Genomic DNA, 72,089 nt, shown 5'->3' on the forward strand with positions numbered 1-72,089 from the left:
CTGTGGTTTATCTCTTCCCACCCCCCCACCCCCCATCCCCTCTTCTGAGGGATGTCAGTCTGTGCCCTACTTCCATGTGTCTGGGTCTACTGTATTCCTCAGACTGTTATGTTCATTATATTCCGTATATAAGTGAGATCATGTGGTATTTGTCTTTTCTGCTTGGCTTCTTTCACTTAGGATAATACTTTCCAGGTCCCTCCATGTCGTCTCAAAGGATAAGAGATCTTTCTTTCTTACCGCTGCATAGTACTCCATGGTGTATATGTACCACTGCTTTTTTATCCATTCGTCTACTGGTGGACACTTGGGCTGTTTCCAGATCTTAGCTATTGTAAATAGTGCTGCTATGAACATGGGGGTACATATATTCTTCCTGATTGGTGTTTCAGGCTTCTTAGGGTATATTCCCAGCAGTGGGATTACTGGGTCAAATGGAAGTTCAATTTTTAATTTTTTGAGGTAGCACCATATTGTTTTCCATAGCGGCTGCACCAGTCTGCATTCCCACCAGCAGTGTATTAGAGTCCCCTTTTCTCCACACCCTCGCCAACACTTGTTGTTTGATGATTTGTTGATGGCGGCCCTTCTGACAGGTGTGAGGTGATACCTCATTGTTGTTTTAATTTGCATCTCTCTGATGATTAGTGATGTTGAGCATTTCTTCATATGTCTCTTGGCCATTTGTATGTCCTGTTTGGAGAGGTGTCTATTCAGCTCCTCTGCCCATTTTTTAATTGGGTTCTTTGTCTTCCTTTTGTGGAGTTGTATGAGCACTCTATATATATTGAAAATTAACCCCTTATCTGATACATCATTGGCAATGATGTTCTCCCATACAGTGGGTTGCCTTTCCATTTTGATGATTGTTTCTTTTGCTGTGCAGAAGCTTTTTAGTTTGATGTAGTCCCATGTGTTCATTTTCTCCTTTATTTCTGTTGCCTTAGGTGATGGATCAGTGAAAATTCTGTTCCATATGATGTCCGAAATTTTGTTGCCTACATTTTCTTCTAGAATTTTTATGGATTCACGGGTCACATTTAAGTCTTTTATCCATTTCGAGTTTATTTTTGTGTATGGTGTAAGTTGATGGTCTAGTTTCATTTTTTTTGCATGTAGCTGTCCAATTTTCCCAACACCATTTATTAAAGAGGCTGTCTTTACTACACTGTATGCTCTTGCCACCTTTGTCAAATATTAATTGATCGTATTGCCTTGGGTCCATTTCTGGGTTTTCAGTTCTGTTCCACTGGTCTATAAGCCTGTTCTTGTGCCAGTACCAGGCTGTTTTGGTTACAGTCGCTTTGTAGTATGACCTGATATCTGGTATTGTGATCCCACCTACTTTGTTCTTCTTTTTCAAGATTGCTGTGGCTATTCGGGGTCTTTTTTGGTTCCATTTGAACTTTTGAAGTATTTGTTCTAGTTCTATGAAATATGTCGTTGGTATTTTGATGGGGATTGCATTGAATCTATAGATTGCTTTGGGTAGTATGGACATTTTAATGATGTTAATTCTTCCAATCCATGAACAGGGTATGTGCTTCCACTTTTTTATATCTTCCTCTATTTCTTTTTTCAATGACCTGTAGTTTTCTGCAAATAGGTCCTTTACTTCTTTGGTTAAGTTTATTCCTAGGTATCATAATTTTTTTGGAGCGATGGTAAATGGGATTGTTTTTTCAGTTTCTCTTTCTGTGAGTTCATCATTGATGTACAAGAATGCCGTCGATTTCTTGACGTTAATTTTGTATCCTGCTACTTTGCCAAATTCATTTATTAAGTCTAATAGATTTTTGATGGAGTCTTTAGGGTTTTCTATGTACAATATCATGTCATCTGCAAATAATGACAGTTTCACTTCCTCCTTTCCAATTTGGATCCCTTTTATTTTTTCTTCATGTCTGATTGCTGTGGCTAAGACTTCCAGTACAATGTTAAATAAGAGTGGTGAAAGTGGACATCATTGTCTTGTTCCTGTTTTTAATGGAAATGTTTTTAGTTTCTGTCCATTGAGTATGATGTTGGCTGTAGGTCTTTCATATATGGCCTTTATTATGTCGAGATATGATCCCTCTATTCCTACATTGCTGAGCGTTTTTATCAGAAATGGATGCTGGATTTTGTCGAATGCTTTTTCAGCATCTATTGATATGATCATGTGGTTTTTATTCTTCATTTTGTTTATGTGGTGTATCACGTTTATTGATTTGCGAATATTGTACCAGCCTTGCATCCCTGGAATGAATCCCACTTGGTCATGGTGAATAATTTTTTTGATGTATTTCTGGATCCGATTTGCTAATATTTTGTTCAGGATTTTGGCGTCTATGTTCATCAGGGATATTGGCCTGTAGTTTTCTTTCTTCGTAGTGTCTTTTTCTGGTTTTGGAATTAGAATTATGCTGGCTTCATAGAACGTGTTTGGAAGTCTTCCTGCTTCTTGAATTTTTTGAAATAGTTTGAGGAGAATGGGTGTTAGTTCTTTTTTGAATGTTCGGTAAAACTCCCCTGTGAAACCATCTTGGCCTGGGCTTTTGTTTGCTGGGAGAGTCTTGATTACCTCTTCAATTTCCTTAGTTGTTATTGGTCTGTTCAAGTTTTCTATCTCTTCCGGGGATAGTTTTGGGAGACTGTGTGTTTCTAGAAATTTGTCCATTTCGCTTAGATTGTCGAATTTGTTGCCATATAGTTGTTCATAGTAGTTGTTAACGATCTTTTGTATTTCCGTGGTGTTGGTTGTTACTTCTCCTCTTTCATTTCTGATTTTGTGTATTTGGGTTCTCTCTCTTTGTTTCTTGGTAAGTCTAGCTAAGGGTCCATCAATCTTGTTTATCTTTTCGAAAAACCAGCTCTTTGTTTCATTGATCCTTTGAATTGTTTTTTTTTGGTCTCTATGTCATTTATTTCTGCTCTGATCTTTACTATTTCCTTCCTTCTACTTGCTCTGGGGTTTTCTTTTTGTTTGCTTTCTAATTCTTTAAGTTATGAGATTAGACAGTCAATTAGAAATTTTTCTTGTTTTTTGAGGTAGGCCAGTAGTGCTATGAACTTCCCTCTCAGAACTGCTTTTGCTGCATCCCATAGATTTTGTGTTGTTGTGTGTTCATTTTCATTGGTTTCCAGGAAGTTTTTAATTTCTTCCTTGATCTCCTCGGTGACCCATTCATTGTTTAATAACATGCTATTTAGCCTCCATGTGTTGAAATGTCTTTGCATGTTCTTGTTGTAATTGATTTCTAGTTTCATGCCATTGTGATCTGAGAAGATGCTTGATATGATTTCAATCTTCTTGAATTTGTAGAGATTAAGTTTGTGTCCTATCTTGTGGTCTATCTTTGAGAATGTCCCATGTGCACTTGAGAAGAATGTGTATTCTGTAGTTTTGGGGTGTAATTCTCTGTAGATATCTATTAAATCCATTTGGTCTAGTGTTTCATTTAGAGTCTCTGTTTCCTTGCTAATTTTTTGCCTAGAGGATTTATCCAGTGCAGTCAATGGGGTGTTGAAGTCCCCTGCTATGATTATATTGTTGTCGATTTCTCCTTGGAAGTCCTCCAGAAGATTTTTAATATATTTTGGTGCTCCTATATTGGGTGCATATATGTTTATCAAGGTTATATCTTCCTGTTGGATAGATCCTTTCAATATTATGTAGTGGTCGTCTTTGTCTCTAGTTATGGTCTTCATTTTGAAATCTATTTTATCAGATATGAGAATTGCTACCCCAGCTTTTTTTTTGCTTTCCATTTGCTTGGAAAATTTTTTTCCATCCCTTCACTTTCAACCTATGTGAGTCTTTTGTTGAGAGGTGGGTCTCTTGTAAACAACACATAGATGAGTCATGCTTTCTTATCCAATCAGCTACTCTGTGTCTCTTTATGGGAGCATTCAATCCATTTACGTATAAGGTGATTATTGATATGTACTTATTTATTGCCGTTTTTGTTTAGTGTGGTTCTATTTTTCTTCCCATTTCTACTGCTAATTACAGCAGTCCTTTTAACATTTCTTGCAGTGCTGGTTTGGTGCTAATGTATTCCCTTAGCTTTTTTTTGTCTGGGAAGCTCTTTATTTGATCTTCTATTTTGAATGATAGCCTTGCTGGGTAGAGTAGTCTTGGATTCAGATTCTTGTTTTTCATGACTTTGATTACTTCATGCCATTCTCTTCTGGCCTGTAGTGTTTCTTGTGAGAAGTCAGCTGAAAGCCTTATGGGGTTCCCTTTGTAGGTAACCTGTTGCTTATCTCTTGCTGCTTTTAGGATTCTCTCTTTGTCTTTAATTTGTGGCATTTTAATTACTATGTGTCTTGGTGTGGGCCTGTTTGGGTTCTTCTTACTTGGGACTCTCTGTGCTTCTTGAACTTGAATGCCTTCTTCCTTCACCAAATTAGGGAAGTTTTCTCTCACTATTTTTTTGAATATATTCTCTATCCCTTGCTCCTTTTCTTCTTCTTCGGGGATTCCTATGATGCGAATATTATTACGTTTCCAGTTGTCCCATAGTTCTCTTAAGCTGTCTTCCTGTTTTTTAATAGTTTTTTCCTTTTGTTTTTCTGATTGGTTGATTTTTTCTACCCTGTCTTCTAATTCACTGATCCGGTCCTCAGCTTCCCCTACTCTGCTTTTTAAACCTTCCAATGTGTTTTTCATTTCGGATATGTCATTTTTTATCTCTTCTTGTTGGTTTTTAATTTCCATTTGGCTTATTTTCAGTGTCTCTATGTCCTTACTCATGCTGTTCAGCTTCCTCAAGATCATGGCTCTGAATTCTAGCTCTGTTAACATGCCTAATTGCTCCACATTGATCTCATCTTCGGTGGAGGTGTCTTGCTCTTTCATTTGGCTTCTGTTTCTGTGTTTCACCATTTTGGCTATCACTGTGGGCTTTTGAGCCTGTCAAGTTCTCCCTGTGGGTGTTGGTGTTCTGCTGCTTGTGGCTCCCTCTCCTGTGTTTAGATGAGCGAGGGAGGACCCATGTTGAACACCACTGTCAAGTCTTACTTTCCTGGTTAAAGTAGCCAGCCCAGGAAAGGTACTGTTATCCTCTAGCTTTTTGCCTGGAGGCTAGCAGTCTAGGTTAATTGATGAGTTTTGGGTTTTCAGTTGATTGAAAAACTCCCTCTGGTGCTCAGCGAAGGGGCTTTCACGAGGCTGGGGCAGATGCTGGTTGTTAGTGAGCCTCAATTAGCACTTCAGTGGCCCACAGGGTGGGGTTGGGTCTCCGAGGGAGGGGCTGCTGCCTCTCCTCAGAGCCCTGGGAAGGAGCAATGTGAGCCAGGGAGGACCCACCTTAAACACTACTGTCAAGTCTTATTTTCCTGGTTAGAGTTGCTAGCCCAGGGATGGTACAGTTATCCTCTAGCTTTTTGCCTGGAAGCTATCAGTAGCTGTTACCTGAGGAACCTTGGCTTCTAAGTTGAATGAAAAACTCCCTCAGGTGCTCAGCCTAAGGGGATTTCCCGAGGGTGGGGTTGAATTTCCGAGGGAGGGGCTGCCTCCTCTCCCCAGAGCCCTGGGAAGGAGTAAGATGACCACCATCCCTGTGTGGTGGCAACTCAGCAAAACCTCTGAGCACCTTCCAAATCCTGAGTGTCCCCACACAGTTCCAGTCCAGTCTGCCCTCCCTCTGCCGGGGCCCAAGATAAGTGGCTGTGGCTATTTTAGCGTCTGTCCCAGCTCTGTGTTGTGGAGCCACTTGGAAGTGCAACCCGAGGTTGCTGCTGCCAGCTGAGGCCACTGCCCACCATGAGCTCCCAACCCCCATCTTTTGCCTTTGCAGTCCACATAAATAAAATGAAGAATAAAAACCACATGATCATATCAATAGATGCTGAAAAACCTTTGATAAAATTCAGCATCCATTTCTGATAAAAATGCTCAGCAATGTGGGAATAAAGGGATCATATCTCAACATAATAAAGGCCATATATGAAAGACCTACAGCCAACATCATACTCAATAGGCAAAACTAAAGCATTTCTCTTAAGAACAGGAACAAGACAAGGATGCCCACTTTCGCCACTCTTATTTAACATAGTACTGGAAGTTTTAGTCACAGCAATCAGACAGGAAGAAAAAATGAAAGGGATCCAAATTGGAAAGGAGGAAGTGAAACTGTCATTATTCGCAGATGACATGATAATATACCTAGAAAACCCCAAAGACTCCCTCAAAAATTTACTAGACTTAATAAATGAATTTGGCAAAGTAGCAGGATACAAAATTAACGTCAAGAAATCGATGGCATTCTTATACACCAATGATGAACTCACAGAAAGAGAAAGTGAGAAAATAATCCCATTTACCATCAGGGCAAAAAAAATCGGGTACCTAGGAATAAACTTAACCAAAGAAGTAAAGGACCTATTCACGAAAAACTACAGGTCATTGAAAAAAGAAATAGAGGAAGATTTTAAAAAGTGGAAGCACATACCTTGTTCAAGGATTGGAAGAATCAACATCATTAAAATGTCCATACAACCCAAAGCAATCTATAGATTCAATGCAATCCCCATCAAAATACCAATGACATACTTCACAGAACTAGAACAAATACTTCAAAAGTTTATATGGAACCAAAAAACACCTCGAATAGCCACAGCAATCTTGAAAAAGAACAAAATAGGAGGAATCACGTTACCAGATTTCAGGTTATACTACACACCCACTGTAATCAAAACAGCCTGGTACTGGCACAAGAACAGGCATATAGATCAGTGGAACAGAACAGAGAACTCAGAAATGGACCCAAGGCAATATGCTTATTTAATATTTGACAAAGGTCGAAAGAACATACAGTGGAGAAAAGACAGCTTCTTTAATAAATGGTGTTGGGGAAATTGGACAACTACGTGCAAAAAAAAAAAAAAAAAATGAAACTAGATCATAAACTTAGACCATACACAAGAATAACTCAAAATGGATAAAAGACTTAAATGTGACTCATGAATCCATAAAAATCCTAGAAATTTTCTAGGCAACAAAATTTCAGACATCATATGCAGCAGAATTTCCACTGATACATCACGTAAGGCAACAGAAACAAAGGAGAAAATGAACACATGGGACTATATCAAACTCAAAAGCTTCTGCACAGCAAAAAATAAAATCATCAAAATGGAAAGGCAACGCACTGTATGGAAGAACATAATTGCCAATAATATATCAGATAAGGGGATAATTTCCAATATATGTAGAGTGCTCATACAACTCCACAAAAGGAAGACAAAGAACCCAATTAAAAAATGGGCAGAGGAACTAAATAGACACCTCTCCAAACAGGACATACAAATGGATAAGAGACATATGAAGAAATGCTCAACATCACTAATCATCAGAGAGATGCAAATTAAAACAACAATGAGGTATCTCCTCACACCTGTCATAATGGCAGCCATCAACAAATCATCAAACAACAAGTGTTGGCGAGGGTGTGGAGAAAAAGGGACTCTAATACACTGCTGGTGGGAATGCAGACTGGTGCAGCTGCTATGGAAAACACTATGGTGTTACCTCAAAAAATTAATAATTAAACTTGCATTTGACCCAGTGATCCCACTTCTAGGAATATACCCCTAAGAAGCCTGAAACACCAATCAGAAAGAATATATGTATTCCCCATGTTTGTAGCAGCACTATTTACAATAGCTAAGATCTGGAAACAGCCCAAATGTCCATCAGTAGAAGAATGGATAAAAAAGCAGTGGTACATATATGCAATGGAGTACTATGCAGCTGTAAGAAAGAAAGCTCTCTTATCCTTTGAGACAACATGGAGGGACCTGGAAAGTGTCATCCTAAGCAAAACAAGCCAAACAGAGAAAGACAAGTATCATATGATGTCACTTATTTGTGGAATATAATGAACATAACAGTCTGAGGAATGGGGTAGTCCCAGAGATGTGGAAGTGGGGTACAGACTGACAATCCCCAGCAGAGGAGGTGGTGGGGGAGAGATAAACCACAGAACTTATATGTATGTATGCATGAACAATGGACATGGATAACAAAGCTGGGGACAGAACGGGGAGGGAGGTTGAGGGGGAAATCAGTGGGGGAAAAAGGAGAAACATCTGTAACAAAAATAAATTAATTAATTAAAAAAAAATTAAAAGCCCAGGGGGGGAAAAAAAAAAAAGGAAGAAGAAGGTAGAGAGAGAGAGAAACATCAATGTGAGAGAGAAACATCGTTTGGCTGCCTCCTTCACTCCCCCTCCTGGTGACTGAGCCTGCAGCCCTAGCTTGTGCCCTGACATAGAATGGAACCTGAACATCTCAGTCCATGGGGCAACACTCAATCCACTGAGCCACACTGGCTGGCCTCTATTGCATTTTATGTATCAGAAAACTGAGGCTTGGAGAGTTTAAATAACATTTTAGGGCTTGCAAAACTTACAAGTTCCTAGAGCAATAATTTAAACTCAGATTTGATTTAAAATTGATAATCTGAATCACCACCAGACATTGCTTTTCTCTTGCACCTCTGTTGCTTAGTTTTTGCACAGTTCAACTGAATTTGAACAGTGGTTCCATACTATAACATAACCACAATTGTGTATTTGGGTGACTGAATGCTGCTGTAGAAATCTTCCATAAAAATGTGAATCATTTTAAACTTTGAACCTTCCAGTTTAATTTGGTCTTCAGTTCTCTGCAACTTCTTATTAATATTTCTTTCAACACTGATTTTATGTCTTTATCTTTCCAAATCCTTTCTCATTTTCAGAAAATTCACCTTCATACATGAGAGCCTTTATCTCCTTCACCACTCCTGTCAATTCATCCAAACTCATCTTTATTGCTCCTCTTCAGGTGATAAGATGAAATAACTTACAGATAACAGTTTATCAACATGTGCATATAATGTCCTGCTTCTTGCTTTTCCTGGGACTTTGGTCATCAGGCACTTCCTCTCTATCATTCTTTCTATCACTGTTAGCTCTTTTCCTTCACTCCTTAAACACGATCAAGTCTTCCCCATCCTTAAATTCCTTCCTTAATACCCATTCCCCTCTCTACTACTCAATCCCTTCTATAAAATTAAAATAGATTCTCCAGGCTCCCAGTGGATGCATTCTAGCTCACTAGAGGAATAGAAAGGATTTGAAAACATGGATCAACTCCTCCCACTTCCCCTTCTCAAGCCAGTTCCTTAATTAGTTTTCCCATATCTCGGCATATGTCAACATCTCCATCAGAACTAAACTCCCAGTGTTATTCTTAATTGGTTTGTGTCCCTCTACTTCCGTGTTCTACCCATTAACACTCCTGCCATTTACCTGTAAAAATTTTCATAGTCTAGTCATTTCTCATCATTTCCATCTGTTTCACTGCTAGGCCAGTTTTTCATCATCTCTCATTGATCTACCTCAATAATCTATTTTCTAGCTTTTGTTTTACTATTTTCTCACTATAGTTTATTTCCCACATAAGTTCTACATTCCTTTTGCTAAAGTATGTATCAGATCATAAATTCTCCTACTTAAAGCCTTTCTACTTTCCATAGTAGATGGAGTAAAATGTAAACCCTTTACTAAGATCTACAAAACAATATAATACCTTGTAGAGCCAATATGATAATACAATTAGTATATTTTTTGCCTATGTGTGGAAATTCAATCACTACAGTTGACCCCATATTAAGTTACTTCTGTCTTTCTTACTGCCATTTCAATAACTCAAGTTTGGCCTTTGTACTTTCATTTCATGTTGCCTGTAATTGCATTCTAGATCATCTACATTCCATCACTAATGTTAGCCAGGCTAAAAAAGCCTTTTCTGACTGTACAAGGTAAATTAGTTTCTATTTACCTATTTGCTACAACTCCCTATAGCATTTCTCTGTTTTATTTTATATTTTAGAGAACTTCTCAATATCTGACATTCTAATTTTATTTTTTTTAAATCTTTATTGTTGAGAGAATTACAGATGCCCTCCCTTTCTACCCCATTGTATCCATCCTCCTGGTTCCTGTTCTGCCCCAGCCTTCAGGCCTTCCCCACCCTATTGTCTGTATCCCTGAGTAATGAATATATGCATGTAAATTCTTTAGGTAATCTCTTTCTGCCCCCTCCCCCATCCCTCTGAGGTTCGTCAGTCTGTTCCTTGTTTCCATGTCTCTGTTTCTATTTTATTCATCAGTTTATTTTGTTCATTAGATTCCACATCTAAGTGAAATCATGTGATACTTGTCTTTCTCTAACTAGTTTATTTCATTTAGCATAATATTCTCCAGGTCCATTCATGCTGTCTCCAAGGATGAGATACTTCTTTTTTATACCTGCATAGTATTCTATTTTAAAAATAGCTACTAAAGAATAGTCTTTATCATAATGATGACTTGATCTAGTTTTAATAGCTCTGCTACTCACCCTCTACATTATTTAATTTGAATTGCAGTGATGCATCCCCACCCCCAATTTATTGGACCTTTTTGGACCTTTCATCCATTCCTTTGATATCTGATGAGCTCAAATCTATGTCTTCAAATTAACTCTCTCCTGAACTCTAGGCAGTTCTGTTTCCAACACCATGCTGTACATCTTTACATGGACTTTATTTAACATACCTTAAATTACATCTATAAGGCATTATAATGTTGTTCTTAAGATCCCTGAATTCAAATTGCTACTCCTCTAAACTTAAGTTTCAGCTGTAAAACCAACATACTACTAGTACCTATCTCTTAGGCAGGATTGACCCTAAAGTTACAATGAGCTAAATCATGTAAATCATTAGGCAAATAGTAAGTGGTATATAAGTATTTAGTTATTGGCAATAGATGCTGTCATTGGAATTTGTATTGATGACTAATTTACTATCACATTATTTTTTATGAAAATATGGAAAATAAGCGATTGATATTTAAACATCTATTTTTTAAAATGAATATGTTCCTTCTTAAGTGATTAAAGTATAACTGAAACTTTGTGATGATATTCTCTTTTATTCAGTAATATTTATTTAATACTTATAATGTATCAAACATAATATAAAATATTAAGAATTCAAAATATTAACCAAACATTATATTATTCTTAAAAGACTCAGATTTTAAAATGTAACCAGAGGGAAAAATACTCATTTGCATTATGATATGACAGTTATGCTGTAGATGTATTCAAGGGAGTGGGTTTAAGTCCAAAGCCTCCAACAAATACTTGATCCCTGGCCTCAGTTGCTTCACTTGTGAAATGTGTGGTTTGACTCTATTGTAGCTAATAACCATCCCAGTTCTAAATATTACATACTAATAAATGACCCACAAATTAGTGTTATATACTTATCTAAAACAAGCAAAAACATATGTTATTATGTCTTTTACATCTATTTCTTCAACTCTTTCAAAATTGTGGGAGACTTGTCTTGTTTTGTTTGTGTCTTCTTTTTGGCATAAATCTGTAGGCGGAATAGAGGATCTTTTATGTCTCTGATTTTTACCATAGGTCAAGAAATATCAGTATTCACTACAGTGGAGAGACTGTACCTATTTGCTCTCATCTATTTTCCAAGTCAAAGTATCTACCTCTTGTGAATATTACTGCTTCACTATGTAGAATTACAATAAAATGTCAAACTGTGAAATCTGGCAGTACATGAAGTCACTGTGGGAGCCTCCCAGATTAAAGAGCAGTCTTTAATATCTTTGTTCCCTCAACAGAGCTATAGGACTAACTGGCAACTTGAATCACTCACAAAAGCCAAACATTTTTCAATATAATAGCAGGAGTTTTTTAGATAAATTATAGCTTATAACTCTAAAATTTTCTAGTCACTAGCCAAGAAAACTCTGACAGCTACTAATGTTGGTGTCCATTCTCAATTACAATCCTAGTAACTGGAACAAAGGCTTTGCTATTTTGAATCGATTTTTATCTAATTTTAGATTTGAAAAAGCAAAATGTTTACTAACTAATTAAAATATATTTTAATTAAACTTATTGGGGTGGCATTGGTTAATAAGATGATATAGGTTTCAAGTGTACATTTCTATAATACATCATCTGTATGTTGCATTGTGTGCCCACTACCCAAAGTCAAATCTTCCATCACCACATATTTGACCCTTGTTTCCCTTGACTATCCTTCCTCCCTCTGGTAACTACCATACTGTTGTTTGTGTCAATGAGTTTTCAAGAAAATAACTTCCAATTGTTTCTTTTTCTGAGGGACGTGCCCTTAAAAATAGTAAATAAATGAAAGCTTTAAACTATGACTTTTTTGCATGACTAATTGGCATTAGATTATTTTTTAACACTGATGATGTCTTTAGATATTAAAAAAAGAGTTTTAGTAATTAGGCATGGAAAAAAAATCCTGAAGCATATACTTTCTTTCTTAAATTTTTAAATGAATTTATTGGGGTGACATTGCTTAATAAAATTATACAGGTTTCAAGTGTAATACATCATGTATAATACACTGTCTGTGTATTACATTGTGTGTTTACCACCCAAGGTCAACTCTCCTTCCACAGCATATATATGACCTCCTTTACCCTGTACTACCTCCCCTTTCCCTCTGGGAAAATGGAAAAGTTATATGCAAAAAGTGAAACTAGACTGCTATTTGTCACCATACATAAAAATTAACTCAATTTGGATTAAAGACTTAAATTTAAAACCTGAAACAATAAATTACATAGAGGAAATCATAGGTACTAAATTTACAGATCTTGGTCTTAGAGAAGGTTTTCTGAATTTGACCTCAAAGGCAAGGGAAGTAAAGGCAAAAATAAATGAATGAGACTATATCAAACTGAAAAGCTGAAGCATATACACTCAATAGCTTTACAACTATTACCTTTTACCTTTAAGATCATAATATAAAGTGTAAACATTTAAATTTTAAAGTGTGTAGGTGAAAAATTTGTAAAGCCATTTTCATTAAATGTTTGCAGAATGAGTAATATAAAGGTAATAGGCAATCAAAGCCAAGTGTATTTTACTATTATTATGGATACAATAAAACAAACTCATATCAAGCATAACACTGTCATATGGGAAGTAACTACTGTGTTTACCATTCATATTTCCTAGAGACTGAAACCAGGATAGAGTAACTAATCAATTAGATTTCATGAGTCTCAGTTCTTAAGTGTTTATAGTGGTTATCAATATGTGTTCCCAGTGACAGGTTCATAGGCTGGAAAGACTGTGGATCAGAACAATATGTTTATATACTGGCATAAGAGTTCCTACAATAGATTGACTCTTGGAAGGAAATCAAGAGAACTTATGATCTCTCCCTCTTTGATTAACCCTATTATTATTATGAAGTACTTTTTATCTGCATTAAAGATCTCTTACTTAAAACCATCGTTGTATGACATAATAACTGTGTCAGTTTCTTGTAATGTTTGCATGCATGTTGCTTTAAATGATTCTGAGTACTCTTATAGAAATGTCTTGTAAACTCCATGAAATGGGGGTAACTTTTTATCTGATTTTACAATATTAAACTTTTAGTTGGTGCATTTTAAATTTTTATATAATGAGTTGTTTTTGTTTAGATCTGCCATTTATCTCACGTTTATCCTTTTTCCTGTCTTAATGACTTTTAAGTCATACAAATACTAACATTTTCTTTTTTATCCACCACCAACTTGTAAGTTATATATTTTTAACCATATTTTAGTGATTATATTAAAGATTACAACACGCATCCTTGCCTCATTATGGGTTTATACAAATCATTCTGTTTCCATCTTCCTCACACTGCCAGAAATTTTGAACCTTTAAACTGCCTTTACCTCCTCCTGGATCCTATTTTTTTCATTATTTAATATATTTCTGTTTGGTAGTTTTTAATGTTTTCTGACTCTTTGTTGAACTTCTCATTTTGTTCTTGTATTATTTTCTTGACTTTTTAAATTGTTTATCTGTGTTCTGTTGTAGCATTCTGAGCTTACTCAGAACAATAATTTTGAATTCTCTGTTAGGCATTTTCTCCATCTCCATTTAACTGTGATCAGTTACTGGAAGTTTACTCTATTCTTTCGTGGAGTCAGTGTTTCCCTGATTCTTTGACTCCTATAGCCTTGCACAGTCGTCTGTACATTTGAAGACGTAATTATCTCTTCCATACTTTATAGGCTGACATTGTTAAGGAACAACCTTCACCTCTGGGTAAGTGGGAGTATACTGGAACATGCTGTGAGTTGGTGTCTAGTGGTGCAGGGTGCTGAGCATGAGGGCATCATGACTCATCAGCTCATGCACTGTGATCCACAGTATCAACCACTGTGTGTCCTCGATGACTACTGCAGGGGAGAGGTGTGCAGAGGTTGCAAGGAAAGTTGGGGTCCTCGGTAGCACCTCCAGGTCCTGTGGCTAGGGATCAGGCAGGCCGCTGTGGTTGCCAGAGCTGGTGCCGTGTGTAGACTTGGCTGCAGACACTAGCTGCAAGTGCCTGTATGGAGGAAGGGGGCAGTTGCAACACACATGTAGTGGTGAAGGCGGGGCAAGCAGAAAGGCAGGTCCAACTGTGGACTAACTGGCAGCTTTGAGAGTGTAGCTGCCAGCATGCACGACCATGGCTGCTGGTTCTCACCAGCAGTGAACGGTAGTGTCAGGAGTCAGGCCAGGGTGTGCAGGTACACAGCTGGAGGGACTAGCTCTAGATGAGCCCAGTAGTGCAGGCTAATGACAGGAGAAAGGGCCAAATCTAGGCCCAAGAGCAACTGTGGGGTCCTGGCTGTTGGCATGCATTCCAGTGGCTGCTACAAGGTCTCTCTACTGGCAGGCACATGGCAGTGGAGGTTGGCGATGGGATACTAGACACAGGGCTTCCAGGGGGACAGCTGGTGGCCTGCCCCAAGAGTACTTATGGAGCTGGGCTAGGGGGTCAGTCATGGGGCAGTAAGCTGGTGCACCCACAGAGGCCCGATCTGGATGCCAGTGTGGGTTCCAGGCTCCAAAGGGGCAAATGGTTGTGGTGTGTGGGAGGGAGTGGGAAGCGTCTCAGGCAGCTGGCCTCTGCTAACAAGAGTAGTTGTGGGGCAGGGCAGAAACCTGGTGAAATCAGCAGGGGGGCCCCAGAGGCTGTGTTGACCCTTGGTTTCTTCAGTGGCAAAGCTGCTGGGGCTATCTGCAGAGCATCGCTGACCCCCACTGTCCCTTCTGCTGTGTGGCTGATACTGGCAACCCTCAATTTTCCTCCTTGTCCCTAGTTATTTCTGTACATCTCAGCTTTGCTGGGCTCTAGGTGAGGTGAAATTGAAGGGATCCTTCTTGCCCTGCCCCCAAAGGCTGTGAAACCTGGCTAGTTCCCTCTCTTCCGGGGAACTCTTTTTAGCTTGAGTTTCCTCTGGGTGCTGAGTAATGCTTGCTTGGGGTGGGGGATAGGATGGTGCAGGCAAAATGAAGCTGTTTTCCTTCTTGCATGATTATTCTCAAATTTGCATTCTACTGCGTTGCTGAAGTTTCTTAAGGGGACTCTAAATCTCTCCCAGAGATTGTTTTGTTCATGGATAGCTGTCTGTTGATTTTTTTGGAGGAATGGAGGCAGGGTCTTCTACTTCACCATCTTAGTGATGTCGCTGCTACTCACCGACAATTTTAACTCAAAATTTTCAACATAAAATAAATGCTTGCCAACTATTCAGTAACCAAAGCCAAATTTTGCCACGCGATTTACATTTTCTCTTCAATATCATACTGCACACAAAGGAGTTGAGTTTGAAAATACAAGGAAGAAAAAAGTGTTACTTAAGCTGTGCAAGAGTGTATATTAAAATGTACATTTTTCATAACACAAGTCAATAATTTTACACATTTTTAATAACGTGACTCTATAAACAGATTGTATTTATAAATGATAGCGTGTTATAATTTTGAGCTGCAAAAAACTATAACATTTTTAAAGACCACTTTGTCGATATTAATAAATTCTGAGATGTTTTCAAATTTATGAATTTAAGTAGTACCCATTAGAATTCAAATTCAGTAACAGTGAGCTGACACAATTGCTAGTGAATTTATTTAACATGTACATAATTTTGAAACTGGTATAGTTTTGCTTCAAATTAAATTATTTTAAACAACTATTTTAGTTTTATTAAAATAAATATTAAATAAAATGATTTCAATATTCTATTGACTTTTTAGCTAACTTTTAGGTATGTTTGGAAATATTTGAGTATGTGAATCTATTTTTTCAACTATAAATTACATGAAATCTAAGTACAGATCCACTCTTCTAATTTAAGTATAGCTTCTACATTCAGCTGTATTGTAATTTTCAACTACACACTAGATTTTTTTTTTTTTTTTGAATTTTATTTATTTATTTATTTTTTTGTTACAGATATTTTACCTTTTTACCCCATTGGCACCCCCCACCCCACCCCCCCTCCACCCTGTCCCCGGCTTAGTTGTCCATGTCCATTGGTCATGCATACATGCATATAAGTTCTGTACACACTAGATTTTTAAGTATGAAAAAGACTATAAAATATCTCATTAATTTTTTATATTGATTAAAAGTTTAAATAGTAATATTTTTGATGTATTGTTATAAATAAAATATACTAAAATTATTTTTAGCTTCATTATTTGAAACATTTGTTAATAAGGCTACAAAAAGTTTTAAATACACATGGTTCTTATTATACAAGGTGGGGCAAAAGTAGATTTACCATTGTTCATATGGAAAATAATACAATAAGTAATAATAATACAAAAATAAAATCTGTGTGTCGCATACTCACAACTGGAAACCCACTTCTGCCCCACCCTGTATTTCTACTGGACAGCACAGCTCTAGATTATTCCAGCTCCTTCATGAAAGGATGAGGAGTGTCTCTGAAACAGTTTGGTCATCTACATATTTTGAAAACAAAGTATATTGCCAATGATAGTCTATATCACACTTTCAAAGTGCTAAGTCACAAAGTATTCATTTTACCAATGAAGAACCATTTCTTCTAACATTTATTTTGCTTATTACTAAAGACGTAGGAGTTGACTGAAGTAAGTATACCAGAAGTACAGGCAGTAACTACTTACAGCATCTGCCTTTGATATGTGGTCTGACTATTAAATGCTGCTGGCTGACAATCTCTGAAATCAGTATTTCTGATTAGCACAACACATTGTACCTAAAGGGTGGCCAAAACTAACACATATATGTATATACTACTGTTTTTTATAGAAATATTTGGGTAATTTATGCATACTGTAGCTACTGCAGTCCTATTTAAAACCAGAAATTTACTTGATGACTACCAGCAATAAAACTATACATGTGTTTATAACTGTTTATCCAATGTGAATCATTACCTGAATGTACCAAGGTATGCTATGCAACAGAACAAAACTTTTTAAAACAGAATATTTTCTCCATACTTCTTTTTGGAAGGGACCTAAGGCAAAGATGTCATGATACGAATAAGAATACTTATATTCTATTTAATTGTGCCAAGATAAACATGTAAATAAGTATATTTATTGCATGATACACCTGTGTGACTTTAATTTTTGGTTCTGTGTTATGACAGATGACATGACACCAAAACTTCACGTGCAAATCTTTTTTTAAAGTTTCCTAAAGTCAAAAATACATCCACTGATTCTAGGTTTCTTAGACTCCCTACATTTTCCCCAAAAATATATACTAAATATATGTCTTTTCTCTGCCAGTTCTAGTCTCTAAAATGATGATTTAAAGAACATTCTGATAAACATTTTATTTTAGAATTGTTTAGATTTAAAAAAAAAAAAGACAGTACAGAGAGTTTCTTCATATCCCACATTAAGTTTTTCCTAATATTAGTATGGTACATTCATTACAATTAATGAACCAATAGTAATACATTATCATTAACTAAAGTCCATACTTTCTTCAGATTTCATTTTCTTTTACCTAATATCCTTTCCTGGACCAGTATTTCACATTACATTTGCTATCACGTCTTTTTAGTTTTTGCTTGGCTGAAACAGAATGTCCTTGTTTTCCATGCCCTTGACAGTTTTGAGAAGTGCTGATCAGATATCTTGTAGTGTGTCACTCTATTGGGATTCAACTGATGTTTTCTCATGATTAGACTGCAGTTATGTATGGCTGGGCGACAGACGACAGAGGTGAGGCAATGTTCTCAACACGTATCAAGAGTACATAACTTATCACTGACAGTATTTACCTTTATCACATGACAAAGGTAGGCCATGTTTCGCCATGGTGAAGTTACTTGTTTTCTCCTTTTACAAGTTTACTCTGTGAAAGAAAAGTCACTAAATTTAGTCCACACTTAAGGGACGGAAAATTATGTTCCGACACTTGAAGGGAGGGGTGCTGGTATATCTCTGTAATTTACTTGAATTCTTCTATATGAAAGGTACTTTAAAAAATACATTGTTTTCTCAACCAGACTGTAAGTTTCTTGAAATATTACCTGAAGACCTTATTACTATCATAGTCTATATAGCAAGTATGTTGATTAAGTAATATTTATAAAATGAGGAGGGACAGCACCAGCTCACGTGGAGGATGAAAGCAGGCTCTTCCCTAGTAATAACAGGAAACCTGTGGTTGTCAAGAATTAACTTTCTTCTGGTCTTTCCAATCGTGCTGCCATGAGACAAAGCTTTCAGAAGGGTAGACAACAATCATGGTGTCTTGTTGTTTTTGTTTTGTTTTAATCTAGCCACTATTCACAAACTAAGAAATGAGTACAATGATGTTTTGCTAAACATTCATCTTACTTCAAAAGACAACCAAAGAACGTGCGGGGGGAGCATGAGATACATACATAAGTACACTTTCCTATGAGTTTATAAACATAGAGGGAAAAGGATACAGAGATGTGATAGGCAAGAAAGTCTGACACGCAGAAGGATCTCCTAATTTTATACACTTGTCTTAGAATTAACACAGTAAAGATTTTGTGATTGATTAGATTCATATCACTAATCTTTCCCTTGTTTCAATTCACTTAAATAAACTATATATATATAATCATAAGAATACTTGTTAAACTGTAATAATCTCTAGAATATTTGATTTATTTTTTTTCTCTTTTTAATTTAAATTCAATCAGACTTTTCAGAAGACAGAGGGTGGCCTGCCTTTGGTTATGAGCCAGTGGGTGAACTGAAAGGGAGTAGCTAGAAAGCAAAGTGGGCAAATTAGAATGCGCAAAGATCTAAGCATTGCTGTTTGTGAGAACGTTTTGTTGTGGGCGGTATACTCCTCGATGGAACTACGAAACAAAACAAAATGAAAACATCTCACCCATTTCATCTTGCTTACTGGTTCACTCACAACACTTTTCTTATAAAGAGAATGACTGTGTCATGTTTAACATTTACAATTACTGAATTCTTTATTCTTTTGAAATATCTGGGGTATTTCAACCGATAAGCAAACTGAATGAAACCCTAGGTAAAGTAGTACCATATAACAATTAACCAGATTACCACTATTATTAAATAACTGCCAACCCCAAATAACATCTGCTTTGATACTCAGGAGAAAAAAAAAGCATCACTTCATTTAAACTTTTACAGAATACTGATCTTTCTGGATCGGTTTCCTGTCTCTTGGCCCTGAGCAGATCTCCCCTGCATTAAGGATTCTCACTGATTTCAAGGGAACCAAACTGCAAGACAGGGAATCAACTGAAGAGTGAGCCTGTCTATTTCTGCTTTCATCAGATATTTACTTTCTACCTTTATTCTTCTTTTGTCAGGACATCTCCACAGGAGACATGCTATGTCAGAAAGGCCCTTTTTTGCTTCTCCTCTCACATGCCTGGTTTTCCAAATGGAGTAATTTGTGCTAAGAGTAACTAAAGGATGATGTCAATAATCTTAGTTTCAAATAACATTTGATACTTCATGCTCATCTACAGAGTGATAAAGGAGCAGAGCAGCTTGAAGAGATGAAGAAAGCACTGTCTACATGCCTACTCTGTTCAGTTCATTCAGAAGCACTTCTTCCAACTCAGATTTCTTCACTGACACACACGTGGTAAGAAAATATTTAGTAGTTTTGATACAAATGTATGTGTGTACTTACCACCCTGTTACTTATACCGTCTTAGCTGCTTCCTTCCTTTTACCGATATTTCAGAAACAGACCTTAGCTATCCCTGCTTCAGGGGGAGGACCTTCAGCTAAAATACAAAAGGGAAGAATTTGATTATTGATGATATTTTTAAAAAGTTTAAAAGAATGAATATCACTAACATAGCAACATTTGGGAGGAGAACTAAAAATAAAAATCTGTGGAATGAGCTACTTTGTTTACATCAGGGTTCAGCAAACTAAGGTCACAGGATAGATCTGGCCTAACACCTGCTTTAGTACAGCTCATGTGCTGAGAATATTTTTCTTTAAATCTTTTAGATGGTTAAAGAAAAAATTGAATACTTAAACATTTTTTTTGACACAAAACTTATGTGAAATTCAAATTGTACTGCCTAAAAATAAAGTTTTCTCGGGACACAGCCAAGTGCATTCATTTATGCATTGTGTGTGGATGCTTTTGCACTTAAGGACCGGGTTTAGTGGTTGCAACAGAGACTGCATTGTATGGCTTGCAAAGCCTAAAATATTTACTACCTGGCCCTTTACCAAAAAGTTAGTCATTACCTGGTATACACTCTTCAATCCACTCTCTTTAAAGTTTGTCAGTTCTCTTCTCAATCCATTATCATGTATCATGAAAATGTGCTTGACAGGCTCCAGAGTTCCTCTCTGCCTGTTACTCAAGTCGATGTGCAATAAAATATTTAGCTTCATTGTTCATGGGCCATCGTATATCCAGGGGAAAAAATGCCAGTGAGGAAACTAAGTATGGAAAGACGACGATTCTGAAATCATAAAGGAAGACAAAACACGACAGAAAATTTTGGGAAATGAGGAAAATCTGTTTAGTGTCTTTACTCCACACTAAATGCTGTTTCTAGATACTTTCTATAACTGTTGATTAATTGAACACTTACTACAACTTATGTGGTATAGACTAGTATTGGCCCATTTTACAGAAGGTGAAACTGAGATAGAGAAAATATAGCATGTCCATATCACACAACCAAGAGGTGACAAAGATAGGATTCAAATTCAGAAAATCTAGAAGCATCATTTACTGGTTGTATGGTCTTAAAGAAGTTAGATATACTCTCTGAATACTGTCATTATGGTTTATGTGTAAAATGGGAAATACTAAAACAACCTTGTAGGGTTGAAAAAAAATAAAAACGTTTCTAAGACAGTTATTGGTGCATATAAGCACTTGTCTCCAGGCCTGTTAAATAGCAGATACACAATATAATTACCATTTTTTTAATAGGCATTATCAGACTTCATCAGAAAATGGAATATTTATCCTTTTCTTCATAGATATCATATTTTAAAGACAAATATTTATAGAAATGCAAAGGAACAGACATCAGACCTGGAGACCATAAATAGAGAGAAACAGATAAGAAAAGACATAGCAGGAGAACCATGTCTACTTGGTGAGACAGATGTGTAATCAGTTAACTATGATAGCACATTGACAAAACACATTTAGTATAAAGTGCTATGGACTAGAAGTGGGGAAAGTCCTATTTTTGCCTTTAAAGAGTACAGAAAACTTCTCAAAAAAGTTGAAACTGAAGCATACTGAAGTTTGAATAAATGTTTGCCAGGCAGACAAATTGGAAAGAATAATTTAAGCAGAAGGAACATACATTTCTATTTCCTATTTTTTAAATGGAAGAGGGCAAGATTCTGCGTTTTAAAATGTGCAGCGGCCTGATATCTGTGCCATATGGCTGGTGACCAACAATAGAAAACAGAGGCTGAGATAATTCCTAGAATATAGACAGGCATGTATTTTGAAGTATCTATGCCACGCTAAATGACTTGGAATTTATGTAGGATTTGGGAGCCATTAAATAAATTTGTCAAGAGAGTGGTATTATCAAATGTACCATCATAAAAAACATTTTGTTGGTGTTAAGGTGGATGAATTTCAGGATGGTGTTCTATAAGAAAGAGGTGTCAGCTAAGATATCATTGCAATAATTTGAAGAAGGCAGTGATAAATCTTATATGGTGTGGTGTTCGAAAGAAGTTAGTGATATCTCAGAAGGTATTTAGAATCCATATTGACTGGATGTAGTGTTCCAACGCTTTCTCTTCTAAGGTAGGCCCTGGAAGAGATGCTTTTCTGGCTTGGGGGATAGTCAGGTGGTTCGGGAAGGGTTTGGGGCAAGTTAATATTACACAAAACACTCCTGACTTTAATGTTAGACCAAGGTAAAAAGTTGGAAATTGTATCAGAAGTAGAGTCCAAGTTTAAAACAGAGAAAAGAGGAAGATAAGTAAACCTGAAGTATCTAAACTGAAGTGATAAACACTTCACAAAAATATATGAAATACTTAACAAACATGCATATTTACAAGGAAAACAGAGTTCTCATGGAATTTTCAAACTCCTTGTTATCAAAATGTATTTTATTTATCTTTGTAATATGTTTTATGATAAGCACTAAGCAGAGGGGTTAGAACTGGTATTACAGAGACAATGATTACACAGTGGATTAAATATAATTAAACTCTCTTTGGATTCAGAATGAATATAACTTTTAATTTCATTATAGGCTATACATTTATTTAATCTTCCCTATTTTAGGAGGGCACCTGAGATTAGTGATTGGCCCTCTCATTGTGATCATTGTGGAAGAATGGATTCAAAGGAAAGTTGAAGAACTGATTCTAATTATCATACAACCAGCCAAATGACAATCTTTAAAACATTATCAAACAAAAAATTGAGGTCATTATTTAAGGAAGTTGATCCTTTCCACCTGCCCATTCATGTCTATGTTTCATGAGTTACTACAAATACAAAGTCAAATTAAATATCTACAAATGAAATAGCTAGAATATGAATCTGGATTTGACTATCTTTATAAGCATATATTACACTTCCATATATCAAGAAAGAGAGAAATTTTTTGAGTGGGGCCAGGCTGTCTTTCACACGTAATGTACATTGCATCTCATTTTAGCAAAATGAAAATAATTACTGAACATGTTCATGTTAAACATATTTTTATGATGAAAACTAATGTTCACAAGTTGCCACAGGGTATAGTAAAGCTTAATTAATTCTGCTTTGAAAGGAATACTGCATATGAGAAGTGTATGTTTACATATAACAGGATGGAAAGAAAAAAATATAAATTTAAGTGAATTAGCCAACATTGGTCAATTACCAGTCCAGTGTCGAATCCTAATAGGGCTTGAAAGCATATAGTGAGATCACATGTAGGAAGGACACCTGTAAAATACTTCATTCTGAACTGTATTTCTCTGTATATGCAGTAGCTTTCTATATTATCATAAAATCCATAATTTTAAAGAGTAAAATTCAGTGGCATTTAGTATATTAACTATGTTGTGCAGCCTTCACCACTATCTCATTAAAAAAGTTGTTTCTTCATTCCAAAAGGAAACCTACACCTATTAAGTAGTCAGTCCTCATTTCTCCCTCCACCAGCACCCGGCAACCATTAATTGGTTTTCTGTCTATGGATTGCCTATTCCAAATATTTCATACAAGTGAAATTATAAAATATGTGACTTTTTGTGTCTGGCTTCTTTTATTTGCCATTATGTTTTTAAGGTTCATCCATGTTATAGTATGTATCAGTACTTCATTCATTTCTATGACTAAATTACATCCTATTATATGTATATACCATATATACTGTTTATATACTCATCAGTTCATGGAAATCTAGGTTGATTCCATCTTTCTGCTAATGTAAGTAGAACATTCTGGTACATGTTTTTGTTGAACACCTGTTTCTATGCATTTTGGATTTATGACTTGGAATAGAATTGGTGGGTCATATGACAAGCCTATATTTTATCTGTCAATCTGCTTTCCAATGTGGCTTCACTATTTTACATTCTCACAGAAATGTATAAGGGTTCCAATTTTTCCACATTCTCAGCAACATTTGATATTTTCCTTTTTTTTTTTTATTTTAATTATAACCATCTTATTGGATGAAAAGTGGTTTTTCATTGTGGTTTTAATTTGAATTTCTCTAATGAGAAATGGTGCTGAACAAATTTTCTGGTGTTTTTTGGTCATTTGTAAATCATATTTGGAGAAATGTCTATTCAAGACCTTTGCATTTTTAATTGGGTTGTCTTCATGTTGTTGACTTGTAATAGTTCTTTATGTTCTTTACAATAGACTCTTATTAAATATATAATCTAAAAATATTTTCTCCCATTCTGTGTGGTGTCTTTTCACTTTATTAATAGTGACCTGTGGTTCACAAAATTTTTAATTTTGATAAACTCTAATTTATCTATTTTTCTTTGTGTGTGTGTGTATGTTTTTTGGTAACACATCTAAGAAACCACTGCTAAACCCAAGGTCGCAAGGATAGTCATAAGTTTTATTCTAATGTCTTATAATTTTAGCTCTTAAAACCATTTGATTTGCCCTGGCCAGTTTGGCTCAGCAGTTAGAGTGTCGGCCTGCAGTCCAGAGAGACCCGGGTTGGGTTCCCACTAAGGGCACGTACCTTGGTTGCAGTTTGTCCTGGCCCTGGTTGGTCGTGCGGGTGGCAGCCACTCGATGAGTCCCTTTCACATCGATGTTTCTCTCTCTCTCTCTCCTTCCCACTCTATCTGAACAAAAAATGGGAAGATATCCTTGGGTGAGGAGATATATATATATTTGATTCATATTGAATTAAACTTTTACATGATCTGAGGTAAGAATCCAACTGTTTTCTTCTGCTTGCAGATATCTAATTGTCCAAGCACTGTTTGTTAAAAAGACTATACTATCTCCATTGAATGATCTTGGCACCCTAGTTGAGAAGCAATTGTCCATAGATGTATGGGTTGTTGTTGCTCTTTTGTTAGTTTTATGACTCCTCTCAATTTAATTCCATTGTCTATATGCAAATCTTTGTGCCAGTATCACACTGTATTGATTGTTATAACTTTGTAATAAGTTTAGAAATTGAGATGTAAGAGTCTTTCTTTGTCAGGATTGTTTTGGCTAGTCAAGACCCCTGCAATTTTATACAAACTTCAGAATTGACTTTTCCATTTGTTTAAAAATAACATTTGGGATTTTGATAGGAATTGTATGGAATGTATAGCTCACTTTAGGGGCTATTGTCATCTTTACAATAAGAACTCCATGTTCATGGGATATAATATCATTTATATCAGTCTTCTATGATTTTTTCAGGAATGTTTTGTAGTTTTCAAAGTATCATAAATCCATAATTCATTTATTCCTAAATATTTTGTTATTGTTGAGGCTCTAATAAATAGAATTACTTTCTTAATTTCCTTTCAGTTTGTTCATTCTCATTGTATAGAAATACAACTGAGTTTTTCATGTACATGGCAAAATTGCTGAATTCATTAATTAGTGCTAATACTTTTATTAAATGATTGTTTGGAGTTTCCATTATATATCATCTGTGAAGAGAGACAGTTTCACTTCTCTCCCTTTTTTGTTTTTCTTTCTTTCTAATTTGGATGTCTTTTGTTTCTTTTCCTTGCCTAATTGCTCTGGCTAGAACTCCCAGTACAATGCTCAATAGAAGTGTCTAAAATCGTCATCCATATCTTAGGGAGAACACTCAAGTCTTTCACCTTTGAGTATGATGTTAGATGTAAGTTTTTCATTATTATCCTTTATCATGTTGAGAAAGTTCCTTTCTATTCCTTTCCAAGTTTGATAAAATATTTTTTATGATGAAAGGGTGTTGAATTTGTTCAAATGTTTTGTCTATATTTAGATGATCATGTATTTTTCTCCTTCATTCTATTAATATGGTGCATTAACTGATTTTCATACACAGAAATACCCTTCATTACCAAAATAAATCCCATTTGATCATGGTGTATGATTCTTTTTTATATGATGCTGAATTTGATTTTTTTTTAGTGTTTTATAGAGGATTTTTACATCTAGATTCACAAGGAATATTGGCTTGTAGTTTTGGTGTGTGTGTGTGTGTGATCCCCTTGCCTGGCTTTGGTATCAGAATAATCCTGGCCCCATAGAATTAGTTATAAAGTTTTCCTACCTCTTCTATTTTTTAGAAGGTTTTGAGAAAAATTGCTGTTAAATCTTTTTAAATGTTTGTTATAATTCACCAGTGAAGTCATCTGGGGTTTTAGATGACTAATTCATCTCAAGGTCCTCAACTGTTATAAAAGTCTATTATTTATAATAAACAACATCATAACAAAATATAATGAAAATTATTTGACACAGAAGCAGTCATATACATTCGAAATTGTTTTGTCTTCTCAGAGAATTCACTTCTTTACAATTATAAAATATGTTATATACTCCTTATAATCTTGTGTGGTCAGTTTCATCTGATATTAATATAGCTATTCACACTGTCTTTGAATAAGTGCTAACATGGTACATATTTAAAGTCATTTACTTTTCATTTACTGTTGAAAGTATTACAGATGTCCCCGCTATGTTCCCTCATTGACACCCTCCTATACCCTTCCTGCTTTCCCCAAACTAATGTCTGTGTCCATTGGTTGTGCATATATGCATATAAGTTCCTTGGTTTATCTTTCCCACTCCCCCACCCTCCATCCCTCTGAGGTTTGTCAGTCTGTTCCCTACTTCCATGACTCTGAATCTATTTTTATCGACAGCTTATTTTGTTCCTGATATTCCACAAATAAGTGAGATCATGTGGTACTTGTTTTTCTCTGACTGGCTTATTTCACTCAGCGTAATACTCTCCATCTCCCTCCATGTTTGTCTCAAAGGGTAAGAGATCTTTCTTCCTTATAGCTGCATAGTGTTCCATTATGTAAATGTACCATAGCTTTTTTATCCACTCATCTACAGACACCTGGGTTGTTTCCAGATTGTAGCTATTATAAATAGTGCTGCTATGAACACAGGGGAGCATATATTCTTTCTGATTGGAGTTTCAGGCTTCTTAGGGTATATTCCTAGCAGTGGAATCAGTCAAATGGCAATTCTATTTTTAATTTTCTGAGGAAGCACCATGTTGTTTTCCATAGTGGCTGCACCAGTCTGCATTCCCACCAGCAGTGTACTAGAGTCCCCTTTTCTTCACACCCTCGTCAGCACTTGTTGTTTGATGACTTGTTGATGGAAGCCATTCTGGCAGGTGTGAGGTGAAATCTCATAGTTGTTTTCATTTGTATCTCTCTGATGATTAGTGGTGGTGAGCATTTTGTCATTATGTCTCCTGGCCATTTGTATGTCCTGTTTGGAGAAGTGTCTATTTAGATCCACACCACCAACTTACACCATACACAAGAATACACTCAACATGGATAAAAGACTTAAATGTAACTCATGAAACCATTAAAAATCCTTGAAGATATAGGCACAAAAATCTCAGACATCATAAGTAGTGGAATTTTCACGGACACATCACCTAGCGCAAGAGAAACAAAGGAAAAAATTAATAAATGGGACTACATCAAACTACAAAGCTTCTGCAGAACAAAAGAAACAAAATGAAAAGGGAACCCACATTCTGTGAGAATGTATTTGCCAATGATACATCAGATAAGGGGTTAATATCCAAAATATACAGAGTACTCATAGAACTCAACAAAAGGAAGACAAACAATCCAATTTTAAAAAACTGGGCAGAGCCTGGCCGATGTGGCTCAGTGTTTGAGCATAGACCCCTGCACCAAGAGGTTGCTGGTTCAATTTCCGGTCAGGGCACATGCCCAGGTTGTGAGCCAAATTCCCAGTCGGGGGCATGCAGGAGGTGGACAATTGATGTTCTCTCTCATCGATGTTTCTATCTATCTCTCCCTCTTCCTTCCTCTCTCTCTAAAATCAATAAAGAAAAAAAAATGGTCAGAGGACCATTTACTTTTAACATAAGTACTTACATTTAAAGTTGGTTTCTTATAAACAATAATATAATATTGCTATTACTGCCTTAAATAGTTATCTTTTAGGTCTTTTAAGAATAAAAAATTATTTTATTTTACTTTCATTTATTACTTCTGTAATACTCTCCCTTTCTTTTTGGAGATTTGTGTTTTTTACCTGTATCATTTTCCTTTTTCCTGAAGAATTTCTTTGAATATTTCCTTCAAGGCAGGTTGGGTGACAACAAATTCCCTGTGTGTGTGTCTAAGAAAATATGTTTTAAAAAATCTTTAAGTTTTATTTTATTAATTTATTTTTGTTACAGACGTTTCTCCTTTTCCTTCAAGGCAGGTTGGGTGACAACAAATTCCCTGTGTGTGTGTCTAAGAAAATATGTTTTAAAAAATCTTTAAGTTTTATTTTATTAATTTATTTTTGTTACAGACGTTTCTCCTTTTCCCCCCATTGACACCCTCCTCCTGACCCTCACCTCCACCATTGTTGTCTGTGTCCACTGGCTATGCTTAAATGCATACATTCTTTGGTTTATCTCTTCCCTCCGCCTGCCCTCTCCTCTGAAGGATTTCTCTGAATATATAATTGCAGGTTGGTGTTTCTTGTAATGCTTTAAGTATTTAACTCTATTTTCTTCTTGTTATTGATGAGAAATCCTTATCCGTATTCTTCTATAGCTGTTATTATTTTAATTATCTGATATTTAACATTTTTTTCTTTGTCATATTTTTCTGCCATTTAAACAGTGTATTAACACATGACCAGGTACTAGATGATACAAATAGAACATAGAGATAAAGATATAAAGATAGATAGATAATAGATGATAGAATATGATAAATAGATAGATAGATGATAGAAAAATAGATAATAGAAGGAAGACAGATGATAGATAGAAAAATAGATAGAGATCTTGCTTGACATTCTCTGGGTTTTCTAGATCTGTGGCTTTGGGTCTGTCATTAATTTTGGAAAATGCTTTGCCATTATGCTCTTTTTTTTCTCCATTATTCTTTAAATATGTTTTTTGTTCCATTCTCTCTTGCTCTTCTTATAATCCAATTAGGTCTGTGGTGCATATTTTGAGAATGACCCCACAGATCTTGGATGCTCTGCTGCAGTGCCCCCACTCCCCCAACCTTTTATTCCCTTTTTGTATTTCAGGTTGGTAAGTTTTTATTGACATGTCTTCATGCTAACCAATTCTTTCTTTAGCTGTATTCAAACTATTGATGATCTCATCAAAGTTATTCTTCTCTACTGTTATGTTGTTTTTCTCTATTTGTAGTATTTTTTCTTGATTATTTCTTAGAATTTCCATCTACTTGCTTACATTACTTATTTATTTTTATATGTTGTCTGCTTTTTCTATTAGAGACCTTAACATATTGGCACTGATTTCAATTAGTTTGATAATTCTAATATGTCTATCATATCTGAGTGTGGTTCTGATCTTTGTTTTGTTTCTTAAAATTGTTTTTGCTCATTGTTTATTTATTTTTTTGTTTTTGTCTTTTAGGATATTTGTAAGTTTCTGTTGAAACCTGGACATAATGTATCAAGTAGTAGGAACCAAAGTAAAAAGGACTTTATTGTGACTTTGTAAGTTAATTAGTCCAAAATTTGGGCTCTGTTTAATTTTTGTGGTTTCTTTTCCTGCCAGAGGCTTGAAATTCCTCTAATGTCATTGTTTTTGTTCTTCCATTTTGAGTTTGAGATCCCTAAGAATTCCTCCATAAACAGTCTTGAACTCTTTTAGTTGCAATCCATCCTTCATACTGGCATTCTGTTGGTGTAGTGATGGGGGTGGGGAAGGAGAAGTGTTCTATAATGTTTTGATTAAATACCAGCCATTCAGAGAGCCTCGAGATATGGGCTGTGTCTTTTGCAATTGTTTCTTAGCTTTTTTTACAAGCCTTCTTTCAGTGAGATTGGAAAGAGAGAAGGACTAGAATAGGAAAAATGTCCTTTCCCAGATGGGATAAGACTCTGGCAAAGCCATTCCCTTGGAGAGTAGCCTTTGCTTGTCCTCTTCCTTTGCAGAGCTACAAGGAGATCTTTACTGCTTTCACCATGAAACCTGATGAAATTACTATTAATCATGCAAGGGCTAAAAATACCCCCTTTTACCCCTTTTTACCGTGGCACAGAGCACCAGCTTAAAACCAGCACTTCAGTGAAAATTTTGGAAATGGATCACTTCCCCCTTTATACTTCATAAAATACCAATGTTTTACTAAAAATGAAAAAAATAAGAAATAATAGAAAAAAATTCTGAGCATCTGTCATTGTACAAATAACGGAATTTCACCATCATATTAAGAAAAATAAATAAATTTATGAATATATATAACTAGTCAAATATTCTTTATTTGAATTTGGAGTTGTTCTTCATAAATTGGGTACATTTTCAAAATCTATTAAAAATTATATTTTACTTATTTTTGAAATCCTAATAACTGGATACTGAAAGTATCAATCACATACACAAACAAAAACATCATTTTTATAATAATGCTTGAAAAGACCTAAAACTCTAATATATATATATATAATATATATATACACACATATATACATATATATCACATTTGAATATATATGTATATATAATATATAAAATGCATGTGTATTATATATGTGGGTGTATATAAATATATATAAATATATATATAAATATATACACCCACATATATAATATATAACATACATATATCATTACTGCACCAATTCACTCTTTCTATTTAGGGATAGATAGGTGGCTAGGTAATTGAAGGTGGACTAAGGTAAAAAAGGAGACACAGAATTCGACTGTTCTCATTTAATCCTCAGTAATAATAGGTGCTGAACAAAAACACCTGGAACCCCCAGCCTCAAACAACATAGATGGTTTTATCTGATTTGCTATAGTCAGACAGAAACTTAGGTGCTATTGTGTTTTCTGCATTCAGAGTGTTTAATGAAAACTATTTCTTCATTATTAAATAAATTAAAGTGCTTAAACAAAGTAATAAACAGATATGGAAAAAATAATCTTAAAATTATTTGGCAAGATATGGTATGTCATGACTTCATCAGAGATTTCATATCTCGGACTGATAGCAGTGCCAATCCAAGAGCTCTTAAAAACTAAATTTTTAAAGAAATATTCACACTATATCCTTTGATGCTAATGCACTGAATAAAGTTACAAACTTCTTTATTGGCTTCTTCATTTCTCATTTCTGTTACACAGTGGGGTAGTATTTTCGCAATTCTGTTCTGAAATGGAACTCTAAATATAGGGGAAAAATATATATATATTAGTAACTTGCATTTTTGCTGTTATTTAAAATGGACATATAATAAATTATTTTTTGAAGCAAGAAAAAAATCAGAATTACTTTCCTATTTCTATAGTTTATTCAAATGTAAGTAATGTCTCACCCAAATAGAGAAGCTGAAATTCTGTTTTACTTAGTAAGTACAAATTCATATATTCTACATTTTTACTCCTAAACTTAAACATTTATAAATTCTCTTATGAGTATAAATAAAATTTTCTGCAATTTTTATCCAGATTTTTATGATACGGACCCTAAATTTCTAGCTAGCACTGTTATCTATCAATATCAAAATATTATCCAGATCAAAAATAAAGATTTTGAGTTTGTGTGTATGAGGCCAGGAAGCCTGCATCATTCAGTCAGTGGACATCAGCCTCCTTGGATAAAGCCAGACAGCAGGGAGTGGGGAGTCTGTTTGTAGAAGCCAAAGGAGAATATACTTCCAGCAATGTTTGCTGATGTTGCCACAGTGACACACAGAACCAACTGATCAGGCAACTGACTTCCCAGATGCAGTCAGAAAACTTCATATCATGCATGAATCAAAAAACATTTCTTTGTGCTTCCATGGTTTGAGAGATTTTAAAATATTTCTTTTTAGGTATTTTTGTGGCCTCTTTGTTGGAAACAAGAACAGCATTAGAGCTCGAGTTAATGATAAACAAAACACACTTTCTAAAGGTTCATCTGTCACATAAATATATCCTATGGGCTTTCTAGATAGCCCAACAATGATCTTAATTTTTTTTGTTGATATCCTGCTACATATAGCTTTACGAGAAAGCTTTTAATTAACTTAAATGTGATGGAACTGAATACTTCTATTACAGAAAGATTTCAAGTAAGTTCATCTGCTTTTCATCTAACACATGTACAGTGCATGGAAATTTAGATTGGGATTGAAATATATTTTATTTTCAAATAATTTTTCAAACATAATATTTAAGTGAAATCAGATTTATTGGATTGTGTTCTACTATATCAAACATAACATTACACGCTTGTCATTGAATTAACAAATATTCAGATTAAGCACCTGTGAATCTGATTAGGAAGCAGCTATATTCACTTCCTCCTGTGTATTGGGAAAAATACTGCTACTTTTTAGATGATACCAGAAAATTAATTTTTATATTTTTATTTTTACTTCCATCTGCTTGCCTTGAAAAACAAAAATTTCCAAACAAATAAATAGCAGATACTTTTCCTCACTTCCAATTAGAACAAATCCTAGAAATAACATAGCTTAATAATTTTTTTTTTTCCCCATTAGCCAGTGGTCTCTTCCTATTGTTGAATTGCAATCCATTATTTCCTATTCATGTGAAGGCCTGTTCAGATACTTCTAATGTCAAAATGTGAATGGATTATAATAAACAAGGGCAGGCTGTTATTCTACAGCTGTTCTCATTTATTTAGGACTACCATTCATATAAGAAAAAAATACCAGCCTTGGACAATATTGCCTCCCCTATGGCCCCTGACCCATTATTACCAATAAGCTACTGCGCAGATCCTACTATGATAAGTAATCATTTCTATTTATAATCTGAGCATTCTGTCTTCTAACAGGAATGCTATGTCCATTCCTTCCAGCGTCTGGTTGTGCTCTTCACTCCAGTTATTTTCATAATTCAATCTTCTGAAAACATCACTTGGTTAAAACAAAATATGAATAAACACTTTCATTGTAGAGACTTGTTTGCAGTTGCATCATGGATTAGAAATAAAATCAATATACTATTATATGGCAGCAGATAGCAAAAGATCCCAGAAGTGTGTAAACAAGTGTGAATCAACTATGAAAAGATTACTCCAGACATGGGCAATATTACCTCATAATTATAAAATACTTTGTGTTGAATCATGGTAAAGTGAAAATAAAACAAACTATAATTTTCAAAGGGGAAAAACAATTTTATTTTTTTTTAATGCCAGAAGGAGGGAGATGTGGGGGGAAAGGATATAAAATGATGCTAACTTTTATGTTAACAGAATACATAAAAGTATTGTTTGACTTCAAAGGAACATTTAAATTATGGTTTCCCACAGACCCCAGAAAACTTGCTCCTTGATAGACTGCTTTGCATTTATGCACTGACATACAAATGTATTATTATAATTGTGATTATTGAGGAAGTTAAAGATTAGACAAGGGTCAAGGACTGGGTCAGTCTTCCATGAGTCTTTTGTGTTTCTGCATGTCTTAGGAACAAGCACTATGTCCATCATCTCTCCAAGAATATCTATAGCAAACAGCTGAAGAAGATAGAACTAGTGTCTCCCTCCAGAGCCAAAGACAAGCTACTTACTGTATAGTATAATAAAGATAATGTTTGCCCTCTGAAGCAAAGGGCAGGCTGGCTTATTGCCCAGTATAATATATTTGCGTTCTTAAGCCTAGTGTCCCTCTCCTATAATGTAACTCATTATAGTGTGCAGGCATCATATGGTCCTTTCTATGTCATGTTATATAAATTAAAACTTGGAGCCACTGTTATTTCTGACTAATAAATTCAACTTCATCTTTGATCCAAAAGTCTTGTCTTCTACTAGCATCCATGAAAATGGGACAAGCTGAGTTGGTAGCTTGTAAATAGGGTCAAAATCTCAACCTTCACAGTTCTTGACAGTGAAGGCCCAGAAGGAAGGAAGGTTTAGGATTAGGGTTACGAAGAGAAGGTTTAGTAATGTTACATTTGGAATTTACAGTGTTACAATGGAAATGTTATTGGCTTCCTTAAGATGAATGAGATGTGTCCAGTTATACCATGTTTCCCCAAGAAGAAACATATATGCAAATTATTCTTAAGCACAGATATTTTATTGCATTTTACCTTTTCCCGTGTTAACCCTCTAAACTGAACTGCTTCATATAATGAAACCAAAATGAAAGTTTACCTATGCCTTAGCTCTTTAACTTTTTAGAATTAGAAAAAGGTTACAGAAAAGGCAACCGTTATCCCAATTTTAATGGCACATGTACAAGGAAAAGCTGATAGTGAGATCATAATAGTCATTTAGATTTTTCAGGCTTATTGTTTGAGTCACTACACAATATATGTGTTGAGAGAGGAACAGAGATATAGTAGGAAAAGAAAAAATACATGAATGATGTGCTTTAATTTGAACATATACTAAATCTAAAAAAATATCATTCCTCTTAAAAATTGGTACATTCAGATTCTATATGATAAATTAGGCCATTGTTTTACAACCTAATCTTTGGATTAGACATTTATTAAAAGTGTCTTAAAAGTCAATGCTGAGAATAGTGTGTGGGGAGAGCTTATAAAACTGTTCTCCTTATTGTTTGTGATGTGAGCTCTCACTCACTCCTTTTATCAGTTTTCTACATTGGTTTAATTTTAAGATTACCTAAAATTAAACATTTAATTATATCCAAAGCTTGAAATCTACTTTTGTCTGCATAGAGGAACCTCATCCATTATCACACATTACTGAAAAATTTTTATCACCTTAACATTTTCCTGCCCTGAGCAAGGAGTATAAAGTTTTTATAAATGTTTAACTACCTTTGAGTAATTAAGTAGTAACTATGATGGGACCTTAAATGTGGGTGTAGGTTTGTGTGTATATGTGTGTGTAATTCTACAATATCTCATATTTGTTTTTGTTGTACTCAAATTTCCTATAAAATGTTGATACTTTCTCTCTCCACCCACTACATAACAGTTGTAATAGCAAATTTGCCAAGATCAATTAAATTAATTCAATGTAATTCTGACCATATGGTACAAATTGAAACTTGGGTTAGGAAGAATAAAGTACATGACAACACAAATTTTCTAACTTGGGAAATCTCAGAAATAGCAAGTTATAAAAGTTAAATAACTTATAGGAAAAACGTTTTCTCAGGTCAAGTCAATGTCTTATTATTAGTTAGCTTTTTAAGTTTTATTTAATAAAACTGACTATTAAGCATGTATAGCAAAAAAGAAAAGCAATCTAAAACAAGCACTAGTTTCTGGTGTAGTTTAGTCAAAAAGGATTATATACAAATTATAAAAATCAAACTTATTTTTATTTTGTAAACACCTTTTTATGTTGAAATTTTGAATTTGTCATTCTTAATTGATATTCAGTAGGATATCTGTTGAGAATGACTAGATTTCTTCTTAATGCAATAGATTAAAATTTCCCCTTTAAAATGGAAGAAAAATTATACTGGACTAAAGAAATGTACATTGAATAGATTAAGAAAACGTATCTTTTCTAAGATGCTCTCACTGAATATATTACAAGGTTATTTATAATTCTTATTTTTGGGAAAATAGTAAAATAATTTACATTTATTCATGCAGGTCTGTCTTCTTAGTCATATACATTCTGCTTATAATGGAAGAAGCAGAATATTTTAAATATTAGGAGGTTTGTATTTCAGGTACAATATCATAGTAAGTAACTCTAACACCTTAACGATTCCTCACACTCAGTCCAAAAGGACTAAGAACTCATCAACCTTCCTCAAAACGACTGCATTAAAACCCAGGGAGTACTGTTTCAAAGATAAAAATAAATAGTAAATAAATTTAGGCCTTTAACCACTCATTATTCATTCACATACAAAATTTTCCCAATGATTACTAAATCTATAATTTTTAAACATGGCATTACATTTTACCTGCATTTTTAAATTAAAAATTTTGATCTCTAGCTATTCTATTTTAGGATAACATCCCTAAAAGCTCCTCAAAGCCAACATCTTCTATTTCTTTACTTCTTTCTAGGCAAATTGATCAGTGGTGTTTTGAGGATTGGCTGTGTTCCCAGTTCCCACAAATGGCAAAGACTTCTGTGCAGCAAGTTAATTAAAATTGACTGCTTGTATAGGCAGAAGAAACAGGCAGAATACTGGATGGTTCTAAAGAGTGATTGAGCAATTTAAGCAAACAGAATAACCTGCCTTCAAGCTAAAGAATAAAAATAGTTTATTATATTGGCTTTGCTTTAAAAAAAAAAAGCCTTTAAAACCTTTTAATTGAAAAACAAATATAAAATATATGACGGAATCAAACTGAATATGCTATACTAGTTTTAAAAAACAATAACTTAGCATAATCTATTAATTAACCTTTTTCTTGACCAATGTGTTAAGAAATTAGTTTGTATTAAAGATGTATGCTAGATTTACTTTACTTGTGTCTATAACAAAAGGCATATTTTTCAATATTATGCACATATATGTTATCAATTGACATTTAATTCCTGGAACTCAGGAAAACTATAGTAGAAAGAAAGAAAGAAGGAAAGAAGGAAAGAAAGAAAGAAAGAAAGAAAGAAAGAAAGAAGAAAGAAAGAAGGAAGGAAGGAAGGAAGGAAGGAAGGAAGGAAGGAAGGAAGGAAGGAAAAGAAAGAAAGAAAGAAAGAAAGAAAGAAAGAAAGAAAGAAAGAAAGAAAGAAAGAAAGAAACAAAGAAAGAAAGAAAGAAACAAAGAAAGAAAGAAAGAAAGAAAGAAAGAGAGAATTGGTATTTTAAGATGGAATTGACTTTCAAATAAACTCCATGTTTGTGGGGATCTTCTAGATTCTACCGTGTTAAAGAAAGTTACCATCTTAAATATTTAATGTACGATGTTAACATGGCTCAATGAACTTAGAATTGACTCTTTCACTATAGTTTGGGAAGTTTTTAGACAGAAAATGGAAGGCTGCTAACTTGAGCTGAGTGTCAACTCATTGACAGGAACACTACCTAGCAAAGAACTTTCTTAATGCAAGAAAATTATTAGGATTAATTAATTTGGATTATTTTATTTAATTTATTGGGAATTTTGATAAGCCCCCGAAGTTTGCACAATCTGTTCTTTTCAATTTTTAAAAAAGTATTTCAGAGAGGAATAAATTCTTACCTGGAATTCTGTCAAGATCCAAGGTGTTTAAAAATAAACTGGAATCAAAACAATAAAATCATACACTAATACTCGTGTGTTTTTCTCAAAGAAAGTTACCTTCCACCTACACTCAGGTTACATACATATCGACCAAACTTGATTTTCAGATTTCCATGAGAAGATAAAATTAGACGTTACAGTCGTCCCTTGCCACTTCACGCTTCGACTTAAGTGGCTTCACTCTATCGTGTTTTTTTTCAAATAAATTCATTAAAAAGTTGATCAAGACAGTAAAAATGTAAAAATGATACAGCACGCACTCGGTTGTCTGAGTCAATTATACACCTCTGTATTACAATTAAAATTAAAATTACTGTACATATGGACTGTAGGCCTATATATTCGAGCACCCCCACAAATCCTGCAATGCCAGGTACAATCGCTCTACTGCTCCTTGTGTGTGGGCAATAACTTTTTACCAAAATATTGATTGTGGTAAAACCAAGCCAATCAGAGCATGCTGTTCACTGATTGGCTATGTTATCCTCTTCTATCTTGGTCACTGATTGGCTCAGCTTCATGCAAGTTTGTTTCTCGCACACACAGCTTCTACATCACTACACATCGGAAGCATCTTTGCTCTTGTAAGTGTTTGCGATTTCTGAGAACTTTTATCTAAGCCCCATGATGGCTCCTAAACATGCTTCTTCTTCTAAGCCTTCTGACAATGAAACTAAGCGCCGGAGGAAGATGCTTATCATCCAGGAGAAGGTGAAACTCTTGGATATGATCAAAGATGGCAAGAAAATCTTGGAGGTTGCCTGCCATTATGACTTGAATGAGTCCACTGTTTGTTCCATCTGTAAAGATGAAAAGAACATCCATGCAATGGCTACTGTCTCTTTCAACAAGGAAGCAAAGCACGTAATGACAAGTTGTAATAAGTTCATAGTGAAAAAGGAGTCTGCCCTAGCTGTTTGGATCAGCGACACCTGCAAGGAAACATTCTGTTGGGTTCGCTGGTCATCCAGGAGAAGGCGAGGCAGCTCTATCAGCGCTTTATGGTGGACAAATCTCAACCAGGACCCTCTTCTGCAACGTTCATAGATTTCATGGCAAGCAAGGGTTGGTTCAAGAAGTTCCAGAAGAAGTATCATCTGAAGAGTGTTGTTCTCCACAGAGAAGCTGCCTCTGCTGAACAGCCTGTAGCAGAGGACTACGTGAAAAACATGTTCCAGAAGATCCTTGAGGAGGGCAAGTATCATCCAGAACAGGTGTTTGATATGGATGAAACAGGATTGCTCTGGAAAAGAATGCTGTCCTAGACATTCATTTTCAAGGATGAGGCCAAGGTCCATGGCTTCAAGGCGTATAAGGATTGTGTGACTATCGTTATGTGTGGAAATGCTGAGGGATTTTTGCTTAGGCCTGCCGTTATCTACAAGGCCAAGAACCCTAGGGCCCTAAAGAATAAAACAAGGATCTTCTGCCAGTGCATTGAATGCACAACGACAAGGGCTGTATCATGAAGCAGCTGCCATCGGACTGGTTCCATGAGTGCTTCATCCCCCAAGTTAAGCTGTAGCTCTTGGAGAAGGGACTTGTTTTAAGGTCCTTTGCCTCAAGGATAATGCTGGAGGTCATGCTCAAGACCTGTTCTGCAAAGGTGTGTGAATCAAGTTCCTTCCTCCAAACACCACTTCGCTGATCCAGCCCATGGATCAAGGCGTTGTTCACACATTCAAGGCCCTCTACACATGAAACAGTCTGCAGCACCTCGTCAAAGGCATGGACCTAGAGGAGAAGTTCTTGCTAAAGGAGTACTGGCGGCAGTATACCATCACGACCTGTCTGAAGAACATCCAGGCCCCATTGAAGGACATAAAGACTGATACTGTGAAGGTCAGATGGAAGATGTTGTGGCCTAACTTGTCCACAACTACAGAGAATTCACCCCAGAGGATATAAACAACTCGGCAGTGGATAAAGCAGTTAGGCTAGCCCGGATGCTGGGAGGAGAAGGTTTGGTGGATATGACTCTCAATGACATGGATGAGCTACTGGAGACACATTCGATCCCTAAACTGACGAGGATGTAGTGGACATGATTAAGTCTGCAAGTGAGGAGGAGGAAGAGCAGCCAGAGATTCCTGGAGTCAGGAGGAAGAAGTTGGCCTTACACTTGAGCGTCTCTCACAAGTTGTGAGAACTATTAAGGTAGTACAGGACATGATTGGCGAGTGGGACCTACAAATGATGTGTGTGTTGCAGTTCCAGAATACACTGGATGGAGCGATAGAACCCTACAAAAGCCTCCTCATGCATATGAAAAGACAGCACCAGCAACTGCCTATCACGATGTTTTTCAGCTGCGCACCCAGACACCCACTGCCTACTCCTAGTGCTCCTTCAGTGGAAGAAGACAACAACACACCTGCTGAAGATACTGTACCACCTGAAGACTCTCCTACTGAGGTCGTGCCTTCAGAGGAGCAGTAGCCTTGCTCTTCTTTGTAACATCTAATATGTCTTATTTTCTCTTATTTTGTCTAATACATTGGGTAATACATGTGTAATGGTGACTAAAGGGTGTTATTTCATGTCCAGAGGGCTTTAATAATGTTAAAAAATGTATTTAGAAAGTCATAAACAGGTTTTCTATGCTCTTTCTGCAAAAATATTTGATTTATAAATTAAGAATCGTACTTCGTGGAAATTTGTTTATCGCGGTAGAGTTTGGAACTGATTAACCGCGATAAACGAGGGCTGACTGTACATGTTATGGAAAGATAAAGGATTCAAAATAATTGGGTGCCCAAAAGTTTCATAACTATCACAAGGTAAGTCTTACATCAATGGGGAAAAAATAACATTTGTAAAAAAGGTCAATAATCTGAAAAGTCACAAGATTTCTGACATCCTCTTATTTAGAAGCTAATTGTTCAACGTAGCTCAATAGAGCAAATCTCAATTAGCTATCTCTACATCACACTCTCACCTTGCTCAGCACATTTTTGAGATAGAGGCAGTCACAGAGGGATGTGTGTGCTCATCAGCTGCCCGATGGGGGCTGGCAATCATGATCTTCCCTCTCACCACTGCAGCTCGGTTTGCCTGTCCAGTACCGAAACTGCCCTACACGAAGCCAAGTGTTTCCTCAATGCCAATTCCTTTTTTTACTTATTCATGAAATATTTTCAGTACTTTAGGATGTTGCATGTTAGGTAAAGGATATACATTGTTGAATATTGATGATAATGATACTAATTATGATACTATTGATGTTCACTAGTCAAAATCTTTAGAAACACACTTGCAGTCAAACAAATTCAGTTTGATTCCACGTGATGCTATGAGAACTTAATCCAAGGAAAGGTGGGGGTTTCTCAGTGAGGAGAAATGTGGAGCAACATCTCCCAGGGTTTAAGATTGTTTTGAATGGTTATAAAGAGAAGGGAAAGAATGGAGGTATAAATTACATCTGTTAAAAGGTAGGATAAATCTGGATATTTGGTATCTTAACAATTATTACCTAGGAGGTGAAATAATTGAAAAGGGAATAGAGTTATGATTACTAAAAAAAACAATAAATGTTAATTTTGGTCAGGAGAAGGACTTACTATTTTTTTAAATCTTCACCCGAGGACATTTTTCCATTTTTTGTTCAGATAGAGTGGGAAGGAGAGAGAGAGAAACATCGATGTGAAAGGGACACATCGAGTGGCTGCCACCTGCACGACTAATCAGGGCCGGGGACAAAATGCAACTGAGGCACGTGCCCCTAGCGGGAACCAAACCCGGGTCTCTCTGGACCACAGGCCCACGCTGTAACCACTGAGCAAACCAGCCAGGGCAGGACTTACTATTTTTTATAGATATGGGTAGCCTTATTTTTGTCTTGTTCTTATCAGGGTCACAGAGTGACCTTGTCTGTGTCTTATTCTGAAAATGGTTCATGTTCTCCAGTTAACATCTGACAATTTCTTTTCTAATTAAAAATTAATAATGCTTCAACTCTTTAATATCTACTTAGCATTATTCTGAGCACTTTAACTATTTTAACTAATATCAATCTTCATAAAAACCTATAAGATAAACATAGCTATTATTCTATTTTACAAATGAGGAAGGTGAGATGGAGGAAGAGTATGCAATTTGCACAGGGTCACATAGCTAGTAAATGACAGGGCTAGACCTGCAGCCCTCACACCTGTGTGCTACAAACACCAGGGCTACCATCACAAGTACTTTCAGTGCTGTGGCATATCACATTAGACTCTTTTAAATTTGACTTTGCTCACTACTTTTTTTCTTTTTAAAATTCCTTTATTTGACTTTTGTGACATCATTCTCCCCTGCTTCTTCCTTTATACCAATCCTGTTTAATCTCTTTGGCTAGCTGTTGTTTCACAGCCTGTTTTGTAACACAGATATTCCTATGATACATTTCTTGGCTTTCGCCTCTCCTCATTCTATAAATTCCCCACAGGCACACCTATACACACAGTTTCGACGACTCTATATATGCTTGTGATATCCAAAGCCATAGCTTCACTTCTTTGTCTCTCCTTAAAGCCAAACCATAACCTTAATTACCTAGATATTTCATATGTATTTCAACACACTGACACTAAAATTAATTTATCTCTACTTCTAGAACTACTAACGTAACCCAAGCCGTAATAATCTCTCAGCTACAATACTGCAGGACTCATTACTATTTCCATCTTAGTTTATCCCATTCCTATATGTCTTTTCCCCTATGTCTTCTTTTAATTGTATATAATTGAGTCTATCTAAGATATAAGGTTAAAAAAAAATCTTTTCAGGAAACATCATTGGCAATAACTTCAAAGCAAATTAAATACTTGGTATAAATCTATCAAAACATGTGCAGAACCTATATGCTAGAACCTAAAAAAATACTATAAAAGAAATCAGACAAGATTAAATACAGAGAGAGATTGTATGTACAATGGAAAACTCAATGCACTAAAGATGTTAATTATCTGCAAGTTGATTTATAAGTTTAATACAATTCCTGTAAAAAATACTCAGCAAGGTTTTTTTGCTTTTTGTTTTTTTTTGTGTAGAAATAGAAAAGAATATTCCGAAATTAATATGAAGAGACAAAGGACCTAGCATGGCTAAAACAATTTTGAAAACAAAGAATAAAGTGAGAGAAATCATTCTTACTAATAATAAGTTTCACTATGTAGCTAACCAAGGCAGGGTGGTATTGGCAGAGGGACTGACACTCATACTTAAGTGGAGTAGAACAGAGAACCTGGGAATAGACCCACACAGATATGTGCAATTGATTTTTAATAAAGGTGCAAAAGCAAATGGACCTCCATGGGATAAAAAAAAAAATAAATCTCACGCTAAACCTCACATCTTATATAATACATTGAATATGCATTATGTACTTAAACCTAAATATTAAACTATAAGACTATTTTTTTTTCTTTCTTTTATTTTATTTCTCACCTAAGGATATTCTTTCCATTTATCTTCAGGTAGAGTGGGAGAGAGGGAGGGAGGGAGGGAAAGAGAGAGAGAGAAACATCAGTGTGAGAGAGACACAGAGACTGGCTGCCTCCTGCACAACCCGGACCAGGGCAGGGACCAAACTGCAACAAGGTATATGCCCTTGACCAGAATTGAACCTGAGACTCTTTGGTCTGTGGGCCAATGCTCCCACTGCTGAGCCAAACCAACAAGGGCTAAACTACAAGACTTTTGAAAACAAAAGTAGAAGTTAACCTTTGAGACCTAGAGTCAGGTAAAGAGTTCTTAAACTTGACATTCAAAACAGTATCCATAAAAAAAAAAAAAAAATTGACAACTTGACCTCATCAAAAATTAAACTCTTCTTTTTCCTGTCAAAGCTTATATAAAGAGAATTAAAAGATAAGCTATAGGCTTGGAGAATATATTTCCAAACCATATATCTGACAAAATGCTTGTATCTACAATATATAAAAAATTTTCAAATCTCAATAGTAAAAATATAACATTTAATTAAAAAAGAACAAAATATATATACAGGCATTTCATCAAATGATATACAGATAGAAAATAAGCACTTTTTAAAGACATTCAATATCATCAGCCATTTGAGAAATGCAAATAAAAATCAGACTGATATATCAATACACACTCTTAAGAATGACTAAAATATAAAACAGTGACAACACCAAATGCAGCACGGATAGAGTGACACTGGATCATTTGTATATTGTTGGTAGAAACGTAAAATGGTACAGACATTCTGAAAAATAGTAAGGCAGTTTTTAAAATATAAACTAAACTCACAACTATCACATGACCAAGAATTATCCCAAAGAAATCAAGTCAGTCATACGTATGTAAAAATCTGTACACAAATGCTTAAAGCAGTTAGTCATAATAACTAAAAACTGGAAATAATCCAAAAGTCCCCTCAAGGGGTAAATGGTTAAACAAACTTTGGTATATCCTTATCTTGGAAAACTAATCAACAATAATAAGGAATGAATTATTAATACAGGCAGCAACTTAGATGAATCTCAAGGGAAGCATGGTGAGGGAAAAAAGAAAATCCTAGAGAAAATATAGGCAGTAAAACTTGACATTTGTCTTAGCAATATTTTTTTTCTGATATTTCTCCTCAGGCAATGGCAACAAAAGAAAAAAGTGAACAAGTGGGACTACATCAAACTAAAAAGTTTTTGCATCAGAGGGGAGGAGAATTCGGGGACTGGATGTAAAGGGTGAAGGGATTGAGAAGTACAAAGTGGAAGTCACAAAAGAGTCCAGGGGATATCAAGTACAGCATAGGGAATACAGTCAATAATACTGTAATAACTATGTATGGTGCCAGGTGGGTAGTTGAAATATCAGGCAAACCTGTACAGAATGCTGTACACCTGAAACTAATACAAAATAATATTGAATATAAATTATAATTGAAAAATTAAAATTTTAAAATAAAAGCTGCACACTATATGATTAAATGTATGTAATGTTCTAGAAATAAGAAAATTATAGAGACAGAGAACAGATTGGTAGCTATCAGGTTTTAGAATGATTTGGGTGGAAAGAGTGGAGTTTAGTTATGAAGGGAGAGCACTAGAGGAACCTGTGGTGATGGGACAGTTTTGCAGCTTGATTGTGGTGGTGGTCACATAAATCTGTACGTGTACTAAAACTGCACAGAACCATACACGTATGCACACACACAAATAGTGACATATAAAGGAGCTCTGTGAATGGTGCTAATAATGTCAATAATGTCTATGTCTTGGTTTTGTTATTGTATAGTTATGTAAGATGTTACAAGGTGATGAAGAGAACATGAGATTTATCTGTACAGTTTCCGTGGTTGTTATTGCAACTTCCGGTTGATCTATAATTAATTTAAAATAAAATTTAAAAAAACCATTATCTCCCTTGTTCAGCTTAAAATATATTTCAATGACTCCTCATTTTCATAAAAATATCCAATCCTTTAAACTTGTTGAAAAGGCACTTCATGCTGTGCCTTTTCTCTTTTGCTAAGTTTTGCTAAGTTTTAACTCATTTTCTGGCACTCTGGCAATCAATTGCCCAAACAAAATTTTTTTTGAAAATAATTTTTACTGTTATCTCCAGTTCTAATGCTTAATCTCCCCTCCCACCTCTCTCAACCTTCAAAATCTGTCCTTTTCACTTATTTCACGGATGATTAGTGAAACTCAACTTAGGCATCACTTCTCCCACAAAAATATCTGAGCCTACAAAACCAGAGAAAATACCATTCCTAAGTACCCTTACTATTTTTCATACATCTTTGTGGCTACCCAGAACCTAGACTTCTTCTTTTTTTTTGATTGGGAGGGGTAAGGATCTTGGTATGAAACGAGTTCATCACCACTATAAAACTAAAAACGGCCTCTCACTTTGCCAGGCCATTCTTGCAGTAGGATAGGCCCACAAGGGAGAGGGTTCTAGGTTCTCACAATCTAGCTTCTTCCTAGACATCAAATCAAATGCAAATGACACAAGAAATGAGAAGACAACACTCTCTGGAGCATGCAGATATCACCACCATATCAAATTGCTACTGCCTCTAACTTACTACACTAAGTTAGAATCCAGTCTAACTTATTGGGCATATTTCTTTTCATTTTTGTAAAGTCAAACCTGGATTTCCAGTTTTCTTTAATCCTTTCGGTTACCCAGTATTCTTTTTGACAACCATTCTTAATAATCAGTATTATTTTTGATGCTAGAATTAAAAATATCTAAAATAGTGTGTAGCATCTGCAACTAAAAAATCTGACTGAAAGCTTAGTTGACTATATTTTTGTGTATAGCCCTATTAAGACTCTCCTCATTACAAGGTCATGTCCTATAACACCATGGCTAGCATAGCTCCAGAAATGTAGCAGGAACAAAGTAAATATTGAGCAAATATAAACAAATGAATTCCTTATAAACACTTTCAAATCTGTTATCCCTACTACAGTCCTTATCTAGAAAAGCCTAAAATGTGGATATCATTTCAGTTTTATACCATTATACCATATTCTATGCCCAATACTAAATATATTTATTTCCTTTACTTCTTCTTTATCATACAATCACTGCCCACTTTAATACATCATTATTTACCTCAACACCTTGATATATATAAATATATATATGTATACACACACACACTCATCAATATATCTCCAGTCTAATCCTTGGAGTCCATAATTTTCATAAAACTAAATTAAAACTGGATTATGACCAGATCATTTTCCATGCTTATAAATATTCAGTGAGTTCCTATTGGTATAAGATGAAGTCTAAACTTTTGGAATGGTTTCGATCTTTGTATATTCTGGCTCTTTCCTACATTTTCAACATCACCTTCCACCCCTCTCACAAACCAACAAACACTCTGTGTTCCAATGGACTTTGCCAAAAGACTTCCACTTTCCTGCATGTACTGTTCTCTTTGATGTTAGAATGGCTTTTAACAGATATTTTCCACTGTGTCAAAACTATTCTCCATGTCCATCTCAGAAACATAATTCAGTCTTTAAGATCAGTTATCACTCTCTCTGAAACACCATCTTTAGTACTACTAGGCAATTTGTCACTTACTATCATACTTCCTTTTTATCACTGTTGTAATTTTTAACTGATGGTATTAGTCAAGCAACACGTACATAGTTTGTGCTCAATAACTATTATGCAATTAATGGGAAAAATACGATTTTGAGAATGATAGTGGAACACATGTCTATGTATATATCATATGTATAAAACTTTTTGAAACATTTAAATCTTCTCAATTCATGAGCAAATATACTTCCAGTTTTAGGATTGAGAATATACCAATAGAGTGGTTTAATATCTTCCTTGTTCAAATAAAAATTGTCCTCAGTATTATGTTATTGGGGCAAATGTTTTGCCCAATCACTAAAAAAGAATCTATATAATTTATTTTATTCTTTCATTTCTTACCCTTAACATATTTATATGCACACTTACCAAGCCTAAAAAAGCTAAATAAATATTTCTACCTAACCACAGAGCAATGCAAGGATCTTGGATCACTTTAGCTCAATTTAATCCCCATTTATCTCATTCATTATTCTTGTTCAATATATTTGTCCATTAATTTTTTATTTTCACATTTAGACAATTCTACTAATGTGTTATGAAGTCAACGTTCACTTCAATGTAGCATATTTATCAACTCATTTGTTACCATCCTTTTTTGCATATCATCCATTCCTTCTGGGATCATATTTCTTTTTTCTCAGCTATATTTAAAAATTATATACATATATGCATGAACAATGGACATGGACAACAAAGCTGGGGACAAGGAGGAGAAGGAAGGGCACAGGGGATCAGTGGGGGGAAAAGGAGAAACATCTGTAACAAAAAATAAATTAATTATAAAATATTTCTTTAGTAAGAATCTATGCATAGAAAATACATTTGTCTAAAAGTGGTTTTATTTTGCTTTGACACAAAGAAAGGCAGCTTTTCTGATTAAATTACTATTAATAATAAAAAGTATTATTCTCCTTTTTTCAGGTTTCTATATTTAGCATTGATTGCAGTTACAATGGAGTCCTAGGTAATCTGACTTATGTTTCATTCCAGAAAATGCTAAACTTCCCTTGGTAGTAAGGGTTCGGTAGTCTAATTGTAACAAGTTGAGGTGTATGCTTTATTTATTCAGTTGGTTTATAATTTTTTTAGCATCCTAAATATTATTTATAATTTTTATTAATTTTCTAAATTTCTTTCTTTTAACCTCTTTTATTTATTTTCTCACTCCTTTCTTTAAGTATCTCCTTCTAGAATTCTTTTTAGATGAATCTAGAACCTTATCCATGTCTCTTCAATTGTCATGTATATAATTTTTTAACTCTTTATCTTGATTTCCAAGTAATTTCTTCATATATATTAGAAATTAGCTCATTTTCTTCATACATGTCTAATCTGCTCCTTACCCCATTTATTGAAATTTTAATCACTCATTTTTTTTTTATTTCTAGAAGTTGTAATATTTTATTTCCCTAATTATTTGATATTTTATAGTATATATTTTATTACTCATGTTTCAATTAAGTTATATGAATATCCACTAACCATTTTAGTATATTCATTATTATATATATGACGCTTCCATTACCTGAAGTTCTTATAAATCTTAATTTTGCTGCAAGATTTTTGTTTGTTTGTTTCTCCCTACTGGCTCTAATAATTGATTATTTTTCCTTGAGTGCTTTAGTTAAATTATTAACTTGTGATCAGTATGATTTTTCTGTTAGAATTTTGAAAGGCTTGGTTTTAGATTATAAAGAGATTTGAATTGTTTCTTCCTTGGGTAACTATACATCCTGGAAAATCTATTGTTAGTTTCTTTTTCTGTTAATTTTTTTTTGTTCCTGTCCTTTTTGAGCTTTACTAATTTATAAAAGTGGAAATCTCAAACTAGATATTATCTGAGTTCCCTTTCAAGTCTGGCTCTCTGCAGTTCTGACTGTTACTTTCTTTTGCAGGTGGGCTTGTGACTTACCTGTGTTAAATATCCCGCAGAAAGAGATGGCTGAACATTTTTCAAAAATTATTTTTGAAATTACCTTTGTCCCTACAAGGGTTTTTACTTTGATTGCATATTATGAAGATATTTTTTTTCAAAAAAATATGTTCTTTAATGTTTCTTAATAGTAAATGCTTATGTACCACGTACAGATTCTCTGTATTAGTTGAGAGAAAAGCTATCTAGAAATCCTTATTGATTAAAAGGAAGTACTTTTCAAATGAGCCCGTTCAATAGAATAGGACTTTCCTCCAAATTATTACCTGCATTTATGATAGAGGGTCCACTCCCTCTTACATTCATTTTCACAGTCTAGCACCAGGTGCTCCTGAGAAAGGTTGTCAGGGCACAAAAGCAGAGAGAACACCTTGAACAACGTATCTCCCATTTCAAGACTGCCCTGGCCCTGGGAACCACCACATTACTCTCTGCTTTTATGATTCAGTTTCTGTATCTTCAATCTTTTAAATAATTCTAACATTATCATTGAAATCAAGATAAATGCAATGAAATTTTTCACAAATATACAAAAAAAAGCCCTGGCCGGTTTGGCTCAGTGGTTGGAGCATCGGCCTGCGGACCAGAGAGTCCAGGATTTGGTTCTGCTAGGGGCACATACCAAAAACAAACAAACAAACAAAAAATACAAAAAATAAATCATAAAATTTGAATGGAATTATGAAAATGTCCAAATGGCCAAAGAAACCTTGTGATAACAACTGATTTATGACAAAGGAATCAAGAACAAACAATAGAAAAAAAGTTTCTTCAATAAACGGTGGTGGGAAAACTGGACAGCACAACATGCAGACAAATAAATCTGGATCACTATCTTACACCACACACAAAAATTAACTCAAGGTGGATGACAGACTTGAATGAAAACCTGCAACCTTAAAGTACTTTGAAGAAAACATAGGCTATAAGCTTTCTAACATTAGTCATGGAAATGTTTTTGTGGACTTGACTCCAACAGCAAGAAAAACAAAAGCAAAAATAAACAAACTATCAAACTAAACAGCTTCTGTATAGCAAAGGAAAACGTCAACAAAACCAAAAGGCAACCAATAGGAAATAAAGTTATTTACAAAAGTATTTCAATTGTGGTTAATATTCCAATATATAAAGTAATCACACAAATTAACTACAACAAAAACAACACAATTAAAGAATGGCCAGAGGGTCCGAATAGACATTTTTCCAAAGAAGATATACAGATGTTCAATAGGCACTTGAAAAGATGCTTAAAATCTCTCATTATCAGGGAAATACAAATCAAGTATTCAGTGAGATATCACATCACCTGTTAGAATGGCTATGATCAAAAAAAGGAAAATAACAAGTAATATTATCAAATAGACAATAAATAACAAGTGGTGAAAAGGATGCCAAGAAAGATAAAAAGTTGTAAATTGTTGGTGGGATTATAAATAGTACAGCCACTATAAAAATGGTATAGATGTTACTAAAAAAAAAAAAAAAAAGGAATAGAAATATCATATGATCCAGTATTCCATTTCTGGGTACTTATCCAAAAAATACAAAAACACTAATTCAAAAAGATATATGCAGCTCTATGTTCACTGAAGCATTATTTACAGCAGCTACAATATGAAACAGCCTAAGTGTACATAAATTGATGAATAGATACAGAAGATGTGATAGATGATACATAGATAGATGATAGATAGATAGATAGATAGATAGATAGATAGATAGATAGATAGAAAAATAGATATACAATAAAATATTACTCAGCTATAAAATAATATGAAAACTTCCATTTGTGACAACATGGATGACCCTTGAGGGTATTATGGTAAGTGAAATAAATAAGACAAAAAAGTCAAAAAGTAATATGATTTCACTCACATGTGGAATATGGAACAAATAGAAAAAAATCCATATATACAAACAACAGATAGGTGCATATAGACAGGGGAGGGAGTGAAAGAAGGCAAACTGGGTAAAGGAGGTCAAAGGTACGTTGAGAGATAGATGCTAGACTTGTGTTGTTGAGCATGCTATAGTATATAATATAGATATTGATTACAGTGTGCACCTGAAACTTATATAATGTTACAAACCAATGTTACTTCAATAAAAAGAATAAATTAGTCCAAAACAGGCAGATAAAACTCACAGTCATATATGAACTTTTGCTAATGAAGCTGTCTCTTAGCCTAAATTATTTATTGAAATATGTTTCCAAGGCATAAATGAGGACACCTTACATTAAAATTCTGAGCTCTCTATTCTATTCCATTGATCCATATGTCATTTTGTTGTTGTTGTTGTTGTTTTTTGCCAGCACCATATTCTTTTGATTATTATAACTTTTAGTATGTATAGTTTGAGATCAAGAAGAATGATACCTCCAACTTTGGCTATTTTCTGGTTCCAAATAAATTTTAGGATTATTTGTTCTAGTTTTGGAAAGAATGACATTGATATTTTGATAGAAATCACATTGCTTCTGTACATGGCTTTGGGTAGTATGGTTAATTAACAATATTAAAATGTGGAAGCATCCTAGGTGTTCATTGATAGATGAATAAATAAAGAAGATGTGATATATGTGTGTGTATAATGGACTATTACACAGCAATAAAAAAAATAAAATTTTGCCATGTGTGACAACATGGGTAGATCTTATATATACTAAGTGAAATGAGTCAGGCAAAGAAAGACAAATACTGTATAGTTTAACTTATATGTGGAATCTAAGATAACAAAATAAACACAAATGGACTAAGAAATAGATCAAATGGATGTTTACCAGAAGAGAGGGGGTGGATGAGGGGTAAAAAGGAAAAGAGGAATATAGCTAATAATACTGTGATACGTTTACATGGTGACAGATGATTACTAGAATTAGGGGAGTGAGCACACCCCCTAAGGTATAAAAATGTGGAATCACTATATTCTCTGGTAGTACAGTAGGAACATAAACATACCTTTAAAGCTGAAAGATTCTATAACTGCTGAGCGTGATGACAGTAGTTCTGAAAGTTTTATGACATAATTTATGTTTCCATTATTACTGTTCCCACTTTCACTGTTACTGTTGTAATCAATACAGCCAGAATTTATGAAATGATGGGAAACTATGAATACTGCTAATGCACAGGCATACACAATCCATACCACCATCACAAAGAGAAAAGAAAATACTTTCTCTATAATACAGTCATTTAAAAAAGAAAATATATTATTTTAAGAAGTTGGTGGCTCCAAGGTGTCAGCACTAGGATACTGTTTAGAGCTCTCTTTACACTTTGTAGGTAATCTCTTCACTTTAGTCCATAATGCTTTACATGAAAATTTTCTTTTTTCAAATTACCATGTAGTTCTTATTTCCTGACTAGACCCTGACTGATGCATCCATTTTATATATGAGGAAATTGAGGTACAGGAATGTTAATTGCTTTGTGCAAGTTCACACGGGTATTAATTAGCTGAACTCAAGTTGTCTGGTTCGAGAATATGTAGCCACTAAACTGACAGTAGTAAAATAGTTATTTGGCATATTGAATTAGATATATCTAAAAGTATCCTTATTAAAGGAAAAACTTGTGATTTTTCTCTTCATTTCCTTTACTCACCACTGTACTCTCAATACTTCACTGTGGTCACCAAATGAAATAAATAATTAATCAATGGAATATTAATATATACACTGAAGAATTATATAAAATTTCATAACAGTTCTATGTTCATTATACTTAATGAATCTTAAATTTAGGATAAATAAAGATAGTTTAATAGAAAGATGAATAAAGATAAAGTTGAAATTAAATTAATTACAATGATGTAATTTATATACCCTTTTACTGTTGTTTAATAACTCAAAAAAATAAGAGTTTACTGGCATGCAGAAAGCACTGAATATAATCCCAAGTTTTGAGGAAATTTTTCTACCCTAAGCCAGGAAAAAGGCCATTGCTGAGTTTTCTTGGCATCTTTTACTTGTGTTCTTGCAAAAAGATGAATGAGATGCAAGTAAATGACACTTTCACTCATAGTTGAAAGGCTGAGATCAGTTGACCTACTGGTTCTAACAAAGCAGACATGAGAACTGTGATAGAATACATGTCTTGGAGAGAATATTATGAACTTTACTTCAAAAAAGGTTATTCTCTAAACCAGAGAACACAGTAGAATATGAAACAAGGTATTTTTATTAAGTGCAAATATATCTTATTTCCTTATGTGAGGCTCTGTTATAAAATATGATATAGTTCTGAAATACACACTGTGTGTGAGGTTATAGAAAACAAATGGGTAGCAAAGTGCTTGGTGAACTTCCATTCTTTATTTTTACATCTTTGTTCTTGGCCCTCCCAAGAAAGAACTTCTAAATACATTTCATTTATTCCTTTCCTAACCTTGACTTAGAATCCATCCTATAGCTTCATAATTATTTTAGTTTGTGCCATGAAAATAGATGTCATAGACACTTAAAGATCTATTTAAATTGTTTAGGAAACCAGACAGGGTAGATTACATAATTTCAATACTTGCATAAGTACAAGTTATTATATATAACATTTTCCACAATAGACCTGTCTTCCATCCTGCCATCTTCATTTTCCAGGACAAAGTTATAAGACCTTTTACTATGCCCTCCATAATCCTATAGTAATAATCAGTTGTTGTTTTTTTTATTACACAATATGCTAACAATTAAAGGCTATCTATGCCCTCATAAGAGTATATTTCCCCAACATCAAAAAAATGACGAATGTAAATTGTTATTCAAAATTTAAGAAAAGCTGTGTTTTTATTCTTGCAGCTATTCATTATTTAAAAGCAAAGTAAAAATTTTTTTGAGCTTTATGGGGGGAAGCTTTTTCCTACTTCTCAGATCCTATTTGTAGTTAGGATTTGAGTGTCTTCTCACAATCACCTTTCCTTACTTGTCCAGTTCTGACAGATAAGATGTAATGCCTCTGAGTCAGAATTATTGCTTTACCATTAGTCATAGCAATATTGAGAAAATTACTTAGCTTTTCTGAGAATTCGTTTCCACTTCTCCTAGTAAGATTTATATTACCTACTTCAAAGTGTTGTTGTGAAAACATAATAAAGCAAGTGAATAAACAAGATATTTTGTAGAGAGTACTTAGCACAAATTTCACAAATTGTATATAACAGTAGGTGCTTCGATTGTTGCTTTTGATATTGTAAGACCTCAGATGGGTTTAATCAATAGCTAGTTCAATCACAGGCAAAAAAGGCAACTTTCAGTTTATGACAACCATATATTTTTTTTTTATTTGGCTACTTAAATTCCTGCTCAAACACTTCCTTAGATACAAAATGAGAAAGATATTTCCATTTGAAAATAAAATAATTAAAGGAGTAATTTATAAATATTTTATCATCATATATAAATATAAATATGAAAATTATATATACAAATATACACAAACAAGAAAACAGTGATAGTTATAGAGTTAAAACAGAAAAGTTTTTCTTATTTTCAAATATGAAAACTGGGTGGATATTGTTTAAAAAAACAACACAAAAAACCTGTATACTCTAAATTAAATTAATTCATATAAGTAGTACCATAATTATTTAATGGCTGGAAATAGTATAGAAGATTAGAGCAATAGTTGACCTAGCCAGCTAGGTATAGTGAGAAAACACAGACCTTACCTTGAGATTCTAAAAATGGAATTTCCATACTTAAATACATTACTCTTTAAGTTTGACTTTATGGGACCGTACCCTCTTATTTAAGTATTTATCAACATGGTCATGAGGTATTATCAAATATTGGAAGACAAAAGAAAAAAGGAAAATTAGAATTTAGTGTCCTTTCATTTTGTTTAGAGGAAGCTACGAAAACATGGTGAAAAACCATTTAACACAGGTATCCATGGCTGGGAAAAGAAGAAGGAAAAAAACCTGAGTTCTAGGGTGTCTGAAGAATTTGATTTTCAGCAGAATCCATTTACAATCTGCAAAGTGACACTGAATCCATTAGAGGCCAAGTGTAAGTAAATGATCAAGTTTAACGGAGCTTAAAGAGCCAGGCAGCAGTAGCAGTGTGTTTGGAAGTGAGGGGATTATTAAGGTTAACTGTTGTAAGATAAGGAGGTGAGAAACCTTGACTGAGCGACAAGATAGTTATCACTGCTTTAAGGTAAAAATCATTACCTTAGAAGGGGAATTTAATTTGTTCCTAAATAAAAGAAGATTGATTCTCGTTTTCATTTTGTAGGTTTTATTTTCCTATTGAAATTCCAAGCTGGAGATTAAGGTTAGTGGGAAGAATAGAAATACTGACACACTGAAAAAATTCTGTTAAGAAAAATTCATAAGTATGTGTTTGTTTTTGTGACCATTAAGAAAATTGAAAAATACAAGTCCCTAAACAATCAGCAATCTATTTTCATCTAACTCATACCACTGTTGTGTTTGCAACACTACAGTTTCATGAAATGAGGACAGTCAGCAGAAGAGAGAGAAGCCTAGGGAATTTCTAACCTTTTACATACAACTTTACCTGAACTCAGTTATTTTACTAATGTAAGAAATTACTGATAATAATAGCAAAATGATAGTAATAAGATATTCAGATTTTTTTAATTATATTTATCTCTAAAAGAAATTAGGAGACGGTTTTCAAGGTGGGGATCAGGATTCGAATAGCTCTTTCCTAAATAAATAGGAACAGTTTCAGTTGCTTTTGGTAGCATCTAATCCTCAAAGCATAATGGAGCTAAATTGACATACAAACACATACATGGAAAAATATAATCACAGTGGAGTAATACGAAGTCAGCAAAGTCTACAGTTAGTGTGCAAGATCCCTCCCTCTCTCTCTCTCCTTCTCTGTCTTTTAAAATGACTATTGTAATTTTGAGCAAGATTCAGTTAATTTTTTTATTTCTTAAATTAAATAAAAATAATATCATTTCTGCACCTACTACGGGCTAGGTGCTGTACTAGGCACTGGAAATACAAATTTGAATTAGATGTATTTTCTGCTCTCAAGAAATTTAGTTTACAAATATGTCAAATAATGAATGTCTTTCTATTGAATGGGTGTTATAATAACAAGTACTGCATTATCCTTTAAAAATGAACATAGTTGCTCAGCTGGTGTGGCTCCGTGGTTGAGTGTCGACCCATGCACCAAGAGGTTGCCAGTTCAATTCCCAGGCAGGGCACATGCCCAAGTTATGGGCCCAATCCCCAGTGGGGGGCATGCAGGAGGCAACCAGTTGATGTTCTCTCTCATCAATGTTTCTGACTCTCTCTCCCTCTCCCTTCTTCTCTCTCTAAAATCAATAATGAAAAAAAAAATCTTAAAAAAATAAAAAACTCTAAAAAATGAACATAGTCCATTTCTTCTTTTCCTTTCTTCATTACTATCACCACTGTCAAGTTTAATAATGCAGCAGATAAGAAATTAAGCTCAATGAAAATCAGTGGCTTTACAAAACTTCAGCAACTGTTTCAAACTTGCATGTGGTAGAGTCAGTAAATATTTCGCCTTGCATAACTCAATCATCACTTCTTGGTACTGCTATCTCAGTACCCCCTCTACGCACCCAATCTCTTGTGTCATGTATGTTATTCTACTAAGCTTCACATTCATTTCAAAGAGTATCAGGACATACAAGCAGATTGACCATTGCTGCAGAAATGCTAGTTACGTCAACTGTCAAACATTACATGGTATCTTCCTCTAAATATTGAAATCAGGGCTTTTGCATTCACTACCAAGTTTAACTTCTTTAAAAGAATATTTTACCCAGGGTTGTAGCTGAGTCCTGAGAGGGCTGAACCTCAGGGAGAGATTCCTACCCTACACAGGCTACCACATAGCCTACCCTCAGACACTAGTGGACTGTGGGGTGCTGGAATTAATTTTCTTGTTAAATTTACAGTCAGTTAAATCCAATTTATCTCACACCTTATAATCTTTGAGCATTCTTCAATATGAGAGCTCTTCAACCATTATTAAAGTCTACTTTGCTCTTCCCTTCTAACTCCCATGGCTGAAATGGCGTCATATTTTACCCAATCTCACTTACACTGACTTAATACCTATGTACTGGAATCTTTATATATTGTCTGTCTTTACAACCCATTACACTGATATGCCCATGCCTGCCCACCTTAAATACTGCCTGCCACCACATTCACCTGAATCTGTGCTCTACTCACCCACTCTGTTTATTTATTCAACAAACTTTTCTTCAGTGCTTACCCTGTATGAGGCACAATATATTTAATTAAGAAAATAAACAAAAAGAAAGAAAAAAGAAAAGAAAGAAACAAAAAGAAAAGAAGAGAAAAGAAAAGAAGAGATGCCTTGGCCGGTTTAGCTCAGTGGTTAGAGTGTCAGCCCGCAGACCAAAGAGTTGCAGGTTCAATTTCGGTGAAGGGCACATACCTCAGCTGTGGTTTGTCCGTGGCCCTGGTAGGGGTCGTGCAGGAGGCAACCAGTCAATGTGTCTCTCTCACATCAATGTTTCTCTCTCTCTCTCTCTCTCTCTCTCTCTCTCTCTCTCTCCTACTCTAGTTGAAAATAAGTGGAAAATTTCCTTGGGTGAGGATTAAAAAAAAAAAAAAAAAGAAAGCCATGGTCTGAAGGTGATGGGATCGGTCCACAAAACTAATGAGGATAGAATTTACCACAATTTCCTAGATTTTCAAATCAGAAGCCAGCAGGATATTTGTTCTCTCCGCAGACACCAGTGGGATCAAAGCAGTACTTTGCATCTCAGAACAGAATAGGACTGACCTAAGTCTAACCATTTCACAACCCCTCCCCCAATGTCATAGAGCTGTATAAGCCAGGCTCTCAGAAATAACCCCAGGGAAAGAAGGGAGAGTGAGTGGGCTGGACAATTATAAGTTGTAAACAACTGAAAAGCATCACTGAATAATGTAGTTTTCCTGAAAAATCACTAAATTCATAACAGAAATGGCAGCAGTTTAAAACAGAAATGTGAGATAAACATGAAATCCAGTATAAATCATAACAGACAGTTCAGACTTTTGTAATCAGAATATGTGGCTTATGAAAATCACAGCCACTGAGCCATGCCCTACCTTGCATGTGAGTTGACTAGTTACCATATGATGAATCCCTTTTGAATTGGAAGTTATTCAATTGAGGTAGCATCAGAGTGCATAGGGAAATCTTATTGCCCTTGGCTTATAGTGACTTTACAATAAACTAAGCCCCCTAAACTTTCTTCAAAGAATTTTTATCACCAATTTCCATGTGTTCTATATATTTTTAAAAACATAATTGTGTACGCTTAGATTTTCCTCCCACTAAAATGAACAACAAAAAATATGCAGTGAAAAGCACATGAAAATTAAAACTCAACAAACCTGGGTTTGAAACCCACTTGGTTACTTAAAGGAGAACATGTATGGAAATTGTCTTGGACAAGTATATATGAAACTATTGTTTTACTTTCTCTTTTCTATTCTTCATGCCATATTAAACTAGATTCATTATTCCCACTTATAAAATATTTGAAGTTTTTTATTCTATTGAGTTATCAGTCTCTGAAATCTATAAATGTAATAAATGCCGATGATCAGTGTTTTGTTTACCCAATTCATTTCTTTCATTTTTCTAGAAGATACAACACTAAATTGTTCCACGGCATTCCTATCTTAAACTTCGCATCTGCAGGCTCCCTTACAGCAGTGAAAGGCAACATGACACTGGGCAACCTAACCAACAGACACCAGTGTGGGTTTGTGATAAAGCCTTTGCTTTCCTGATTCAGGAAGGTCATGTGGCTGTTCTGGCGGTTGGCTCCCTTTGCACTTCTTCCTGTGCTGAACACAGACTTAATATCTGAAGCAGCAGAGCTATGCTTTGACCAGATGGACGTGACAAAATAATATTTTCAGGAAATGGAGTGGAAAAATAAGCAGAGCCCAGGTTCTTAGTAATATAGTTGAACAATTAGAACAATTCTAGCGTATTTTTCACAGAAACAGAAAAAACAATCCCAAAATTTGTATGGAACCACAAGGGGCCCTCATTGTTGTTTAACGAATATAGACTTGTAAGATGAAAGCGTTTCTTGAGATTGGTTGCACAACAATGTAATGTACTTAACATTACTGAGCTATACACTTGAAAATAATTAAAATGCCCTGGCCGGTTTGGCTCAGCGGTTAGAGCGTTGGCCTGTGGTCCAGAGAGACCCAGGTTCAGTTCCCGCTAAGGGCACATACTTCGGTTGCAGTTTGTCCCCGGCCCTGGTTGGTCGTGCGGGTGGCAGCCACTCGATGTGTCCCTTCACGTCGATGTTTCTCTCTCTCTCTCTCTCTCCCTCCCACTCTATCTGTACAAAAATTGGAAGAATGTCCTCGGGTGAGGATAAAAAAAAAAAAAAAAGAAAATAATTAAAATGGTAAATTTTATGTTGTGTATTACATCACAACAAAAAATTGGAAAAAAAACACACAAAAAAAACCAAGAAATTCCTTGAGACTAAATACTCCTCCCCAAATCTCCTGTTATTTTCCTCTGAAAAAATTCACTTTATAATTCAAAATAATACATTTTATTGTTATTTTTTATTTATTAATGTTAAACATCATGTACAAAATTTATCTCATGAAAGAAGAGGATTTAACATTGATACACTAACTCAACTCACACTTCTTTTATATTTTTCTCAAAACTTTGCATATGCATAGATATTTTAAATCAATTCAACCTTTAATATTTATTTTAACCCTTTATGTGTGTTGTTCACTGTTGATTCAAGTAGTGAACAATAACCACTCTTCTTATATTCAATAACATTTTTGTTCTTCCTAGAGTTAATAATTAATTTGATTTATACATCTTTGGTTTCCACACCTGATGTGGAAAGCCAGTCACCTGGTGTGCTTTACTACACGGTGATCAGTTGTAATATTAATCATATTCCTAGAGAATCCTAAATATTAACATAAAATATACAGTTTTTTGTCTCTTTGTTTTCTATGTGTCCTCTGAGGCTACTCAGTTTTTCCAAAGAAGGATCCTCCCATCCTCTTCCAGGGGAATATAAATTTGGCTGAATGTCAGTATTCCTGAAGCCTAACAACCCAAGACCGTTAGAGAAATGAAGACTTTTACTTATTTCCATGATATATATATATCACCTTTCCCCAGCTCTTCACTGTATTTTAATTCCCAAAGACTTTAGTCCCTTTATTCTAATTTATGTATGGGAAATACACCAATCTTTGTGACAGTGGAGGTTATTGGCAGTTGTGCATACAAGAGGACCCAAGGATCTCACTACTTATTATGTGTGCCCTCACCAATTTCTTGTTTTAGCCAATTGAATCATCTTGCCTTCATCAGCGCACCTGCTGGCTTCAATCCCCAAGGCTTTCTGGAACCATGTGCCTTAAATTATCTTTCTTGTCATAAGTATCCCTTTGTGCTGGCCTTTGGTGTTTAGCTTTTTCACTTTTGTTAAATGCTTTTATAATTTCTCACTACCTATTGACAATGTTTATTCACTGTTGTCTCCTTGTTTTCCATTAACCTTTTTTTTTTTATAGGTTGATACATTTTCCTTTTTTTTTTTTTTTTTTGCTATGACATTGGCAAAGTTTTAGAATGGGAGCAGAGGTAAACACTTTGTCAATCTATCATTCTTTACATCACATACAGGGCTGGTTGGGAAGATCTAATGAGAAAAAATATAAACATATTGTATGAACTTTAAAATATTATAAAATGTAATATATTTTTAATTATTATGCTCACCAGTTTAAAGCTTTATATTCCTCTTATATTTAAAAACCTAAACCATTTTTAAAATCCTGACACTGCTTTCATTTTTCATTTATTTCTCAACACTTATAATATGCTTAACCACTTTGGTGCCTCGGTATTTAGTTATATATGGACCCATCTATTACCTTACATAAGACAGTAAACTGATTCATTTTTACTTCCTCAACTATCATCATTTCCACTCACTCTTAATAGGATTAAAGTCTTTGCTCCTTCTTAAAATGGTATTCTATATTTTCTATGGTATCTCATTCTCTTTGACAGGAAAGAGCAGTTTTATCGAGGAAATGGGAATTTTTCAAACATTATTTTCCAATGAAAATAACTTAAACCACTGTATTCTAATAGGTACTCTTTTCCTTGGAGAGAAACTTGGGCTGCACACTGAGGTTCGAGTAAATCTCTCACTGCTGTACATGAGTTAATAACTAGAATAGTAAAGGAGACATTTTGACTACATATACTCAAGGCAACACTGAAAAGCAGGAGAGCCTGTTTTACCCTTTCACTTTTCGAAGAAGTTTCGTGTTTTTTGTTAGTTTTGTGAGAGAGATTTCTACCTATCCTAATGTTTCTTTAGGTCATGGGGAGAGACCACTATTGGATCTATTAGTTCTCTATAGCTATCTAAAATTAAGTAATATTCAACAATTTAAAGAAAATGTGAGCCATTAATACAAAATGTCTACCAAGTATGAGGAAGCTATATATGCAAGTATCTCAATGGCTTCTTAAATGAAGAGGAAGGTGTGCAGCATGATGATACCAACTGAAATTTCACGACTCTCAAAAGGATGAAGAATTGATTGGAGTTAGAACATTTATCTTTAATTTCCTTTTTTTTTTTCAAAAATCTTGAATGCAAACTAATACTATGTGAGTGGTCTGTTTGGGGGAAAAATTAAATAAAAAACCTAAATTTTACAAAGGCGTAGCAGTGCGATGCAAGTGAAATATAATATGATTCCTAAATTTAATTAATTTAGCAAAGCAGGATCTCAGAGCCAGCAAGTAACCATAAAAATGCAAGCCCCAGGAATGTGCAGCCATCTTTGAGAGGTCTTTTTCCTAATGCAGAAGTTTTAAAAGATTTATTTTAAATATTAAGGGACAAAGACGCATCTGGTCATAAGTGAGACTTATTTGTTTCAAAAGAATTTTCCAAGGTGTTTCAAAGAACTGAGAATTCTCAAACTGAATATTGAAAAATTAATTCAACTGTCTTTTTGCTTCCCAAGTGACACTAAAATTTACTTATATTTTTGGAGAAAGTATTGCCCTTTTTTTCCCCAAATACTTTTATTTGTTCAGAATCCTATGTTCTTTTAGAGAAAAAAACTCTATGAAAGTAACAGAGAGGCAGCAACGGGAGAGTGCTAAAATTGTGGTTATTGTGCATAAGGCCCATGGGCCCAAATCATTGAGTTTAGAAATACCAGACTGCGACAGTGCCATCTTGAAACATTTTAAAGAAAATTGTCCCAAACATTCAAGTATTTGAGAGTCACCATGATTTTTAGTAATCTATTTTTCCTAAAAGAAAAAATCCTACCATTATTGGTGGGATTGAAGAAATTAGTTGAATAATAGTCTACTCCTTGGAGTTATAAAACTATGATCAGTTTATTGACTATATTTCTTAAATTTAAACTTGTTTGCTTTTAAATGTAATATCTTTGGTCTATAAAATATAAAACATTCTTTCAAGTGTATATTTATATTCAGGTAACTGATTACATTAATCCACTTGAGGTAATTTTATCATTGTTTTATTCAGAGTGAGACTGTAGGTCATGCTTTCAAATATTTTCATAGAACTTAAATTCACTGCATAAGTAGATACCCATTCAAAGAAAGGCAGTGTCCCTTTCTTTCAGTCACAAACAAGCTCTAGGAGTTAATCGCTTGAATATCATCACCATCACTGAAAAAAACTGCTGCAGTCGTAATTCCCTCCTGGTAGGGAAAAGAGAAACAAAACAATAGTGTCCCTTCTTTCATGATTCAAAGAAATTCTTTCTCCCCCTCTCTTAGATTTATGGTAGTATAAAAATGAAAATAGGGCTAAGGTGATAATTAGAAGAAACACAGCTGGCCCATTCATGGCCCAATCCTTTATAATGAAGATTTCTTGATTCCTCTTACCCTTTAATTTGCATTTCCGTTTGCCAGAGCTGAGGACAGTGAAAGTCCCATTTGACATTTATTCCTACTTTATGGAAGAATTGTGAATTAGTTAATATAACATTCTGCAAATAATATCATTCATATTTATTTTAAATATTGCTCATAAATAGACAATATGTAAAAAACTCAATTGCTATTAGATATTCATGAAACACATGATATAAAGATTCTAACATTTTAGATAATATAAGCATTTTCAAAGATAATAATAGTCAAATTTCTTCTAAAGAATTTTGTTTTCTGGAGTTTTATGATGGAGGCAGAGTAGATGGACCTTTCTTGCATCTCCTCCCAGAAACAGAGAACAAAACTAAATGGAGGAACATTCTCCCCGAATTACCAACTGAAGACTAGCAGAAGAGACTTTTAAACAAGACAGGGCCCGAAACCACTGGTAGGAAGGGCGGGGTTGTGAGAGGGACAGGCTAAGGTTGAAATGGATATCTCGGATGTCAGGGGGAGGGGTTCCACCTGAGAGGAGTGAAGCTGTCTGAGCACTAGAGCCAGGGCAGCCCCGACATAGGGAAAAGCCACCCACCTAGCATCCAGAGATGAAAAGCGGTCGGGATTCTATCAGCCAGGGAGAAATGGAGCTTACCAGAGACAAAGCCATTTTTTTAAGGGCCAGAGCACATGACTATCTTTAGTAGCCACTCACCCTGGGCTAAGGTGGAGGGAAGGTGGTATGACCTGGGAGTAACCTGAGGAGAGCCGGGGGTGGGGGGCACTGGGGAAAGACATAGGAGAATGGCTGCTGGGATACCTGTGCTCAGTCATCCCCTTAAAACCATGGCAGACATTTTTCCTGAGAGGTGCAAGCCCTTCCCAGCAGCAGCCTGGGGAAAGGCAATTACCCCACCAGCTGGCATACAGCTGACCCCTCCCTCTGGAATCTCACTCACCTCACCCTCCAGCTGGACCCCTGGTGAGGAGGCAGCAGCAGAGGCCAGACCTATAGGTCTAGGCAGACTAATGGGGCATTAGTGACTGGCTTTTGGGAGGGGGCACATTCCCTGAACTTTCTGGGGAACCTGACTGGCACTTCCCCTTCACAGGAGAGCTAATAGAAACTCCCGGTTTCCAGTAGTCCCATTTGGCCTGCCTATGAGAGGTTCTTCCATCTCAAAGTCAGGGAAATAGTCCAGGACATACTCAGATACATGGCTCTGGGACAGGGGAACACACCACAATCTTCCTTGAAGTCTAGACAACACCTCTCCCTCATGGGAGATCCTGAGTTCCCATCTTCCTGATTACACCAAAAGATCTTTCAAAAACAGCCTTTTCAGTGATTAAATCTGACCTCAGCCTGAAGGTAAAGGCAGGTGGAGGTGAATCCCCAGATGCCTTGTGACCTTTGCTGAACTGCCCCTGGGCCCCATGCTGCTATAAAGTCAGCTTTAGAGTGTAGCTGGCCCCTCTCATGTGAAGCCAAGCCCAGCAGAGGAAGTCACAACTGTGGATCACTTGAAACTTCCAACAGGTTGTGGAGAGTCAAAAGTAGACAGCTTCTGATATTGGCTAGCACAAAAGTACCTCCAAGGAGCCCAGCGTCAGCACACAAAACAGCCAGCCTCACACATAAGACAAGGATCCAAAAGGAGATCCCTGCAGGCATTAAACTCTGCTGGGACGAACTCAACTTTGTCCTTTTTTCCCCATTATTTCCTTTATTTTTTTATTGCTTTGTTATTGTTTTTCTCTCTCTTTTCTTTCACATCTCTTATTTTTCTCTTTCCTTTTATGACTCTATTTTTTGTTTCTCTTTTTTTCTCTTATTTGGGCCCCTTTTGTTTCTCCTCATTTTCTTTCTTTATTTTATCGTTTTTGTTATTTTTTCTCTTTCCTAATCCTTTCTTCTTTTGTGATGTTTCTGTTGTATTGTTGGGTTCTCTTGTACGTTTTTGTTTGATTTCTTGTTTTGTTGTATTCTGTCAGCACCTATAAAACAGCTCCTATGATGTGGTTGGGGTTGAGGCTCAAAGTCAGCCAGCGTGAGGGGAGATCCCACCCATGAATGGGGCAATAACAATCAAGACCCAATTACAACAGAAGAGCCCAATAAGTCACACAAGGGACATTCTTAGAGCATCCAGCTCAGGAGATCAAGGATGCTGTACCACTTGGTCCTACAAGGCACTTACTACATAAGGCCACCTCATGAAGATTGGCAGTCATAGCAGTTCTATCTAATATATAGAAACAAACACAAAAAGACAGCTATAATAGGAAGAGAAAAAAAATAATCACAAATGTAAAAAAAAGACAAAACTCCAGAAAAAGAGCTAAGTGAAATGGAGGCAAGCAATTTATCAGATATAGAGTTCTAAGTAATTTTTATAAGGGTGCTCAAGAAACTTAGTACAGCAAGGAACATGATAAAAATTATAAGGAGCATAGTGGGAGCAGCATTAGCATGAACAATAACATAGAAACCATAAATAAGAACCAGTCAAATTGGAGCAACTAAAGGAAAAAAGAATTAAAAAAACAATACTTTAAGGTATCTTTGAGATAACATGAACTATTACAATATTTTCATCAGTTGTGGGGGTGTATTAGAAAGAGAAAAAAGTGAGCAAGAAATAGAAAATCTCTTTAAGAAATAATTACAGAAAACTTCCCTTACCTAGTGAAGAAAAAACATCACACAAGTTCAGGGAGTACAGAGAGTCCCAATCAAGATGAACCCAAAGAGACCCACACCAAGACACATCATAATTACACTGGCAAAGGTCGAAGACAAAAAGAGAAAAATCTTAAGGCAGAAAGAGAGAAACAGTTATCTACAAGGGAGTTCCCATAAGGCTCTCAGCTTATTTTTCAACAGAAACATTTCATGACAGAGGGATTGGCATGAACTACTGAAATTAATAAAAGCAAGGACCTAAAACCAAGACTACTCAAAGCTATCATTTAAAATTGAAGTTGAAATAAAGAGCTTCTCAGGGGAAAAAAAAAGGCTAACGGAGTTCATTACTACCAAACCAGCACTGTAAGAAATGATTAAAGGGATTGCTTTAAGAAGAAGAAATATCAGAAAGAGATTGGACATAGGCATAAAGAAAAAAAAAAAGACAGTATATAAGAACACATCAATAATAACCTTAAATATAAATGGATTAAATGTTCCAATTAAAAGACATAGGGTAGTTGAATAAATAAGAAAACGTGACCGATATATATATGATGTCTACAAGAGACCCACCTCAGAACAAAAAATTCACAGATGAAAAATAATGGGATGGGAAAAAATATTCAATGCAAATGTAAATAATAATAATAATAAAAAGCTGGATTAGAAATACTCATATCTGACAAAAATGACTTCAAAGCAAAGGCCATAACAAGAAACAAAAAGGTCAATACATAATACTAAATAGATTGATCCAACAAGAGGACATAACCCTTGTAAACATATATGCACCCAATACAGGAGCATCTTAATATATTAAAAAAAAAACTCTTGGTGGACTTTAAGTGAGAGAGTAACAAGAATAGAATAGTACAGGAAATTTAATACCCCACTATCATCACTGGATAGATCTTCCGGACAAAAAAATCAACAAGGAATAGCAACCTTAAACAACTAACCAAATCAGATAGATTTAATTAATATTTACAAAACATTTATTCCTCAAACAGCAGAATATATGTTCTTCTCAAGTGTACATGCAACATTGTCAAAGATAAACTACATGTTAGGATACAAATAAGTCTAAAAAAAATTCAAGAATATTGAAATCATATCAAGCATCTTCTCGGATCACAATGGCAGGATACTAGAAATAAATTACAATGAAAACACTCAAAAACATTCAAATACATGGAGGCTAAATAGCAAGTTATTTAACAATGAATGGGTCTCCAAACAGATTAAGAAAGAAACAAAAATTACCTAGAAATAAATGAAAATGAACACACAACAACCCAAAATCTATGAGACACAGCAAATGCAGTCCTGACAGGGAGGTTCATAGCATTACAGGCCTACACGAAGAAGCAAGAAAAATCTCAAATAAACAAGCTAACCTTGAATGAACTAGAAAAAGAACAATAAGAAAAGTCCAGAGTCAGCAGAATGAATTAAATAATAAAGATCAGAGCAGAAATAAATGACATGGAAACTAAAAGAAAAAAAAATACAAAAGATCGAGGAAATAAATAGTTGTTTTTTTGAAAAGATAAACAAGATTGATGAAACAAAGAAAAAGGACCCAAGTAAATAAAATCAAGAATGACAGAGGGAAAGTAACAACTGGCACCACAGAAATACAAAGGATTGTAAGAAAATATCACAAAAAAGCTATATGCCATTATATTGAAAAACTTGGGCAAAATGGACAAATTCCTAGAAACATACTACCTTCCAAAACTGAATGAGGAAGAACCAGACAATCTGAACAGAAAGATAACCTGAACAGAAAGATAATCAGGAAGAATCAGACAACCTAAATAGAAAGAATAGAATAGAAAGCAATAATAAAAAAACCTCCCAGCAAACAAAAATCCTGGATCAGATAGTCTTTACAGGTGAATTTTACCAAAGATTCAAAAAAGAACTAACACCTATCCTTCTCAAATTATTCCAAAAAATTCAAGAAGAGGCAAACTTCCAAATGTTTATTAATAGGCCAGCATTATCCTAATTTCAAAACCAGTTAAAGACACTACTCCACCCCCCCAAAAAAGGGAATAGGCCGATGTCCCTGATGAACATGGATATTAAATCATTTACAAAATATCATCAAACCAGAGATCCAGCAATACATTAACAAAAATCATATACCATGACCAAGTGAGATTTGTTCTGGGGATGCAAGGCTGGTACAATAACCTCAAATCAATAAATATGCTACATAACAAAAATAAAATAAAAGATAAAAATCACAACAAAGCATTTAATAAAATCCAGCATCCATTTATCATAAAAACTCTCAGCAAGGTTGGAATAGAAGGATCATAGCTCAATATAATAAAGGTCATATATAATAAATCTACACTCAATATCATACTTAAAAGGCAAAAAATAAAATATTTCCCTTAAGATGAGAAACAAAACAGGGATGTCACTGTTAACACTCTTATTCAACACAGTGATGGAAGACCTAGCCACAGCGATAAGATAAGAATAAATGAAAGGTATCCAATGGGAAAGGCGGAAGTAAAATGGTTATTATTCACAGATGACATGATTTAGTACATAGAAAAGCCTAAAGACTCCACCAAAAATTATTAGATCTAATAAATGAATTCAGCAAAATAGTAGTATACAAAAGTAATATTCAGAAATAAGTAATTGATTATACACCAATTAAACTCTCAGAAAGAGAAACTAAGAAAACAGTACTGTTGCAACAAGAACAAAACTAAATACCTAGGAATAAAGTTAACCAAAGAGCTTGAAGACGTATAATTGGGAAACTATAGGACATTGAAGAAAGAAATACAGGAAGATGCAAACAAATAGAGGCATATACCATGTTCATAGATTGGAAGAATTAATATCATTAAAATGTCCATCTACCCAAAGCAATCTACAATTCAATGCAATCCTATTAAAATACCAATGGCATAGTTCACAGATCTAGAAAAAACATTCCAAAAATTTACATGGACCCAAAAAAGACCCCGAATAGCCCCAGAAATCTTGATAAAGAATAAAAAAGTTGGAGGGATCACAATACCAGATATCAAACTATACTAAAAAGCCAGTGTAATCAATACATCCCGGTACTGGCATAAGAATAGGCATATAGACCAATGGAACAGAAACAGAGAACCCAGAAATCAACCCACTCCATTATGGTCAATTAATATTTGACAAAGGAGCCAAGAGCATACAGTGAAGTAAAAACAATAAATGCTGTTGTAAAAACAAGTATTCAATAAATGGTGTTGGGAAAATGGGACAGGTACATGCAAAAAATGTAGCTAGACCACTAACTTATATCACACATAAGAATAAATTCAAAATGCATAAATAATTAAATGTAAGTCATGAAACCATAAAAATCCTTGAGGAAAATATAAGCAGTAAAATCTCAGACATCTCTCAAAACAATATTTTTGCCAATATATTTCCAAGGGCAAGGGAAACACAGGAAAAAATAAACAAATGGGACTACATCAAACTAAAAAGCTGTACAGCAAAAGAAACCATCAACAAAACAAAAAGAGAACCTACCATATGGGAGAACATATTTACCAATGATTCCTCTGATAAGGAGTTGATCTCCAAAATATAGAAATAACTTATATAACAACACTAGGAAGACAAACAGTCCAATTAAAAAATGGGCAAAGGACCTGATGATACTTCTCCAAAGAGGACATAAAAATGGCCAATAGACACATGAAAAAAAATGCTCAAGGTTACTAATCATTAGAGAGGTGCAATTAAAATTACAATGAGGTATCACCTCACTCGTCAACATAGCTATCATCAATAAATCAACAAACAAGTGCTGGCAAGGATGTGGAAAAAGGGGACCCTAGTACACTACTGGTGGGAATGCAGCCTGGTGCAGCCACTGTGGAAAACAATATGGAGGTTCCTCAAAAAATTAAAAATTGAACTACCTTTCATCCTAGCGATCCTATTTCTGGGAATATATCCCAAGAATCCCAAAATACTAATCAGAAAGAATATACACACCTCTGTGTTCATAGCAGTACTATTTGCAATAGCTAAGATCTGAAAACAGACCAAGTGCCCTTGAGTAGATGAGTGGATAAAAAAGCTGTGGTATATTTACACAGTGGAATACTACCAGTGTGGCTCAGATTGAGCATCTTCCCATGGACTGAGAGGTCCCTGATTGATTTCTGGTCAGGGCACATGCCCAAGCTTGGGCTTGATATCCAATAGGGGGCATGCAGGAGGCAGCCAATTGATATGTCTCTCTCACATCAATGTTGCTGTCTCTCTCTCTCCCTTTGTCTCTAAAACACTCAATAAAAACATATTTAAAAAAAAAAGTTAAAAAAAAGAAGGCACTCTTACCCTTTGCAACAGCCTGGATCTACCTGGAAATGATTATGCTAAGCAAAAATAAGCCAGTTAGAGAAGGACAAGTATCACATGATCTCACTTAGATGGGGAATTTAATGAACAAAATAAACTGATGAATAAAATAGAAACAGAGACATAGAAACAAGGAGAAGACTGATAATTGTCAGAGGGTAGGGACTGGAAAAAAGGGAAGTGAAGGAATTAGCTAAAGAACATACTATATGCATATCCCATGGATACAAGCAATAATGTGGTGAGGGCCAAGGGAAGGGGGTGGGGGCTGTCTGGAGGTGGGTAAAGAGGGGGTTGGAATTGGGGACATCTGCAATAGTGTCAACGATAAAACATTTAAATGAAAAAAATTATTTTTCTTCTTTTACTCTTTCTGTGCTAGCTACATGTATTTCTTCTCTCACACATGTAAACATATGCACTTTATTCCAAATATAGGAGACAGTGCTGTTTTCCACATTTTTAATAGAAAAAGAAACTGTTGCTAAAAGATGCCAAATAAATATATATATTTAATCCTCACCCAAGACATGCTTAGAGAGAACAAGGGAGAGAAAGGTGGGGAGAGGGAGAGGAGGAAAGAAAGAATCATCCATCGGTTGCCTTCTATTGGCTCCCTGACTGGGGATTGAACCCACAACCCAGAATTGTGCCCTGACTCGGAGTTGAACAGGCAACCTTTTGGTGTGCAGGATGATACTCAACCAACTGAGCCACTCAGGCTGGGTGCAAAGTAAAATTTATTGACAATGTACTATTGCTGTAAAAACTGACTCAGAAACATATTTAGCAGCAATTACACTATGAAAAAAGTATTATTTCAAAAAAATGACTTTTAAATTTAAAGGTGTACAAAGAGAATAAATATGCAGAATATATAAAGCATGTATATTGATTTGGACTTTCATAAGATCAAAAATGTATGCTTTTTGATTAGGGTTTCCATGTTTCATTAGTGCGGAAGCCATTCCATCTTACGAAAATCAATTTAAAATTAAATGGCATATTTCCTTTACTTTACTATTACATATATTCAGAAAATTCAGACTGGAACTTCAGATTTATGTTAAAATATTTTCTCCAATTATTTAGAGCTACTAAATCAAAACCAGTTGAAATTTACAATTTCACAAGTATAACTTAAATTTTACTCACTACAAATATAATTTAATAGTAACTCTATTTCAGCTCTTCTTTTTTTGATTATGTATAAAGCAATAGCATAAAAATAACTGATCCTTTTTATTTAGTAATCAAAACAATACATATTTTTCAAACTAGCCTCATAAAAATGGACTATGGTTTGAACACATTTCAGGACAAAATAATACTATGAAGTCCTACTTATCCATCTCAGAATCTCTATAAAAACTAAGCAGCCCTAGCCGGTTTTGCTCAGTGGTTAGAGCGTCGGCCTGCAGACTGGAGAGTCCCGGGTTCAGTTCCCGCTAAGGGCATGTACCTCGGTTGCAGTTTGTCCCTGTCCCCGGTTGGGTTCGTGTTGGTGGCAGCCACTCAATGTGTCTCTCTCACATTGTGTTTCTCTCTCTCTTCTTCTTCCCTCTCTCCTTTCCGCTTTATCTGAAGATAAACGCCAAAGTGTCCTCGGGTGAGGATTGAAAAACAAAACAAAACAAAAAAAACTAAGCAAATAATTTAATTTCTAGATGAATTATTTTATTAATAAGAATCCCCATTGCAATAGAATATTATCATTGTAGTATTTGCTATAAAAAAGATGCTGCAAATTATTGTTTTTCTCAGACATCTCCAAAGAAAATAATTTTACATATCTAGATATGTATATATGTATGTAAATATGTATTGTGTAAGTGTATATATTATGTGCACATGTATGTATATATATTTTAAGGACCATTCACTAGTAAGTATGCTCAATTTTGACCATATAAACAATACCTCTATTTATTTGAAATCAGATGTTAATGAACTTTTTCTCTAAAGGGACATAATAACTATTTTAAGTTTTGCATACCGTATAATTTCTATGGCTGCATTTCAACTCTGCCATTGTAACATGAAAGTAGTCATAGACTACACAAATGAATGAACTGATTGTGTTGTAAAAAAACATTTACAAAGACTGGTGGTGGGTTGGATTTGGCCCATTATTCGTTCCGTAGAGCTAATAAATTACCACACATTTGGTGGCTAAAATAAATTAGGACCTCACAGCTCCGGAGCCCAAAGGGCTGAAATCAAGGTGTCAGCTGGGTTGATTCCTCCTGGGTACTCGAAGGAGAATCGGTTTCATACTGCTCTCTTGCTTTCCGTGGTTGCTGGCAATCCCTGGAATTTCTTTGCTTATAGTTGTATCTCTTTAGTCTCTGTTTCCATTGTCATATGATATTCTTCCCAATTCTCTCTCTGTATCTCTTATCTTATTCTTTTAAAGATGCCCTCACATTGGACTAGGGCACACCATAACCCAGTATGGACTCATCTGAACTAAACACCCTTTCCAAATAAGGTTACATTCACAGGTATCATGGGTTAGGGCTTCAACATATCATTTGGGGAGACAAAATTCTACCCATAATTTCATGGGCTGTAGTTTCCTGATCTCTTGATTAAACAATAGAGAGTTTAAAAATGGGTGGTAAGAGGTAGGTAATAGTAAGGAAGACAGATATGTACGATGCCCTTCCAAAATACTTTTTCCATGATAATATTTCATTGTTCTTTTCTTAAAACCAGAGCTAGAACTTCATGACGTGTTTGGTTATCTATAGTATGACACATCACCTCAATATTTAGCAGCTCAAATAATGACCATTTGTTTCTTATTATAATTCTATGGTTTGACCAGGCAGTTCTTACGCTTCTCTAGGTGTTGGTTAGGGCAAAGGGTATCTGGAAGTTTGAAAATAGACTAACTTACCTAGTTGGAAATTAGTGCT

Source organism: Molossus molossus, unplaced genomic scaffold (assembly GCF_014108415.1).
Source record: "Molossus molossus isolate mMolMol1 unplaced genomic scaffold, mMolMol1.p scaffold_m16_p_10, whole genome shotgun sequence".
In the NCBI taxonomy this organism is placed as follows: Eukaryota; Metazoa; Chordata; class Mammalia; order Chiroptera; family Molossidae; genus Molossus; species Molossus molossus.